At 33.9% G+C, this 72,089-nt stretch overlaps 3 protein-coding genes across 3 annotated transcripts; 2 read left to right on the top strand and 1 right to left on the bottom strand.

Annotated features, from left to right (window-relative positions):
- Positions 1-5,438: 5,438 nt before the first annotated feature.
- LOC137406025 (uncharacterized) lies at positions 5,439-16,821 on the bottom strand. Its single transcript, XM_068092536.1, has 6 exons — positions 16,685-16,821; positions 15,083-15,130; positions 13,069-13,116; positions 12,429-12,536; positions 7,950-8,104; positions 5,439-5,677 (listed from the first exon to the last, which is right to left on the bottom strand). The coding sequence occupies exons 1-6, from the start codon at positions 16,787-16,789 to the stop codon at positions 5,641-5,643; spliced, it is 501 nt and encodes a 166-aa protein (XP_067948637.1). The 5' UTR covers positions 16,790-16,821; the 3' UTR covers positions 5,439-5,640.
- A 27,614-nt stretch (positions 16,822-44,435) lies between these two features.
- Positions 44,436-49,317, top strand: LOC137406506 (adhesion G protein-coupled receptor B2-like). The gene is made up of 7 exons (XM_068093085.1): positions 44,436-44,473; positions 44,632-44,676; positions 44,816-44,986; positions 46,654-46,770; positions 46,889-47,214; positions 47,757-47,927; positions 49,098-49,317. Exons 1-7 carry the CDS (start codon positions 44,443-44,445, stop codon positions 49,212-49,214), a joined length of 978 nt encoding a protein of 325 aa, XP_067949186.1. The 5' UTR covers positions 44,436-44,442; the 3' UTR covers positions 49,215-49,317.
- A 3,512-nt stretch (positions 49,318-52,829) lies between these two features.
- Positions 52,830-70,590, top strand: LOC137406452 (MFS-type transporter SLC18B1-like). Its single transcript, XM_068093037.1, has 11 exons — positions 52,830-52,943; positions 57,033-57,128; positions 58,917-59,150; positions 59,895-59,963; positions 62,152-62,239; positions 62,954-63,114; positions 65,169-65,267; positions 65,967-66,070; positions 67,767-67,856; positions 68,280-68,363; positions 70,099-70,590. Exons 1-11 carry the CDS (start codon positions 52,839-52,841, stop codon positions 70,304-70,306), a joined length of 1,338 nt encoding a protein of 445 aa, XP_067949138.1. The 5' UTR covers positions 52,830-52,838; the 3' UTR covers positions 70,307-70,590.
- Positions 70,591-72,089: the final 1,499 nt, after the last annotated feature.

Raw genomic sequence — 72,089 nt, 5'->3', positions numbered from 1 at the left:
GGCAGAGTAGTGTAGGAAAAGTCAGTGTAAGAAAAGTAGTGTAGGAAAAGTCAGTGTAGGAAAAGTAGTGTAGGAAAAGTAGTGTGGGAAAGGTGGTGTAGGAAAGGTAGTATTGGAAAAGTAGTGTAGGCAGAGTAGTGTAGGAAAAGTAGTGTAGGAAAAGCAATGTAGGAAAAGTAGTGTAGGTAGAGTAGTGTAGGAAAAGTCAGTGTAAGAAAAGTAGTGTAGGAAAAGTAGTGTAAGAAAAGTAGTGTAGGAATAGTAGTGCAGGAAAAGTAGTGTAGGAAAAGTAGTGTAGGAAAAGTAATGTAGGAAAAGTAGTGTAGGAAAAGTAGTGTAGCAAGAGTAGTGTGAGAAAAGTAGTGTAGGAAAAATAGTGTAGGAAAAGTAGTGTAGGAAGAGTAGTGTTGCAAAAATAGTGTAGGAAAAGGAGTGTAGGAAAAGTAGTGTAGGAAAAGTAGTGTAGGAAAAGTAGTGTAGGAAAAGTAGCGTATGAAAAGTAGTGTAGGAAAGGTAGGGTAGGTGTCTTCTATGACCAGCGATTCTGCCCGTCTGCCAGGCATATTGCGGGTTGGTAGCTTGAACACTTAGATGTTCCTAGCTAGGGTCTGATCTTTATTTAGTTTTGTAACAGCTCAAAAGGCTAGACAATACCCTCATCTAAGCTTTCTTACAAAGAGGTTAGCATACTTTTTACAATGCTGATCTGATTATTTACATTTTACAAATTTTACTCCGCCTAATATAGACAAAAATATTATTGTGAACACGCTCCTAAAAATATGAAGGATGTAATTTTTAAACAACTCAAACTATACTTTATTTTGCCAATTCTTCTTATAAACTAAAGCTGTTACCGTTTTGATATTATAAAACAATGCATTATTTTACTAATTAGTTTTATTTTAGGCTCTGCACTATTGCATACTTGTTTCTTTTTTGGTATTGTAGTTTCACAGTATAGTTAACACAAGGTTTACTATGGCACTAACCATCAGCCAATAAATAGAACATAATTCACTGCACCATCATAACATCAGTTAAAATCTACATTGCTTTATTATAACCGGGAGTTATGTTACAGTGAAACTTGTGCCTCGCACTACCCCAGATTAACTGGCTTACATCTGCACACAACAAGTGTAAAAGACATCTAGCGCTGAGTTCAAAGCTAACAAACGCTCAACAATAAACCGCTACCGGCGGATTAAGAACAAATCATTAATCTAGAAAGTAGGATCTGTTAAGCAAGGACCATTAAAACTTGTTAATCTCAATCTGTACCTTACTGTCACATCAGAGTCAGCAGCCCAAGGACATCCCTATACCGACAAGTTGTTAAAGCCTGGTTTCCATATGATAGCGCAATGATCATGCGCAGCCAGTGATCATGCGCAATACATTCCTTGGGCTGCGATGCAGTGTTTCCACAGCGCGCATAGTAGCCATGCTTGCATTGGACAGGGTGGGTAATTTCCTTACTTTTTCGTACCGGAGACAGATTTTCTTCGGAAAACAGCTCTCCGTTGCGACCTTGCGCTGTCATATGAAAACCAGACTTACCCTTTCGTACGGGAGACCGATTTCTTCGGAAAACAGCTCTTTGTTTGAATTGTGGGATAGGTTGAAAAGTTCGAGCAGTGTATTGTGGGATACATCATCGTGCACACCCGTCGTAAGGATCCATTTTGTTGGATCCTTGTGATCAGCGTACGCACGTCACGCGATCGTCGTGCGTTGACGTTTCCACATCACAGTTGGCCTACACACGACGTCGTAAACCAGGCTTAACAATCACTAGTCAGAAGACGTAGATATTAGCTTTGCTTGAGTGATTTGATTATCGTGAAGTGATAATTCCTAAATACTTCACTAAAAACTTGACATGGCACATTTTACCAGTAAGCAACACTATTTTTAGATTTGCAATTCAGTTTACTAGCAGTTACTGCATTGCAACATCAGCAGTTGTAATAGTGCTGAAACGCAGGCTGTGTGTCTACAATGGACAGCAGTTAGGTCAACATAACCTATAATAAATTTCATTTATTTGACACAGTATTTGACCTTTGTTTGTGAGCACTACCTCAGTTTGGCAAGCTTCCCTGTGAGCATACAGGCTAATTTTACTAAACTTTTTGAGCTGCGACTTCTCGAAGAAATTTAGAATTTTTAATTTTTGAATTACAAAGCAGTCATACCCACAATAGATCAGCCTATCGCTACTGACAACAACTCTGATCGTTATCAAAATCTTTCAAACCAAAAAAGTATAAACTTATAGCCTAGCATAACAACTAATGCTATGGCTGCTGCTGCTACTGCTAACAATGAACCAATGAGAATATATAAAGGCGATAAGACATAACCGACATTTCAAAGAACTGACTCGAGGTATTGAAGATCTAAGTCTATAGGTCATTTGAAACTGAGCTAAACCAAAAGGAAGTGCCGCTGGAACACTCGCGAAGACGGTGAAAGCGGCAAAATAGGCGAAAGCCGGACAAGTAGGAAAGATGAGACAGTGGGAAAAGATGGCATACTGCAAAACCTCTAATTGAATGCCTTCTCTATTTGACCGCCACCTCTATTTGACCGTTGCTATGAAAGAAGGGTTTAAAAATAGAGGTCCACTCTCTATTTGAATGCCATCTCCATTGAACTGCCACTTTGAAAATCTTGGCTCTTTATGAACCCATAATATCAAGTGATCAGTAAAAATTTGTTTGCAAAATCGAGTTACCAATGAATAGTTTACATCAATAACAGTTAATCCTCTCTTTGTCCAACTCCAAAGTTTTCCGCTTTTTTTGTTAAAACTTTTAAAGCAACAATAAAAAATTAATTAATAATTGTTTCAGGTAAATAGTAGTTCCTTGTTTAACGTGGTCTTGAGACTTTAAAATACGTGTATACATAAAACGGTTTACATTTACAATGGTAAATGAATGACTAGTATTACGCGAAAGGCTGCGTTTGGCGAGCAAAACTTTTACGCGTTGCATTTAGAACAAATGCATTGCGTAAAAGTTTTGCTCTGCCAAAAACTGTTTGAATGCTTGTATCAACTAGTACAGCAGTACATAAGAACAGTTGAGGTCAGGAGACATTGTGGAAGGTAGTAGACAACCAGAAGATGTTGGCTCCATCGAAAGCGGCAATCAGAATGCAGCTATCCTAGCAAATGATGCAAATATTGTTGTTTTAAAAATGTTAACCTTTGTTTCTGAATGTAATATAAGTATGGTTCATTTATGTCACTTGTTCTCAAATTTATATTTGTAGCATTTGATAGATTATAATTGTATAACTTATAAATTTGCAGATTTATAGCATACTACTTGATAGCATAAATGATTTTACAATTTGGCATCGCGTAAAATTATTTGATCTTACAATTGATCATCGCTGGTAACTCCTCTTCTATTGCGCACAAAATTAGTTTTGGCAGCAAACTGTAGCAAACATATCAATGAATGCAAAGATCACTCATACAACATTAGTAAATATAAATGTAAAACAAAAATATGTTTCAAATTTAGAATGAAATAAAAATTGAAAGCATCAACAGCAAGAAACAGGCTATAATGTCATTGCAGGTTAATTGCAAGCAATAAATATCAACCGGTAAAGATATTTTTTGGTTTCTCAATGCATATTTATTAAGAGATGTTTGACAAATTGGAGGTAAGTTATCAGATTTATTGCATCAAAAAAACTTAATATTGCTCCACAGAAAGGAAAAGGCAAAATATAAATGAAATTCGCTTTGCCCATAAAAAGGCTAAATTTATCTTCCTAAAGTTCAGACGAGCAATTTGAAAAATACAAAGCCAGCCTTTATTTGAATGCCACTTCCAATTGACAATCAAATAGAAGAAGGGCTGGAAAACAAAGTCCGATGGCATTCAGTTAGAGGTTTTATGGTATATAGCAAATCATGTACAACAAATCTGTTTAGGTGGGAATTATAGAATTGCTGCAGCTCAGGGTCAAGACCTTTGCAGCAGAAATGCTCACGAGCTGACTAATAATGATACCAAAAAGTCAGCTGATTTTCTACCTGAAATCAAGTTGGAGATAGCTAAGCAGCTGCAACTTGTTTTGATAAAATCTTGTCAAGAACATTACTTTAGGGCAATTTTTCCTTTATAGAATTTGTTCAGCTGTTTTTTAGACTGTATAATTTAAAGTGACTCTCTGCTATGGTTCATTCTTGGTATACAGTTTAAAGGTTTGCTAATCTGAAGGAAAGTTTTGTAAAATGTTTGGCTATAACTATTAATAAATAGCACATGGGTCTCTTTTTGCACATGTGATTGGAGTTATTTACTTTTGTATCAAATGTGCCACTATAGAGAAGACAACTTTAATTAGGCTTGTCATGAAAAGCAATAAATATGCTGTTTTGAAAATAAGTGCAGCTTGCTAACAAATATTGATTGTAACAATATCTCACTATGATGACTCACAGGTTACACTAAGTTTTAAAATATTAAAAATAAGGTCAAAATACCACATTTATATCTCATTAAACCTTCAAGATTTTTGCTGGTTTTTTTGACAAAACTTAAACTATTCTATGCTGATGTCATACGTAAATTGTAAAGTCTTATTTAAAAGTTTTATAGTTTTATACATATACAAACATGGTAGTAAAACTACAGTTAGAAGGCCATTGCTACTCACCCAGCCTTTTCATTTTGCTTCAAAAATCTGTCATAACAGTTATTATTGCCTTAGTACTCCTATTGACAAGGTCCTAGTTTAAAAGTCATAGACTTATAAACTCATAGACTCATAGACTCATAAGTACTAACATTTAACAGAGCGCTTTCATTTGATTACTACAGTAGTAGCTTTGTTTTATCTTTTGATAAAATTCAACATGCTGACTGAGACATTTCTATTCATGTAGTGAGTTTGACGTCATCAAGTTTAGGTGTTAATACATGTATATGATTGTTCCCACTTTTATCGTTCCAATCAGGCAGGACATCTGAGAGCACCAGAATTGTTAACAAGAATGAACGTCTTTAATAAAACAAACTTATTTACATCTGCACTTTGCTACTGTAATACCTTTGGTCTTACATATACATGTAGCTGCCTGCACATTAATTTCTTGCCTTCAGAATTAACCTCTCAAAATACTAAACTTATTGCTTGCCGTCATTGTACTGTAAAAAATGATTTTCCGAAACAATGGTTTTGAGATTATCAAGTTTTTTCTGTATGTTATACTCCACTATAAAGATTATTTGCAATCTTTAGTTTTTTGTATATTTTTTAATTAATTGTTTGCTTAATTTTACCTAACAATATAATATCTCATACTGATAAAAATTCATTTGTAAAAATTTAAAAATTTGTAAAATTGTTAATTCATTTCAGTTTTCATAAAAATTTCTAATAATAAAATGTATTAAAGACTCACATTAATTGTCAAGATTAAACTGCAGTATATTTTGTGCTTTTCAGCTGCTTTTTCATTTTTACACTTAAATGAAACTCAACAAAATACTTATATAGCTCATCATATTGGTCTATTAGAGTCAGTTTATAATTATGTTGTTAGTCATCTCCTCACACAAAACGGACAAGTCAGCTGGCAGCCTTTCCCGTTAGTAAAGGCAGGTACTAGCCTCTGATGGCTCTTCGGTTCCGGACACTCAATCTTCAAGAGAAAAAATGTTTTTAGACAATGACAGCAGTTTTCAGTGAGCTTGGCTGCGTTTAATTGAATAAAAACTGGACTTAATTTATCAGGTTCTCAATGTTTGCAAAACAAATTTAATTTTTGAGTTATTAGCTCCTACAAAAGATATTTTATACAAAATTATGACTGCACTACAGAAATATGCTGTTTTTGAATACGTATATTTTAGGTAGCAAATAGCAATGTATTAAAACTTTGATGCCTAATCTTGCCTAAATAAGCATCGCTGTAGTCTTAGACCGTGTTAACAACTTCCTATCGACATTGAAAGCACCATTCAAACTGAATATTATACTAAAGTTATAAGTTTTTAAAGCTTAATAAAAAGAATCAAATATCGTAAACAGTTTTTGTTTACACTTGTTTTCAGAAATGTAATGTTTCAGAGGGAACTGAAGAAACATAATGGTTGGTGTCCACCGAGCCTGATAGAGTGTCCACCGAGCCTGATGGAGTGTGTACACCGAGCCTGATAGAGTGTCCACCGAGTCTGATAGAGTGTCCACCGAGCCTGATAGAGTGTGTACACCGAGCCTGATAGAGTGTCCACCGAGCCTGATAGAGTGTCCACCGAGTCTGATATGTATACACTGTGTCCACCGAGCCTGATAGAGTGTCCACCGAGCCTGATAGAGTGTCCACCGAGCCTGATAGAGTGTCCACTGAGCCTGATAGAGTGTACAGCGAGCCTGATAGAGGGTCCACAGAGCCTGATAGAGTGTCCACCGATCCTGATAGAGTGTCCACCGAGCCTGATAGAGTGTCCACCGAGCCTGATAGAGTGTCCACCGAGCCTGATAGAGGGTACACTGAGCTTGATAGAGGGTCCACCGAGCCTGATAGAGGGTCCACAGAGCCTGATAAAGTGTGTACACCGAGCCTGATAGAGTGTCCACCGAGCCTGATAGAGTGTCTACCGAGTCTGATATGTATACCATGTGTCCACCGAGCCTGATAGAGTGTCCACCGAGCCTGATAGAGGGTACACTGAGCCTGATAGAGGGTCCACAGAGCCTGATAGAGTATGTACACCGAGCCTGATAGAGTGTCCACCAAGCCTGATAGAGTGTCCACCGAGTCTGATATGTATACACTGTGTCCACCGAGCCTGATAGAGTGTCCACCGAGCCTGATAGAGTGTCCACCGAGCCTGATAGAGTGTCCACTGAGCCTGATAAAGTGTACACCGAGCCTGATAGAGGGTTTTTTATTATTTCCTTGCTATTTATAAAAAAGCAAGGAAAAACTAGGATGCCAAGTTCACTCGGGCATACAATCAGGTGGAAAACAACTCCTCGACACTCCTCGGGCCCAAGTTTGAAAACATTAAATGCTGTCATCTGCCGTGAATAGCATTACTTCTCTAGTCAAAATACAGGAGTTCATGAAGTCAATTAGCTGGTGTGTGAAATATTCCAGTCCGCAGCCAGCCAATCTTGTTAGAGATAAAATCTTATTGGTTGTTATTCACACCACTGTGCACGGATCTGTAAGGTTGTGCAGGGGAAAATCATACATGTTGCAGATGAAAACTGTAAAAATATTTTTTGCAATACACAAAAATTAATGACTATTGAAAATATGTTTCAAAACCCTTCAAAGAGCTACCGCAATCATTTTATGAGTGAAAGTTCACATTGTAAGAGCTGATAACTCTAAAGCTAAACTTGTCAATTAAACGCTGTGAATCCCACGTGTTTACTGGATCTATCTGCAGGTTTTTATAGAGCAGCACATCTCATGATATTAACACTTTACTACCATAAGTGTATAGTAAGCCCTTCCATATGTTTTAATTATGTGGGTAATGCGGATTCAGGGTTGTGCGAACCATGAATCACCGTTGAATAATTGTTTCAGTAGCCAACTATATGTTGCAGATTGACAGTGGCGCTTTGTTAAAAAGGATATGGCATTCTACTTTTGAAGTCATAGCGGTGCAATTCTGTTTCTCTTAGCAGAATGCTAATGGTTGAAGTGTGGAAAATGTTTAAAATGGATTAACTTGCACCTCGTGCGCAAGTGCTGTTTTCATCTTTCACGACAGGAAACATTCGATAAAAGTTTGCAAGTAATGATTAACAAAACTCATTTGAAATTGTGAGTTTGTTGCTAGTTTTATCTTGCAGATGACACAAACTTGTGGAATAACCAAATCATAGAAGTGAAAAGCTCATTTGCGAGTTGATATGCATCATAAACATCAACTGTGGAGAAACACACCGCCTACCTTTGGGCTGGAGCTTCAGTAGGTGCAACATTTACAACTAAAATTTCATCTCCGCATGTCAAACACGGGGGACAGTCATAACCACTCGGGTAGGTGGTTAGCACTTGCCTACAGTTTGGGCCTGCCTGTATGCAGTTATCATTCCCAGTGCATTCCTAAAAACAGTAGTTCGTTCAATAACGCATGGCAGCATCATGCAGTAAAGAATATTTATGCAGCACTGAACAGAAGTACCAATTACTGGGCCTGGTTTTTATCAAATACAAAAATATTTAGTTGCAGCTTAAAACAGGTTCACAACAAAACAAATTTTGAAAGAAATACGTTAAAAAGTTGAATAAGTCTAAGCTAACCAATTTTGGTATTTGCTTCATATACCGAAACTGTTGCATGTTTTTTGTTGCTTTACTAGTCCCCTGATCGTCTTGCATTCCCATAGAGATTGTCAGGTGCGCTAATAAGCACAAAAGTACGACAGCAGGTAACTATTCTACTACGCTGGAAGGTGGATGATCAGTTTGGGTGTAAAAGTACTAGGTTGTAAAGCCCAACGTCGTGAGTTCTAATTTAGTCTGTTGCAATCTTTTTTACAAACTTTAACAGTGGCTTCTGTCAGATTGGCAATAATTTTATTTCAAATAGAAATGTTTTTGTAGATGAATATAAGAATCATACAGAAAAGCAACAGTTAGAACAGATATCCATAAAGGAAAACTTTGTGTTCTGTTCGATTCATTTCAGACCCCGGAATAAACTGATACATTTTTTAAGCAATTATGCAGAGTATGAAAACAATAAAACACTTCACTTAAAACTCTATTAAAGAAGTAAACCTAAATTATATATAAAACTAGGTGGATGTCCGGCGTTGCTCGGGTAATAAAAAAGCCTTTGGATAAAAAATTTATTTTTATTTAGCATACCGTATACTACACTTTCCATTCTAACTTTTAAACTTCATATCATGAGATAATATTTTTAAACAGTTCAAATAAATTAAGAGGAAAAAGAAAACAGCTGTAAAGGTTTTTAAGCATTTTCAAACAACTGCAACTTTTAAATTTCATATTATGGAATAAATGTTTTGTTGAAATAAATTGGCAAGAAAAATATAAATGTAAGTGTGTTTAAATGTAAATGTGAAATCATTAGCAAGTAGTAGCTAAATATAATCTGTTTAGCTACGGTCACAATGAAAAATCATTTGGAATATGGTTATACGATTTTCGTTTGTTTCAGTGTTGGCACCACAATGTGAAAATATTGTATAGATGTATAGAGTGGTATACTAACTTATAGTAATTATTTAATGCAATTACGGCTTTTTAAAGACCATCATCATTAAAAATAGTAACAAAACAATATTTTAACCTTAGTACTATAGTTACCTACTACAACTTTGATGCATTTTGTAGGTATGATTTGCAAAAATGCATCATTACAATGTTCTACGCGCAGAGTTATTACCTTCAAGACAGACGTGTTATATAAACGCTGAATCTAACTTGTATGAATTTAGCTTACTAAATACATACTTGAAAAAAGCTTTTGCATGCATTTAGTAAAATTTTAACAGAGATATTATCACTGTTTATCATCTGTTTGCAAACGGTTTTGCAACAACGGATGACGCTGAACTGAGTTATTATCGTCAAATTTAAATTTCGAAAAAAATTAATCTTGATGCCATTTTGCGAAAAACTAATTAGCTCTAGTGCAACAAAGACGGAAAAAGCATAGCGTTTCATAGAGTTACGCAATAGAATTCATAAAACTTCAATAACCACCTCATTTAGCGTGGAAATGCCTATAAGTCATTGATCTATTATCAGAATTATGAAAACGTAGTGTGGCTGGGAAAAAGTCTTTGGAGCAGCGGAAATAAATTAGGAGAGCAAATAAATGTTGATGTGAAATAAATAGCAAAAATTTAAACTACGAAACAGATGATTTTCTAATGATACAATTGATACAAACTGAGAAATCCCAATAAAAATCGTTATTTTGTGGTAATCAGTAATAAAATTGCCAAATTTTAATTTCGAGATAATCTATTGTTCATATTATTTTGTCGAAAAAAATTAGCTCTAATACGGAGAGGACAAAAAAACATTACGCTTCATAGAACTAAAATAGTTCATAGAGTTTAAATTAATACTTTTTGGGTGTGAAAACGGAAAAAGATGTATTCGTTAAGTAGTGAGAGCGAGAAACGGGAAAAGCTTCTGTGGTCTCGTGGTTACAGCGCTGGATTATCTAATTGCTTTCGCAATCTGCGTGAGTTCAAATCCAACCAAATGTAGAATTTCAATTCTAATATTTTAATAGAGGACACGCCGAAGACAGACGACATACGACAAACATTAAAAAATATAAATTATATTAATCAAATAATAATCAGCGAAAAATGTCTTCATTGCTCTCTAGAATCATACGAGCTAGTAGAAGAGTGATCGGCATACCTCACGGTAACTCACTTAGTAGGTAACTCACATTATAATGAAAATAGCTTGAATGAAGTTAATCAACTCATTTTTTCATTGCTTGTGGGTTTAGTATCCATTTTTACTAACTTTCATACTTTTATCACAAAACCACGTTGCCTCAAGTGATTACAAACGTCATGTTAAAAATTATTTCGTATGTCGAGACGTTTATCATCATATTTAAGTCGTATTTTGTCAAAAATGTTGTGTGTAGAAACGAGTGTTAATCAAAGTTTGTATGTAGAGCTGAGTGTTAACCAAAGTTTGTATGTAAAAACGAGTGTTAATCAAAGTTTGTATGAAGAGCTGAGTGTAAATCAAAGTTTGTATGTAAAAACAAGTGTTAGTCAAAGTTTGAATGGAGAGCTGAGTGTTAATCAAAGTTTGTATGTAAAAACAAGTGTTAGTTAAAGTTTGAATGTAAAGCTGAGTGTTAATCAAAGTTTGTATGTAAAAACGAGTGTTAGTCAAAGTTTGTATGTAGAGCTGAGTGTTAACCAAAGTTTGTATGTAAAAATGAGTGTTAGTCAAAGTTTGTATGTGAAGGTGATATTAAGTTAAAGCTTAACTTTATAGAAAGTAGTAGTAAGTAAAAATGTAGCATCAATGTGACAAGCTGCAAGCATGCCAAAATTAGCCAGAGTGTCATGACACTAACCGCCCTCATAACTAGCAGGCTTGTGGTTTTGTGTGACAAGCCATGATGGCTTTGCGGTAGTAACGACACACTTGCTTTGGCATCGCATTGCAAAATGACCTTTATAAATAGCTGTGAACGTTCTAAAAGCCAAAGGTGATTGGCCTAGCGCTTCCCACATCTGATAACATTTGATGTTGATGTTTTTATCTTTCAGAAACTTCTAAACATTCTTTTCATTCAAATGTTATAGAGTATGTTTGTAGCTGAGTACTTCTGAGTTGTTGATCAGATAGCTGCAGTAATGACATCTCTTTGAGTGTCAGCAATTACATATTGTGCTGGATTGTAGCAGCAAGAGTCGTTTACAGAAGTGTGTTCAAAAGCACAAGTCCGACACAATTCAAAGCTGTTTATTAATTGAGTGATTAGGAGAACACAGATTTGGTGTTCGTATAGTTTGTGTTTTAAACTAGATAAAATACAATAGCCTTAGCTCTCCTTTTTAGAAATAAATCTTTAAAAATCTGATCAGCTGATTAAATATTATACAGATATTTGTATACTTCTAGATGTGCAGGAACCACTTTGGTTATTCTGACTCACAACAATGCTTGTTAGTCATACCACTAGTATGAACCACAGAATTTAGTATTTAATGCTGCGCACTGTATAATAAAAGCATAGTCTAGCAGGCTCATAAAGGCATCTGCTATCAAATCATTGGATGCAACTCTCAAGTAATTTGTGTCAAATGATATTTTGAAAGAAATATTTAGTATTTATAATATGTGACATAATATTTATTTAATTTTCTTTAATTTTCACTGTTCAGGTTTGTTCTTACTCAGGTGTTTGTGTGTATGATGTGATCAAGAGCACACAACTCCCTTTCACACCGGCATTCATGTAGGAGAAACAAATCATAGCAAAGCTTAAGATTATTCAACTGCAATATGCTATTGGCACAAAATATAATTGAATTTAAGAAAAATAAAAATTTAAGATGATTAAGTAATAAGTAAAATAAGAAATACTTATTTTTAAAGAAAACAAATAAGTTTCATTTTATTTTTTCACAAGCGCTGCAATATTTTCTAATCATGAGTAAATATTGAACACATACTTACCAAAAAATTTATCGCTATTGCTTTGTGTTTGGTTTACTATTGAGGTTTACTACCATTTTTTAGGCACTGAACTGTAAATAAAAGATGCAACTCCAAAATCTCGCCGCATAAAATTTGTTACTGAATGCTGAGCACTATAATAATTTAATGTATGTATAAGCAGCACCATCTACAGATGGTTGCTCACAACAGTTCAGCACAATAGCGGAGTAGCTAAATTTTGTACCTTTTCGCATGCTTCACAAGCGCAGTATGGATTGTTTGGATCAGGAAACGTGAGTTCGACTGCACATCCGGCTCTGCTCAGCTCTGGACACACAACATCTTCGCAAGTCTATAACAGTTCAAGAAATATGACTTGTTTCTCTTCCTACTGCAAGTGGTCTTGTTGCCGCTATAATGCAGTCTGCAATCATAAATATTTACATATTGCTTTGATAATAATAACTATAATATATAATATTATATAGTGGGTAAAAATAGATATAGATACATGCATAGATACTTGCGGTAAGCCTGACCACACGCAGAATTTATTTTTATTTTTAGTTGGATAGCCAGAATGTGGGCGTTCAAGAGGCTGGTTTTACAAATCCAGACTGAGTCTAGCAACCAAGTATTTTAAGAGATCTGGCAAAAGGCAATGTATGTAGATTCTGGATAAAATTAGCCAAAACATGTATGAACACATAGCATTTATGCAGACTAACACACACGCAGACACACACACATGCACCCATACTGCTCACACCACACACAATGAAAAACCGCTGTTCATATTGCTATGTATATGTGCCAGTTGTAAAATTGTTCCAAACATCTAAATCCCAAGCTAAACTGCCTTACTGATTTGCTTTATCACTTACTGGAAGCTCTTCTGTTTCTGTACCTGGGCAGTCCAGTCCAAAACACGGCTGCACAAAAAAAGAAGTGTATAGAATATCAACTATTATCTCAACTATCATCTCAATTATTATCTCAACTATTATCTCAACTATTATCTCGACTATCATGTCTGATGCATTCTAAAGAAAATTCATAGTGATCAAAAGACTGCAGTTTTGAGCTTCTTCTACACGACTGTTAAGATAAAAAAAGCTGATAGATGAAATCACAAATAATATAAAGTTGCTCGATTTTTTTTTAAATTCTGAATCAAAGGATAAAATTGTGTAGCTTAGCATATATCATAAAACTAAAATTAAAATCTACAAACGTTGTACATGTAATTCCGAAAGCAGCCATCAATAAAATCACTGTAGCCTACGTGGCTTTTTGTAAAGAACAGATACTAGCTTTCTGATAGATTGCTGACGTGCAAGGTGAACAGTCTGTAAGTGAGCAGTGGTTCTGCCGGTAATTATTATTATATTATATTATCATATATTAATATACAGTAAATAAGTAAAGCTTTTACTTCAATAAAAAGTTAACACTCATGCAGGTTCACAATCTTCACAGAACAAATTTAGTGTAGGTTTAACTTTTAGTCTGTCATTTTATAAAGCAAAATAGCAAACTTAAATAATGCGCGGACAGGTGAAGATTCAGACATAAATTATCTAACAATAAAGTAACTTCTATTAAAGTTTTATCAATTGTATAGCACAACGTAAAAAAAGTAAGGATGAAAATTTGCTATTAATATTTGTTAGCATAAATTTACTCATCATAATATCAAATTTGGCCAATTAGTATTCATCAGCTCAACCACGTGTACAACTCTGGGCACCTTCTAAGTAATAAGGAGAGAATGTAAAACAAGACAGCAGTTAAAGATACAACTTATTTTCAGATTTGTTTACCAGATGTAACATCTGTGAATGCTCAGTTAATTTTACAGTACATGTCCGCTGTTGCTAGTAAGTTGCCTTTCTAACTTACTGTTACATTGACATCACCCAAAATAGCATTCAAATTAACTAAACATTACCATAATGCTACTTAAGTATCTGGTATACATTGTTTTAGTAATGATTTTACATTAGTTTAACAATAGTTTTGTTTACCTAAATACTAGCACAACGTTAACTTAGAATTGTTTTATAATAATTATTAATAAAATTTTAATCTCAGACAAGTTTCCAATGAATAAGTTATTGTAATTACACATTTGTACCATTGAAGTCTGCGGTGGTTAGGTTTTCTAGACAGCACAGAGTATAATTATATTTTGTATTTACATCATGATAAAAGAATTTCAGCTGTTCTTGAATGAGTGTTGTTTAAAACAGCAAGTATAGATGCCGCAATACTAAATATGTTAACTCAAGCTCGACTCTATTTCATTATAAAACTGTTTTAACCTGGTTTTGTGTGTCTCAGTTACCACGCTAAAGAAATGATTAAGTTTTGCTAAAATCTTTGAATGTTTACTATGATTCAAAGCTAGCTAGTAGAAAGTTAGCAACAACAGAAAAACCAAAAACCAGAAACAGGGCAGTTTGGCATTTTCAAGTCGTATCTGAAAACAATGACCACAGCCTCATCAGAAAAACTGTTGTTGCATATATTTTTGCTTTTGTGTCACCAGAAACAATTGACTGCAAGTAAACTTTGCAGCTATTATTTAGCAATCTTTCGTTAAGTTCTCTAATAATTTATGTTAGAATAACCAAAAGGGCCAAGGTCTTTGTGCAGAAAAGATTGTTAGCGATTATGGCTGAGAAAATCTAAAAGTATACCTATATGAAAGAAAGTTGGAAGATAATTTTGCCTTCATCTTTAAAAAAGGGAAGCTTAAATAACTTGAAGAATAAAAGTGAAAGTGGGCAATGGAATTGGAACTAGCAACAGAAGCAAAATTAATATGTCATTGCAGTAAGAAATGAAGCTATTGCAGTAAGAAATGCAAACACTTTTTCAACCTATGTCACTCACTAAAGATCCCTCGAGTTCCGTTTTTGTGCAGTTTCCACTTTGGCATGGCTAAAATAAACAACAGAAGAAAGTAAGATTTTTTTTAATACTACAAACTGGTCACCATGTTTAATTACAATATAAAAATTTAACTTCACACCTCTCGGAATGCAGGCAAGTAAAGATGAATTGAATGACGCATAGAATTAGATGCAGCGAACATAGCACCATTAAAATCAAGAAACATTGCTTCGCCGAGGCTTTACTTATATCAATTTTTTTACATTCAACTCCTTGTTTCTCAAGGCTGACTATAACTATATCACCGTATGCCAAAGTTGTCCTCTCAGTGATTATTTTCATCGATAATGTGCACCATATACCAATAGCAGGATCAAGGCAATGCGAATACTTCAAATACTTCGGGAAAGACTGCAGCTGTCGAACCTTTCACTAGATTGCCAAGCATTTATGACAGCCTGTGCAATGTGTACCACTTCAGCGATGGTGATTGGCCGGCGCGAGTTGCTTGATCTATTTTTTTTTCATGAGAGTCACTGTTGAACTAGTATTTCATTATTTCCGTGTCAGCATTGTAAAATGAGAGTGCTATGTGGTGGACTATTTGCTGATGTAAATATAGGTGGGTTTGTAATCGCCTGTATACTGTATTCACAGATGATCACCAAAGTATTGTGCGACATACGACATACGACATATTGACATACAACATATGACATACAACGTATCGACATACAACATAGGACATACCGACATATGACATATGACATACGACATATCGACATACGACATATTGACATACGACATATGACATATCGACATACGACATACGTTATATCAACATATCGACATACGGGGATATGGTGTGAACCAGCCTTAAGGGTTACAATGTTTTATACTGAGCTGCTAGTCTATGCAGTGTCTAAATATTAATAATTATCTGACATCAACTATAAATACTTACACTGCATATAACAGAAATTCAAGTAGTTGTATTAATATTATGTACAGAGAAAAAAAATTGAATGTTATTTATTGATGCATACCATGTGTACCATGATTTACCATTATGTAAACAGCCTGTGCCACGTTTGTAAGCAGCAAGCTAGTCTAAACTGAGATATTTCTTCTAGTTTAACCAATTATTCTGAGACAGTCTTGAAGGTGAAATTGCACAAAATTTTAGTAGGTTTTACCAGAAAGTATCGGTATTTATTTATCAATTGCAATTGTTCTTTACGTTTGAATTTGCTTAATTGCCAAGGTGCTTCAATCCAAGGTTGACAAATATCATTGCGACTTTTATAGTTGCAAAGAGACCAAAAGCATAGAGACTCATAGGACAGGCGGCCGAGCAACTAGTGAAGTCTTTTTAGCATATATTTTTGTTCCAACCTTTTTAACCATGATCAAGTTCTGTCAATTTTAATCTTGAAACATCCTGGCAGCCAGATCACCTCAAACAATAAAAACAATCACAACTTATGGAAAAATAACAATACTTTCTGATAAAGTTTACTAAAATTTTGTGTGAATTAATGTTTAAAAGTAAGATCATAAAATAATAAAACGCAGGAATAGACTGAGTATGAAGCTACTTACGTTTGCTGTATTGATTACTACTGCAGCTGAAAAAGGCAAAAAACAGCAGAGTATGAAAGGTGCAGCAAACATTCTTGTTGAGCTTGTGAGAATGAGTGAGCTCATCAGGAATAATTATCTGCTCTGTGGTGTGCATGTGATACTCATTCAATCATATGCTGGTAGATGACTTTGCTAACCATTGGCTTAATCTATGTTGAGCTTCAGCTAGTGGTGGCAGCAGATGTAAACAAGCTTTTATTGGACGGTGTGTCAGCTGACCTTCTGACCTCATTGTGAACTTTTCTTAGCTTTAGACATCATTGTGACAAAATAGTTGCAGAGCTTTTAACTCGCTGGCTATGAAAAGCTTTCAAAACGATTGCCACAGTACAGATACAAAAACATTGATTATGAATTATGAAGTTAACAGATGAGCCCAAAATGTTGCGACAATAAATTAAAGGTTATCATTTTGCTAAAATGTTGCGTCAGTTAGTTTTCTTTTTACTCAAAGTTCATAGCATAATATTTCAGTTTCCAAATTTTTTTATTTTTGGTTTAGGATGGATAAAAAGAGATATTTTCGAACAGAATTTTAAACGTATATCTGCTAGTGTAGTTTTTAACAATAGAGCTCAAGTATTCTTGATAACTATACTTTAATACTAAAAAATAAGGGTCTGATCTTTGGTTAAACTGTAAAAATGATAACCATTTTTTTTGCATACGGCTTCACTAAACCAAAAAAAATTGCGCATGTCTATTGCTTTGCAAAAGCATTGATCAGGTGCAAAACTTTTTAGATTAAAACTCTATGACAAAAACTCTAGCCTTTCCCGGGAAAAATACCAAGTGTACGCTGGCAGACATTTTTGGGCCTGACTTTGTTCCGTAAAAATGAGCAACAGTTTTTGTAGTGAAAAAGCTTAAAACTACTACATAGGCCTATATATTTTTGTAATAGTGCTAATTTTTTCCAAAAGGTAACAGTTTTCCTTTTTTAGTTAATACATACTTTCTTCACGTAAAACGGCTTTTACAGGCCATAAACTTTTACCATGACATCATTTTTTGTAAGATGTATGTAACGGTGAAAGGGAATTTGAGATAATTTGATAGATTTGATGACTTTCATTAGTAACTTATGTAGCTTGTGCATTAATACATGAATTAGAAAACATGAGCCTTGTCAGTAATAAACAGAGTTAATCTTCGGTGCTCAAGCTAGAAAAAAGTGTTGTATGCTATAACTCAATATTCTCTGTACCAACTCAATTCTTGATAGCTCAATCTTGCAGGAAGACCAGTCATACATGTATTTGTTAAAACCTGAGCCGTGACAACTAAACTAGACATCATCACCTTTTTTTAATGTTATGTTATTTACAATTAGCCTGAGATCTTTCCCAATTTTGTTCAAACAAAGGTGCTTAATGCCTTAAACAGTGAAATTTTACGGCCTTCTGTATGTGCTAGTACTCTCTCAATTCAGCATGCTGTGAGAGATCATCATATGGGTTTAATACAACACAGAGAATCACTATGTACACATTTATTCTGTATTGGTAGACATTCATCGGTTAGCACGGGTATTAGAAAGTCCGCAAGACTGAACTTGACGATTGTGAGTTTCATCTAGTGCAGTGCATAGTGCAGTGCACTATGCACTGCACTATGCACTGCACTATTAATAATTATATTTGAATATAATATTCAAATATAATATTTATTATATTTGAATAATTATATTAACTACCTAAAATCAGGTTTGGGGCCACTAGCAGTGCAGTGCGCACTGCACTGCACTAGTGCACTGCACTAGTGCAGTGCATAGTGCAGTGCAATTTAAAAATAGAAATGTCTAGTGCAATGCTAGTGCAAATTTGACATGAGTCCCTGGGTGCACTAGTGCAAGTGAAGTGCTTAGTGTGACATGGTATGTACTAGTGCAGTGCTTAGTGCGGATTAGAAAATTCCCATAAGCACTAGTGCAAGTGCAGTGCCTAGTGCGACATAGTATGCACTAGTCTAAACTAGATCTAAACTGACTGACGCCAACTTTGAAAGGCTAATGTTCCTTCGGTCTAATAAACATCTTCTCTGAACAATATTGCTTATCAATTTTTCCATCAATATGACTTACTGTTTACATGATACTGGTTTATCCAAGGGTAGATTTTCTTGTTGCACATAGTACATTTATGTAATAAGAAGTGAATTCTTCTATTCCATGCTTGCTTAGTATATTTAGTTATTGTAATTGTAATACATTGCACTATATTATATATCTGTTGAATTCTGCACTATTTAATATTGAGCATTATTGCAGGTCTATGGTTTGTTTGAAATTTTAGGTGAGGCTAGTTTATTTGACAAATACATGGCTGACATCCTTTGCATGGCTATAATTGTACTATTGCAGTGGATAGCAGTAGATATCTGTTGATTAGCAAGCAATTCTTGCAGCTGCTAAAGCAAAAAAGTTCATTGGTCTAGTGCCTAGTGAAGTTTAATAGTGAAGTGCCTAATGCATTTATGATTTTACACTGCACTAGTGCTAGTGCAATGTCTAGTGCACAAGAATTTCTGCTAATGCAGTGCCTAGTGCATTTTATATTATTACTATGCCATGCACTAGTGCTAGTGCAGTGCCTAGTGCACCTTACTGTCGTCTAGCCAGCAAATAGTGCAGTGCGCTCAATACTCACTAGTGGCCCCAAGCCTGCCTAAAATATAGATTCTACAAAAGCAACGCCTAATTTTTACTCATTAAGAGACACTGTGTCTGTTGCACCATTGATGAAAAGCAACCATCACTGTTCGTCTGTCTGTCTGTCTGTCTGTCTGTCTGTCTGTCTGTTCACAGAGACATTCATGACATGAGGTACCTCCTAACACAGACAATTTTAGTGTAAAGCAAATGGTTGCCTGAACTCAAATATGTCTAGTCTGAACAAAGCCATTGTACGATAATAGAACTAAACATGATGTATATATAAACTTCAGTATAATTTCTGCGGTTCGTCAAGAGACAATGAAAGCAAAATATGATCAGCTAATGCTCTTTGAAATTGAAGCTGAAAATAATGTTCAGAACTCATACATATTTGAGATATCAATGGTCACAGTGCCTGAGATTCAAAGCACTTATAGCAGTCAGTTCGTTCTCATGACCATGAATACAGCTGAAGGGTCAGAGCAATGACACTAGTTATCCTGTGGCTGCTCGACAGCGGCATGTTAATAACCTCTGAATTCTGTTACCCTCATTGCTCTAGGGCTCACAGGCTTAGTTGACTGCCAAATTGAAATATGCTTGGTTTTAAATTTAGTTTATCTTAATGGATAATCTTTAGTTTAGTCACTCGACACATGGTCAAAGTAGCCTTATAAGAGATTGTATGCAATTGCTAGAAAGCTTTATAAACTTAGTTTTAAACATGGGAGCTAATAGCTCTCAGTGAGATCATGTAAAATAACTGTGATAAACCTGATGTGATATATTTAAAGTCGATATTGAATGTTCTAATTGTAAACAGCTATTGGTAGCACCGGTGAGTATCCAGCTATGCTAACTCTGATCTACCTAGCTAACCATAGCTCCATATTTGTTTTATCTGAACTTGGTCATATATATAAGCATAGATCTGTCTTCAGCTGTCTTAAACAGGAAATACGCTGAGATTTGGTGCAAGGTCATGATGCGGTGCACTAAATTGCAGCTATAATTTTTGTGAAGCTCATTAGGTGTCGCCTGCACGAGTATGTTTTCACTGCACCATTCAATAGTAATATCGCGATGAGAGGAGTGCAGTCCTAGTTGTACATACACATTTTTATAACACATATTGTATTTTATTAAATTATATCTTATAACTTTTAGCTAGTAGAATTTCACTATTTTACTCACTGGACTATTCCATTCACCTACTCCAGTCTTTGTTTGTGTTTATTCACACTGTGCTTACTGTTTGCATAATTGTGGTTTAGTACATAAAGGAGACTTTCCTTTGTTCAATTACTTGTGTAGACGGTAACTTTCCTCTATACTCTACGAAATGGTTCATTTATAAGAAGAGCTCTAACAAAGACCACCATTCACCATTTCATTTTTAGTACAAATAGTAAAAACTTTGCATTGCTAGACATTCAACATTCAACGCTTGAATCAGAGTTGACTCAGCTGAGTTTTTCTAGACAATTAGAAGTAACTGAGTATCTTATTGCAACTTGTGACAAGTTGGTTTATAGGCTTAATTTGTATCACTGTTATTTTTAGTATAAGTTTTCATGTATATTTTTAGGCATTAGTGCGCCCAGGAACAAGGACTAATCATGCACGGCACTAGAGACTGTCTGGTTGGCATGGTTACTTTGGCTCATGATTACTCTGGCATGATTATCTGAAGGCCCGGATAATTAAAAATGCTGTGCAAGTTAACTGTATAAGTGTCTATTTGCATGGATTGGTTCTAAAAGGCGGAGTAATGTTTAAGGAGTTGCTTTCACATTGTTGAGAAAACTACCTCTCTATCTATGTACATTACAGTATTCACTGTATACACAGCAAGTTGGTTGTTTAACATGCCAATTGAAGAATGAAGAATGAATGATTGAAGAAGTTCACTTCTTCGTTTAGCTTCAATGGCAGTATGCTAGGTGATGCCACGATTTCCTTCCTTTTTAAACAGAGAGTCGGCAGTTGGGTTTGTAAAAGGACGGTTCTCAGAATCAGACAGTTTTAAAATTAAATATTTTAGCAATTTAGCGGAAGGCATAAAGCCTATGCAGGTGAAGTTTGGATGTAGTTGGCTAAAAATATGGAAAGAGCATAATGCATGCTCAGACTAAAAAATAGCCAGACGCAATGACAAAAAGATTTATTAATAGATTTTGAGTATAGAAACCCTAATTGTGCTTTGATAAATAGCAGAAAAGTTTCATTTTAGGATATTTGATTAGACAATACCACTTTCATAATTTTTATATGATATGGTACCAAAGCTATAAACTACACTACTGGTATTCTCACCACTGTATCATCTCTTTGTTTCTAATAGTAATAATCAATTGACTCACATGAATTGTATGTTTGGACCTCTACACTGTAGACGAGCAATCAAATTATTATATACTAGCATACAAGGCGCTGTGAGAGATCATCATATGTAATAAATAGGCTTTAGCACTAAGAATAAACATTCTTATGTTCGCAACTATTCCATGATGCTGCAAGGTGATGCAGTTGGTAAATTTGGTGTTGTACTTGGCTGCAAAATGAAAGATGCGAGTTGAATTATTAACGCTCTTGACATGGCTTCACACAAACGAATGTACAGCCACGGCTTTTATCATAGTAAACCTTATGACAATTTTAATATCTCTCATATATATTCTTCTAACCCAAGGCTATTGCTTCTTAGTGTTAATAGTTGAAAAAATACAAGGTGTTTATTATTTAGTTATCTTTATGAGAGAATAAGATACTACTGAATGCTGAAATTACTCAGTGAAAGTTTCTATTAGCTAACACATCATAATCACAGTCTATATGATTTACTTCTTCTATGATGTAGGAGGAAGCAACTTCTTTTATTTCCATCAAATGCAGTCATCTAATAAAGAAAACAACAAGGCAGCAACAAAAAAATGTAAACATATTTTGACTAATCAAACAGATAGCACTTCCAAAGCATGCTGTGAGATAAAAAACAGAAAAACATTGTCAAAAAAGGTTTGCCAAAGAAAGGCACAAGAGCCCAGTTTCCATATGGCAAGCTTTATATTGCTCTCTTAGAATATTGACACAATGTACTGGCTAATGCACTTCTTTTATCGTCTAAGATCATAATAGGATCCCCATTGTACACTCTAAAGGGAAGAATCATAATTCATTCCTATTAACTAGTAAATTGCTTTAGCTAATCAATAATTATCCTCAATTTTTTCAACCTTTTATCTAATTATAACAATAACATAATACAAAGAGTTTTTAAAGTATTATGTATTTTAGAAAAATTCAGAATCTTAATTATTGCAACACACTAGTGTGGCTCAAACAGCAAATACTATTCTATATTAAATTTATGATGCACCAGGGCATAGCAGTCCATTAGTGGCAATGCAAAGCGATACCAATATACCAATCTTTAATCAGCCTGATTCCTTTGCAGAAATGGTGACATCACCTTTTAGTCATCTATTACAAGTAATGGTGACATCACCGAGCAGTCGTTTATCACAGCTTATTGCTAGCGAGTGTACTCAACCATTAAATCTCTTCACGCATTAACATAATCTCTGGATTTTCTAATTTTAACCTGTTTGTTGTGATATATAGAGGTATGAATCCCTACAAACTTGTACAACATTTTGTTATATCAAAGGTAGAAACTCGGCCTAAGAATCTCTTGTAGCGATGATTTGTAAGCTAAATCATGCGTCAAGGCTTCTGAGGAAGGGCGGTGAAACAAGTGATATTTATAGAACGATCAACTAGTACTACCTAGCTCTTAATAGTGTGGTACAAAAGTGACTTTGTGACTATCACTTCCTTGCCTTTTCTTCTTCAAGGTCTTAATGAGTGATGCTCATTATCAGCTGAGTCTCTGTACTGACAATGCAAAAGGCCTTTCTTTACAGCTCAGTACCTAGCAACTTCATCTTCTTAGTAACAATGGTAAAACTAAAATGGCTGCTATTCGCACAAATGCACATTCTACTAAAATCAACTGTAGGCCTAGGCTACAGATAATTATATGATAGTTTGCATGAACTAAAATGATAAAAGCCTTGCTGAATCAAGTATAGTTGAAATAGCTATATAGTATGAAATCAGTGCATTTGTGTCACAGATAATTAAATTAGAGTGATTTGTTATCTCTCGATCGTGGCTTTCGAGAGCAGAGCAATATCAGAATAGCTTCAGAAGCAAAAATTAAACAGAGAAGCATTTTGTGTTTTTTTTTAGAATTAGGTAATAAAGGATATAAAAACTAGTAAAACCTCATACATAAAAACTGAGCATTGTTCATTTAATACAAAAGTATTATATTACTGGAACCAAATCTAAACTTATTTGAAGGTTTCTGCATTTTACTATTTAGAAACCTCTGTTGACGGCTCACTTTTAACTTATGAAGTATATAGAACTTTAATGACTCAGCAGTTTTTTGTTTTGTAAATAAATTCAGAAACATCATCAAATAGATAAATATCTGATGAAGTTCTATAGAAATGTCTTGCAGATAAAAACCTAGTAGATCCAACATTTAAAGAAATGCAAAAATAAAAAAATTATAAGCTTTTTAATTGTATAATGAAATTGTTTTAAACTATTTTTTTCAAAGAGCATTATTAGAAATAAATTCTCAGTATAAGAGCAGGTCATTACTTTTAGCGGAAACATAGCGGAATAGACTAAATGTGTAAATAGTCAATAGCTTGTGATTGTTTTTTGAAAATATGTAAACAATTATTTGTCAGATTAAACAAAGTTATTAGGAAATACGTTATGATGAATCAAGTACGCAATAACATAAGTGACATTCTTTGTTAAAATAGTATGAGTAAACAAATTTAGAGCAACAGAAAGTTTATTTATTCAATTGAGATAAAAATTATATATTGTATATTGTCTAGTTTCTGAGTAAACATTTTTCAAGCAAAGACTGTCTATTTTGATAATCTTAAACATTTTGAGGCAAACCAAAAGTATAACTAAAAAGGTTTAAATTATATTTCATTTTTATTAGTTTTATTTGACAAGTTTTTATTATAGGAAATATTTTGGCAGTATAATCTGATGCTCTGATGATCGTATGATCGTATGATCGTATAATCTGATGTTCTCTGCGTCATCGTGAGACACTTATGATAGAATGAGATGAAAACATACTCGATGCAGTGTTATAATTTAACTACAGTATTTATAATGTTAAAAACTGTATATAACTTACCATTTATTGTTTAATTGGCAATATTTAAATGATAATTTATATGCCATTAATAGAACTTGTGTTCAATTACAGTTATTACTGTTTAGAGTCACTGCAATGCAATTGCTTTAGCGTTGCAATCATACAAAAGTATTCTTATATGTAATACACATTGCACAACTCTTAAAGACAAAAATACAAAGCGCTAGCTTGGAAAACATAAATTGAATAGAATAGCAATATTAGTAATTATAAACATTCTATTTTAGTTTTATGGAGTATGTTTTAGCTTATGAAGTACATGTATATGGCACTTTGTTCACACAAAATACATTCAGAAGATTTATCAGGATATACCCTATTATATGATGTTTTACCGACTGTCGCTTAAAATGTTTTCAAGTTTGTTTTGCAGGTTGTACCCCAAAAATAACATATTTAAAAAAAGAAAAAAGATAAAATTATAGATTATAGAACTTTTGGAGCATAGAACAAAATTTGTATACTATGGGAGATCTACAACTCACTCTAAACAGGTCTTAAGTAGAACTAGCTGTATATGATGATCAACTCTATAAAAATGTAATCTGCCAAGTACGCAATAAGTGAAAAGCTCAAACGGTTTACAAAGAGAAGACAATTCTATTTAATCTCAGTGGCTTTAGTTAATCTCTAGGCCTAATCTCAGAAGACTCGAAAGGAGATGAATAGTCAGACTAGTTTAAACACTCTACAAGTCACTAGCGATGTGAATAGTAACTAAGTTCTGAGTACAATAGTCTTCATCATATGATAAAGAACATTACTAAAAATTTAGTATATTGTAGGTCACTAGAGCGCTGGAACCGGAACACACCAAAAATCGCCTATCAAAAAGGTGTCTCGACGCATATTTTGGTGTTAATACTTACAGTAAGTATATCTAATTCACTTCTTATTATTCAATAGCTAAAAATTATGTAAATACTAACAAGTTGAATAAGAATCTATACCTACTTGACTGATTTCATCTAAAGAGTCGACATTCAGGGCATTATTCACTATAATCCAAAAAATCGCTGATAGATTAAGGTCATAATCTGGCCACTATCATATTTATTATGCATGGATCTTCTTCGTTCATATCGCTACTCTATCATGGCATGCATTAGAAATCACAGAATTAATATCTACTATCATATTCATTAATTAATCATCTACCTGTACCAACCACCTTACAGGATTAAGCTGGATCAGTATCTTATAGCTCACTGTTGCGCTCAACTTCTCTCTCTTGTAGTCAGTCAGTCAAGGTGAGCAAGACTGCCTATGGATGTGGTCCCGTTTGGTAGGAGATTTTCAATCCCTTCGACTACAAGCAGTCATCTGTTGGAAATTTGTATTGATCTGCTTCTATTTTAAATTCCTCTTAGCTAGATCTTTAAAGGTTGACTTGCAACAAAATTCACATTACAGTTATTTGGTATCAAAAGATTCACCATGTCTTACTCTGTTGTGTTGTAGGTGCAAAATATGTGGGAATGCGATTGCAAGCTCTTAAAAGCTAAAAAACGAACAGTTGATCATAGCCATGCACACGAGACCACCGTAGTTTGGATTCCTTTCCAAAACGGCTAAAATGTGACGTAGTTGTGTTAGATGGTTTCTGTTTACACTTTTATGCAACCTTATTCGTTGAAATATTTTCACAAATATGCTTCACGCATTTAATAAAACTATGTCTATTGTTCTTACCCATCTGTTTTATCATCATTGTATGCTGTCACTTTTAGCACTGATATCTTATAACTTGCCGTAAAAATTCAATTAATATTTTTAACCTTACCTCGACGGAGTACATATCATTTTCTGATAATCAAGACGAGCCTGTTGGTCACCTGTGATAATCAAAAAGTGGTGCAAAAATTATTTGTGAAGTAATAGGTCCCATGATCAGATTACGACTTGACGATTAGATCAAGCCAAAACAAAACTGTAAAATAGCGAGCATTTATATTTGATACGGGGTCTTTGGTAAAACCCTACGTGTTTGTCATAAACTAGTGCTACGATAAGTTTTATACTAAGCTTTTTATTGGCCTTTCAATTCACGTGAGAACATCACGTGACAAGACAATAACCAAACTGTAATGACTACGTCAGATAAATAAAATGATTCCAATCTACGGCGGCTTTTCTTTTTTTAGCTTTTAAGAGCTTGTAATCATATCTCCCCATATTGTGTACCTACAACACAACAGAGTAAGACATGGTGAATCTTTTGGTATCAAATAAGTGTAATGTGAATTTTATTCCAAGTCAACCTTTAAAAAAATATCATCGTCATTTCCTTTACTTTCACTGCTTTGGACATCAGTTGGAATATCACAGTACTCATTGTAAGTATCCAAATGTCAGAGTCTGATTTTGTTTACCACCACATAGTTGCGAGTATAATAGTTGATGCTTCACTTGTAGCATTTACATAACCCTAGCCAAGCAATGTGCTGGGGTTACCGAGAACCCTGCTTCTATAAGGTGTCATATTTTTGCAACATTTGGTCCTCTCCTAACAGTACACTAGAAAAAAGCTATAAGAAAATCTATGGGCACATGAATAACCCAGTTAGTGGCAAAACACTATTTGTATACCAGAGAAAACCACAATCTGGGCAGAAAGATTTAGCCCGTAAAACATGCATAGTTTTTGTTTTGTTAGACCAACTTCTATTCACATAACCAGATATAAAATTAGAAAACATTACATAGTTTAGTTTAGTATGTTATAAGCCAACAATAATAAATTAAAAATGGTTGAATATGCCTTGTAGAGTTCATGAGACCGAGAAGCATTATCAACATGCTTGTCTAATACAAGTTCGTTTCAGCTGGCCTCGAAATCTTCTACATCGCCTTCTGCGTGCTCTTTGTCTGCATGCACGGCCGCCACCTTTTCTGCGACCACCCCCTCTGCGACCAGTACCTTTTCGACCACCGCCTCTGCGACCACCACCACCATTGCCACCTCCACCAATATTTTGACAACTATCCTAAAATAGAATATCAGTTTTGAAAAAAATTGCTCTTGATTACGACAAAATCTTTAAAACAAACAATCATTACATACACACGCTAATGTGAATTTTTTTTAAGTCGAGTTGCAAACAACTTTTGAATTTAAAAGAAAAAAACATTATTGTTAACTGCTTTAGCACATACATTTATACATACATGTAGCTAATTAAACGTCAGAAGTCAGATTTCATTGTAACTAATCACTGCAAGCTGTTTTGTATCGCATATGAGCAAAGGTTGTGTCGATTTGCATAACAACTTAGCTGTCAGATTGCACTGTATTAGGACTATTAGTTATAACTATTGGCTAATACGACCTTTAATCAAAAACTGAAATTTTTTTATTCTAGCTTTAGGTAGCTTTTAACAAAAGTGTCACAATTCTCACCAGTATGCAGCTTCTAGATTCTGTAGCTCCACCCACACAGTGAGAACCACCAAACTGAGGTGGAGGCATTGTACAACTTCTAATCCTTAGCTGGGACCCTGCTCCACATGTCACTGGACATGTAGTCCATTGAGACCACTGAGTGTATCCTCCATTGATTGGACAGTTTGCCTGTTATGATAAACATTGTAAGAGTAAGTATGCAATTTTTAAAAACGAGAAATCGCTACCGAGTTATTTTACTATAAAAAACTTAAAAATATACTCACATGTACTTGGACAGTAAAAATGCTTATAAACTAGATGGCTGTGTAAGCTTAGATCAAACAAGATAGAAATAATATATTTTATTATGCTTGAATTGCTGACTAATATAAGTCTACCAGATTGAACCTTCTTTACATACTCAATGTAACTATTATAGAATATAAGTTTACTTATATTATGTGAAGTCAATATAATTCACTCCTGTTATAATTATAACATATTTACTTACGGATACACCTGGGCAAAGGCCAGTTTCACTTTGAAGTGGTGTTGGACTGCAAGCAGAAGTGCAAGCTCCTCTTGTTCTAGTTCGTCGAGCTGTTGAACCACAAGTAGCACTGCACCCACTCCAGTTGCTCCATTGTGGACATGTACATCCTTGTTGTGTTGTTGTGGTCATTGTTGTTGTAGTAGTAGTACTAGTTGTGGTGGTTGGACAAGCAGTTACTGTAAATCTTAGCCTAAAGTCTCTTTGACCATTAACTGAGCAATGATTTACATATCCATCACAACGCGCCATGCCGTTGTTATATCCTGTGATCGATATTGACCTACCTAAAATCAATATAATATTAAATAATAAGACATACCGTAGCAGGTATATTTTATTATACATGTATGTCAAACTATATTCTAATCAAAAAGGCTTCACATGTAAACACTTTACTTACTAAAAGGATTGTTAGTGTCTGCCTCGCTGATGATTCCAAAGCCATACGTGGTGCCTCCATCAACATCGTCACAAAAGGTTTGTCCCACCGTTATGGAATTTGGTGTGTTTTCAAACTCTGAAATGTAGTTTAGGTACATTGCACTCACATTTTGTGTTTAACACGTTTTCTCAGCATTATTAGAGATAAACTTACACAAATTTCCTGTAGATTTAATCAGGAAGTAACAGTATTTTTCTATCATTGTTTCTGATGTTTGAGATGATCTGATTGCCAGGATGTTTCTATATTAAACTCGATAAAACCTGATTGCAATTAAAGTGCTCAGAAGAAAGATATGTGCAAAATGACATCACTAGGTAGTATCGTTGCAATAGTTGCTATCGGCTATTGCATTCAAGTTGAAGATGTTACGCCCTTCTACCCTGTCAGCCTCTTTGCAATTACCGACGTCGTAATCTCACTTTTGATTGATTTGAATATTTCAATTGCGATGAAGTTTTATTGATTTTAATTTCGATGCATCCTGGCAGTCTGATCATCTCAAACAACAGAAACAATTGCAACTAATAGAAAATTACCAATATTTTTGGGGAAAACCTACAAAATGTTGTGTAAGTTCATTTTTAAAGTACATCTATATATTTAAATCTCAAAGTTGTGTGGGTGTGCGTGTGTGCACACCCGCGCACACGAAAACACACACGCATGCACACATGCAGACATGGCCATACATGCACATGCAGCCACACATGTACACACTCACACATGCATGCACACACACACGCACACACACGCACATACACACACATGCATGCACAAACACACATGTGCACACGCGTGTGTGTGCACACAACGCGCGCGTGTGTGTGCACACAACGCGCGTGTGTGTGTGCACACAACGCGCGCGTGTGTGTGCATGCGTGTGTGCGTGTGTGTGCATGTGTGAGTGTGTGCATGTGTGGCAGCATCTGCGTGTCTGCACACGTGTGTGCACATGTGTGTGCGTGTGTGTGTTTGTGCGTGTGTGTGTGCGTATTTTTGTTTGCGTGTGTGTGTGTGCGTATTTTTGTTTGCGTGTGTGTGTGTGCGTGCGTGCGTGTGTGTGTGTGTGCGTGTCTGCATGCGTGTACGCGTGTGTGTATGTGTATGTGCGTGTGTGTGTGCATGTGTGTGTCTGCATTTGTGTGCGCATGTGCGTGTATGTGTGTGCGCGTGCGTGCGTGCGTGTGTGTGTGTGACAGCCATAAACAAAAGATTAGCAGTAAAGCCTCCAAATGGCTTATTTACCATTCATGCGGCAGACTTGTAACGAGTCTGATTCAGTCCCCACTGGTGTACTGTCAAGTAGTGTGCATGAAGCAAGATCTTCCCATCTGATACAGACGTGTCTCTGACCAGCGCTATCACAGCCAGTCTCACTATACTGAATGCATTCTTGAATCTGAGGACACGTGTCAACTGAAACAAAGGTTATGGATTAATATAAGCGTGATATTTTATGTAGAAGGGAGTGATACATAGCGACTTTTTAACTATTGCTTAAAGAGTTTTCTCAAATTTCACGAAAACTATCAATATTATCATTACTGACTTACATCTTGCTTGTCCCAAGCATCTTTGCGCTCCAAATAACAGCAAACCTAAAATATAGAATTAATGCAGTAAAGGACACAATAAAAACGTCAGATTATTTCATGTACAAAATGTCAGTATTTTAGAATGCTCTAATGTTCAGACAACATAATATAGTATTTATAAACACAAATATGTAGTCCTTACCAAAAGCAAGCAACCTCCAACTCCTCATATTTACAGAAGTGGTATGAGATCCAGGTTAGTACTGAAGTTGAACTTCTTCTGTTCAGAGTTATATACTCACTTCTTTACTAGCCCGTACCTAGAGCTATGGATTATTCATAGCAACATTTATCATAGTATTTACTTACCATTAGCTGAGCTACTTGAATCCCTGCAGGTCAATGAAGCTGATATAGCTAGATATGGTTGCATAACTCTCAACTCTGTATCAATTTCAACCTTAAAAAGCTGTTTTAGAATTTGAAAAAACTTTATGTGTTTAAAGGTTTGAAATGCTTTCTGATTAGCTATCATTAGCTATGTGCCTCGAGTACCATGTTTCAATCTTGATTTGTGGGTGGAGGGTATTATTGTATATTTTTATTGTTTAGGACCTTGTGGGCTAACTAATAATTTTCCCAAATCTATTATTCTGATTTTAATATGTCCTATACCCATTTTAAGATTGCTAGCAATAAAATATTAAAAATTTAAACAAAGCTCACAGGAGTTTAATTACACTGTAGAATATTAAAAAAAATTTTGCTGCAAGATTCTCATGAAGGAAACTAATACTGTTTTCACAGTTTATTTGTCAAATAATTGGGAAAACTTCAATTTTTAGATCAATCTTTTGCCGGCATACTTTATAGAATGTTCAGACAACCTGGCTAATTTTTGGTTTTCTGTTAATGAGTAAGCAAGTGTAAACAATATGCATAGATCAGGTAATAGGCCTAACTAGAACTTCCGCTAGTGTATATTAGGTGGTATTACTCTTAAGAGCATATATACTGATAGCTGACCTCTTGTACTGTAAACTCAATATTCAGCTCTTCCGACTACCTTATAGTTGCTGCCAAAACAACTATGCTATCTTTTCTAATCAAACTATTCTTTGAGCTACAAGCTATTTACTGTCACCTCATTGTACAAAGCTTATAACAAAACTGTAAAAAACTTCTTTCAACTTGTCAGTTGTTCAGAGATTAGGTTCTGTAAATAGCTGTAAGTTGTAACGTGTAAAGTTTGCTGTTGAGTGGTTATTATTTAATGAAATAATCAAAGTTTTCATTAATGCTTTTTTCATTAATCCTAATGCATCGTGAAAAGCAAAAGTGAACCCTTGGACATTAAAAGGACAACTCTTAACATGATTGCATCAAATACTAATGACAGTGAAAGTTGAAACACAAAAACAGCACTACAAACTTTTTGAAAAAGTTTTAAAACTCAATATGATAAGTTTCTTAATAGCCAAACAATAAAATTTCATTTATTGCTTAAAAATGAAGTCTCTCACTGTAGTCATTATTGTGAACCACCATAAGACATGTGAAAGATGTTGATTAAGAATATACGTTTAGATGGTTATACCATTACAACTTTATCTCTTATGTGTTTAAAACTGAGACTCATAAACTTGAGCAATATTTGGTTGGATAAAACACTCATATTTTTACATTTGTAGCATGCTGACTTCGACTTTGTGCAGTAGCAGCACTGTATCATTTATGTTTGTATCCATCAGATTAGACTCGGCACTTACACTGGCTCTAATTTAAGAACTCAAGCAGGCTTATTTTAAATTTATTTTCATTGCCAAGCTAAGCTTTATGCTTGTTTATTACCTGGATTTGCACTGAAAAGCATAAGTTGGTTAGCCTTGCAGAAGATGCAGAGTTTTCCTTATCCTTGTCAGTTGTCCTTTGCTTTATGGGCTCTAGTGGTTGCTGAAACTCAAACATACACATGTAGCAGTTATCTACATGTACCTTTCTCGAATGCTAATGATAATTAGAAATTTTCACAGCTAATAGCATAAGCCCCAATCACTCGCAAACATGCTAGCTAGGAGTTGTGCACTCATGGAGAAAAAGGCTCACAACTACAACCATTTAGAGAGAAGTCAGTACCTAAGTTTTAATTCCTTTATTCTTTCAATAACTTACTACCATAGCACTAGTTTGCTCTTAAGAAATTTTCAAATCTTCTTTGTTGGGCTGTTTTGCCAGTAGCAGGAAGACAAAAATGTTGTGTGCTATATAGCATCACCATATATGTGTAGGTGAACATACTAACTTAATATATACTCAATTTCGGCGGTCATAGTGCTTTGTATGATTGTGATTTTAGCATGAGTTCATCATGTACCTTAAAAAAGGGGAGTTTCCGTAAGTAGTGATTGACATTTCTCATTTAACAACTTTTGCACTGAGGATTATTATCCCGGCGCAACATTTTGACAGAAAGCGGCAAACCTTGTTATGCTATAAATGGCTGAAACTAAAAGAATATTAAGATTATTTTATTTCAAGACTTTTTTTTATCTTATCTGCTCAACTAGGCTCACGCTTATAAAAAATACAACAGCAGCATATTATGTTTCTTGGCTTCATCACTCCTTACTCCAACTAAGGTCATAATTCATATGGCTAATAGGAAGGAGCTTCAGCTAGTGTCTGGTAATAAATACTCTCATCTTACAGCCTTAGGTAAGTGGCTAGCAGGTAATCTCTCGTATAAGAGGTTCTGGGCTCCATACACCCCAGGGAAAAGATTCAAGAAGCTTTTAGTCATAATTATTTCTATATTTTCTAAATGGTCACCAAGCAATTTTTCAAACTTACGTTTAGCTAGGAACTTACGTTTAAACTGTGCTAGTCTTAGGGTTGAGTATATAATATTTGCCAACAATCTTTATCATAAACTGCTGATGAAACTTTCACTGATCTTACTTACTACAAATTTACTACTACTACTAACACTACTACAACTACTACTGCTACTACAACTACTACTGCTACTACTACTACTACTACTGCTACTACTATTACTACTACTGTTACTACTACTACTACTGCTACTACTACTACTCTACTACTACTGGTACTACTACTACTACTACTACCACTACTACTACTACTACTACTGCTGCTACTACTACTACTACTACTACTGTTACTTTTACTATCTCTACTGCTTTCACCACTGCATTCATTACTTGTGATTTTCACTAATACTATTATTACTACTGCTACTACATTGACCACAACTGCCAATGCTACTGGCATTATAAATAATTGTTACTACTATCGCTATTCTTATTACTATTTTCATTACTATAATTGTTACTATCACTATTACTACTACTATTACTGTCACTATTACTACTATTGCTACTGGTATTAGTATTACTATTATTGCTATTATTAGTACCACTACTACTACTTCCTTTACCACTACCACAATTACTGCCACTGTTACTACTGATACTTGATAGTTACTACTGTTAACAATTTAGCTCTAAAACTTTTATTTTACATTTTTTAATCTTAAGTAGCCTATGTTCTTTCGCATACTTTTTTGAGTGGTATGTATCTAGTTAGTCTAGTTCATTTCAACGTTACAGGTGATGTCACAGCCGGCTTAAGGTTGCCAGCAGCAGCAACTTCGCAAAACTTATGTATGCGAATGTTGTATTTCTCCACTGTAACAAATTTTAACGACAACTACAAAATTTGTAACAGGAAAGTTTGCCTCAAGCTAAAATACAAAAATTGATATGTATTCTTTCTACGAAATAAGAACAAAGTTATTAGGAAAAACATTGAGTACTACTCGTCTTAAAACTTCCTTGCTTGCGAGATTATTAGTTCTGTTGAGTATATCCTTAGCGAGTACGTGATGCGTAATTTACAGATCATAGAGATACCGCAGTCAGCAACATTAGTGAAAGCGTAACCTCAAATTTGAGCAGTATTTAACTACAGTTTTTCGCACCACGAAGTGTTTTAAAAGCTATTTATTAGTTTAAACAAAAAAGAGTGCCTTTATTTTTGTTCTACTTAGCTATTACGTAAGGCCACATCAAATTAAAATCAAACAAATAAAGAATATAGGTTAAAGCTGTTTATATTCCTGTAATAAAATACCGCATCTAGGGTAGTAACTTGTTTGGTCTAGTCGTGGCTCTTTTGACAATTCTACTCAAATTGGGCTTAGTCAATACTAATGATAGTACTTTCTTTTTCAGCTTTTTCCATTTGGGGGTCATCACCGTAAATGATATATGCTGGTACAGAATATATTTTGCGTGAGATTTAGCCCATGAGTAATAGTGGCTGGATGCCTTTCCTAACACCAACATTTCTTCTGCGATTCAAGCCACTGACCTACAGATCGTACGCCAGCACCCTAATCACTGAACCATATCTGCTCCTTACACTTCTAATGATACTATAAAAAATGGTAATCAAACCATCGTTTTAACTATCGCTAAGATTGCAACACAGAACGAGAAATATTTGAACTTATAAAATTAACATTTGTGAAGATGAGGAAAAAGCATATTTACAGTTGATTACATTTGTATAATTGTTTTTCACATAAGCATGTAACACAGAAAATTACTTCCGTACCAAAGTTGACCAATTTTGTTAATTTTTTTTATCAATATCAGAACCTTCTAGAAGAATATTAAACTAATATTTATAGAAAATTAATTATTAAAAAGGCATTTTTAAATTGCTATATTCAAGTACCAAACAAGAAAAGAATACTACTTAGTAACCTAATTCTGTTGTCAACTTTACAGATTATTTCTATACAAAACAAAAAATAGTTAATATCAAATGGAAATCCATTTTATACGTAATGTGTCTTCATATAACATTATGGTTGCACAAATTATCTTTAATAAATTTTTCCACCATGACTAACAAAGCGAACGAATTCTTTGTACTTAATAGTCTGCGGAGGTCGCTGCAGCGTTATTTTTATTGACAAGCAAAGAGATAAACACATTGTTAAGTCGTTACTTGTCGATAATATTATTGTGTAGCCAGAAGAGCCTCAGTGATTCATAAGGGATTAACATAAATCTACTTCAGAGTATATTAATTAGTGAGCAACCTTTGAACAGTGTTTGCTATATACATGCAACTGATAAACCTTAAGTATATCGGGAATGCTAAGCCATTGAGCTATTAATCCGCTAAGCCATTACTCAGTGGACAGGAGAATTACCCCAAAATGAAAAATGACGATGTAGATTTTTAGTTCTTTTCCAAAAGCAACCTGCTGTGCTAAAGAAGCATAAATGTGTTAAAATATGTACATGACTTTTAGAAAAAAAAACATTCCTCTATAAATTTAAAAAATTAAGCACAGTTTTATATTTAAAATTTCATAAAATTTTACACTTATCTGAACACCTGTTACACAGTGTAAGATTTAAAAATGCTGTCAATAAAAATTAACTGCAGTCACAAGTCTTATACAGTAACCTAATTCCAGTAAACTTGTCTTTTTTAAAGAGCACTTGAGAGGTTTTGTTGTGAAATGTTTCAGTCTAAAGGTAAAACAAGCCCAACTAAAAACAATAGGCATAAAATATAACTCAATAAGAGTTCATACTTCACTTATAAACAATATGGTTGATAAAATGATGATTTTAGGAGAACGTATGAGTTTTTAAATCTGAGGGTGACAAATTAGAGTTAGAAGCAGATATTGGGCTCGGACTCTGCATGACGTGATATCAGATCTTTTACAGGAACCTTTCTTTTACAAATTCTTACATTGATGAGCACTGCTGTAACTTTTAGTGTCAGATCTATCTGAACCACTGCTAGGAGGGTTAGAAACTGGCAGAAAACGAGCTTCTTGCAGATTAATTACAGCTTCTTTAGCTCAGTCGAAAATGCTTGTGTATTAAAAGAAAACAGTTTGTATTGAAGATAATCCCTTGGTACTCTTTAATGTGCATAAAAACAGATGGAAAGACTCAAGATGCCGTGCTGAAAAGATTCCTTCACCGAAAACATCCTTTCTGCTAATAACTAATTTATAAGTCAAGTAGAAATCTGCATCGCAATAACCGTATTTTGACTAGATTTTAAAGAACTACCACAACCTTGTGAGTTTGGTTAGCTAGAATTACATTCAACTAAATTTACCAACTATTAAAATATTGCTCCTTAAAGCTTGTTTTGTTAGAACTAAATCCAATTATTTAATTTTAGAATCACTTAATAGTTGGCTAAGTAAAAGAATTCTACTGTATAAACTCTGCTTGTAATAAACTGAGTTTTTAATTTGAGAGAGAAAAGAGAAAAAGAGAAAGAGTAAAAAACAAGCATTATTATTATAAAAATAGTGGATTAACATTACATACTATTACAAACAATGTTGACGGACAGAAGACAGAATGAAGTCATCTTATGATTGATCTCACTCATTACCGATTCTCTAGCATGGATCTCCCACCTCGTTATTATCTATTGGTAAATTTTTACTGCTTTCTTGACAACTCTGTCCTAAACTAAAGTTAATGCTGCGAGAAAAATCATTCTAGGTGTTTTTTGAGGTTAGTATTTTGTGTCCCAATTTTATCCACCAAAATGCCAAGTGTTTTTAAGACTACTTTATACAAATTTAATACGTAGCTTATTTCATTTTTATAAGTTTTTTGCAAGTAGCAACACTCACACAATGTTGTCTGTTTATGAATAATAAATATGTGTATACCCTGGAAAAGCTTACTAATTTAGGTTAAAATTAAATTGAAAAAATCACTGTTTGGAAAAATAGCATTCCCACTAAATTTATATTTGACTAAAACAGAGAGTTTGTTTTACTGGATAATGTCACTGATGTAACACAAAAGGTATTTAGCTAATTGCTTCAGTTGGAAAGCCAACCTTTGAATGGAAAATATAGTCATCCATAGTTAAGAAGGAAATATAATTTTTAGTTCCAGAAAATTGTAAATATAGTTATGGGCAAGTTTTTTCTCTTTACTCAAGATTTTACATATGTCTTTGACCCAAGAGGTACAAATAATTCTTTTGCTTGTACATATACTTAGTATCTCACACCTGTCAACTTTTTATATAATTCTATAGAGAAGATACAATGTATATGAAATATTAATGAACATAAAAAGAATGACTTTTGTAAGAATTATGCCTAAAAGTGGTAAACAATGGTTTTCATGTCACAGGTGCTGCATTAATAAAAACTAAGACCAGCCATTAATAATCAGTTATACAAAGTAAAATGTTCATCAAGCATTTTAAGTCACCCTTTTCAAATGCCTTCTCGAGATATGCTGAGAAAATCAGATGCTTTGGCTCAACTGCCAACTGAAGCTCTGTCTCAGAACTTTTTGTGCTCGATCCTTGTATGCAGGTGGTTTCATAGCAGTTTATAAACTACTGGCTGCATTTGTTTGTTTTGTAGTGCATTATTGTGTTAATTTATTGTTTAGTTTCTGTAAATATAAAGCGCACAAAATATTTTTACCTTTTTTATCATACACACAAGTTTAAGATAACAAGGCTGGGCTAAGAGCTGATACAAATATAACAATACATTCCCTATTTTAGCTTCCTCCATTCTAGCGTGTTTTATACACTGCCTTCTCTCTTAATATACAGTTTATTGTGCAAAATATTATGAACATGCAAAATAGAATTGTATCAATAAGTATATAAATAAATAAAATAAAACTAGAAATTCCACTGTCATACAGCCCACGACCAAAGAGATATTGGAAAAAAAGAAAGGGTACTGATGGTTGAGAAATGCAATATTAGCAGTCAAATGGCACTGCAGTGCAATAGGATAACTGCAATGGTAGTTGTAATGTACTGGGTGTGGGTGTTATTATATACAACAAATAGCAATAATGAAAGGAAAAGATTATATGTTTATCTCTCCCCCTGCAATGTTGGCCAATATTAGAAGTAAAATGCACTGATATTATTAGAATAACCAATATTGTTAATATAGTAATAGTATAAAACCAATACACAATTTTGTTTACATTTAAAAACGTCATAGTTTTTATAATCTCATAAGTATAATCTCATAATCTTAAAATCTCATAAGAATCGTTAGAAAAAAATATCATCGTCATCTCCTTTACTTACACTGCATTGTACATCAGTTAGAATACCAAAGTACTCAAGGGTCTAAAATGTCAGTTACTTTGAAATCGGCAAAAATGAAACGATTTCAGTACTCCTACGTTAATTACAGAAACCTTCGACAATGCTATAGACTGGTGAAATGTGCACGTTATTTTTTTCGTGAAATGCGCACGACTTTATTGTTCTATTCTCTGTCACTCGGCGTTTCAATTTCCAGTCTTAACTTTTATTAAACCAAGCTCTTCAAGCGTTTTGTGGCGATTTTCGTCCAAATTAATCTGTCTATTTGTGTTTAATCCGATCAGATGGGTTAGTTTTAGGAATTTGCGGTAACCTTTCAAAGGCTTGGTAACATATTTAAATTGGTTTATATGCGTTTTGTATCATTATTATACTTGAACGACTTTGCTGAAAAATAGTTAAATTTGTTGATAGGATTTCGTTGCAAGAGTTTGGTGACGGCCGTTAACTGATAATTTTTCGGGAGTCGTGTGCACATGTGCATTTATCATAACTTGGGAAAATAAAATATATATATATATATATATATATAAGTTGGAACAAGAAAAGTGGTTTTGGAATATGAACAAATTACTTATCAAACTGTCTCCTACAACTGATTTTACTCGAAATCTGTATTTGTATTGTTTCTATAATGTTTTAATAGATGCAAAAGGCAAAGCTAATATGGAACCACTGGAGGTTATTTCTTATCCGGTACACTTAACCCTGTAAAAAAGGTTGATTACTCACTCTAGGCTCAAATCCCTGCTGATCATTCAATAAAATTCTATTCACAAACATTTAATTGGTTGGCTTGGTATTTTTTGCTCTGTAATCTGGCCTTACAAGCAGCTTTTACAGAGCAGAAAATCCTGATTGCTGTGTTGATTGCATCACTCTAAGCATTGCAATGTTTTTGCATCGTAAATTTAGCAAAACTTTTTACCTCATAAAACAATATTGTTTTTTGTATGGTCAAAGCATGACATGAACTATTGGATCGAACTGTGTTTATCAGTTAGCTGTTATCAAATAATTAAAGAAACTATTGAGAATTGGTAGCAGAAAAGAGAAATTTTTCAGACATGTTACTATTACACTAAACGCTAAAATGCTCCTATAATGTATACTTTATTTTATTATTATAGTAAAAGTAAATGTTCTTTTTAATTTATTTTAGAAATTAAAAATATTTTTCATTAATTTTTTTTGCAAAATAGACTGCTGTCGAGAAAAAAAATGCAAACAATGGATGTAAATTGACATTGAAGGTGGGCACTCCAGTTCGTTTGTTGTGAAAATTTTGTAACCATGGAGTCTAAACAAAAAGAAAGTGATAAGAAAAGGAGTAACGTTGTTGACACAAAACAGTAATACTGCATTGATAGTAGGTAAAACCAATATGTTAAAAAATTGAGTCGAGCTTTTTACCTTTTTCAATGACCAAAGGGGAGTTTAAGAAGATCTAAGAATGAATTGGGCAATTCACATGCGTTTTACTATTTGCATAACGTAGAGTTCCTATAACATAAGCATTTCCAGAACGGATTGTTTATGTTGTAAGAGCTTCTATTGTATTTAACATTTTTCGGCAGTTAAAGTTTTAAAATTTTAAAATATGGAACATCTATGCAGCATACAGAGATTATAAAAAACAAGGCATTTTAATAGATGCATGTACATGTACATACATTATATATTTTATCAAGTACTGAGATAGCTAAGCTGTACTATGCACACTAGTATATGATGCACTTGGTTATGGTAAACCCGTATTAAATTTGTTGGAATAACTCTTATACGGTCTAGCTGGCCTAAAGTCAAAATTGGTAGAAATTTTTCCAAAATTATTTTCAAGCGTTGCAAAATTTGATAGATGTTAACAAGGGGCAGGAGCCGGAAGAATGACAGATCGAGATTAAATTTCAAAAAGGTCATATGTTGTGGCAGCAAAGGCATGTGACCTTATAAAGCTTTTTTTTAGATCAATGATATAAATCAGTTTTTAGTGGCTAACAGAGGTTAAACATTTGAGATAACCTGTTTGCCGTGCCAACTTGTAAGATAATCTTTATCAAAGAGTTCCTTATTATTTAGTAGAAAAAGCTTTCAGTGCTTTTAAGCCGAAATTGGTCTAGGAAGCCTTCTTACACGATCTAAGCATTGGATGGCACAGTAATCCAATGCTATTTGTGGTTTCTAAAGAAGGCAGTTGGTATTCATCAGGTTGATGGGCATTCTTATTAAGGGGCCAGTCAATGGTTTTAAGGCAACTGCTTTGCCGACGTTGATGATATTGCTCGAGAAAGCATTTCCTCATACGCAATCTGTGAGTATTAAAGGTTTCTTCTGTTAATCACCAACACGGATTTAAAGAATACAGCTTAGTGGTAATGAAGAGGGCTATGAGGAATAAATTAATCTTTGCATGCGATTAACAGCAGACCAGCCAGAGATGTTTAAAAAGAAAATATTATAACGGAAATAACTTCTGTATAGACAAGTTTCTGAAAAAGATTATTAAGCATTTTTAAAAGTATCTAACAAGAGAACTAGGCACTCTGAAAGTCTGAATATACTATTATATATATAATATATAATAATATATTATTTATATAAGTATATAAGAATATATATAATTATATATTTAATTATATAATAGTATATATTATTATATACATAATATATAAAATGTTATTGTATTTTGTGTATTACTATTTCTCATAAATAATAAAATATAGACGTGTCTTTCTATAACTAGTATGCAGTAAGCATCTTCTCAGTTTATAAAATAAAAAAGCCTCCAAGTGAGAATCAATATTTAATAAGAAAGTCGTAGGTGTTCAATTTCTCTTGTCATTGAGGTTTCCTTACTGGCAGGGCTCAGACATGACTAGCCAATACCACAGACCTTATTTTTAGACCAATACGCTTTTACCTACACACATCTCCGGCTGTTATTAATGCAAGCAAATAATTATTGTAATCAACTTTGAGAGATTATCACAAACAGTATAAAACAGCTTTTATAATGTTAATATAAACAATAATCAAACTACAATTTTGCAAGTGTTTCATTTAATTACAGAAGGGTAGACGCCTCACCTAGCTAGTTATATGTATTGTTTGAAACAATTGAGGTTAGCCGATTTCCATCAAGTTTAGTTGTGATTAAGGCATGACTTTGCATACACCACGTTAAAAGGTAACACAAACTGACTCTTCGTGTGACCTTATAGCTGCACAATTTTTAGTTGAAAACTTTTGAACAGTGATGTAAAAAATGACAAGTATTTTTTGCTTAATATTCTATAAAAAATTATGCAACCAGAAACAATATCTTAGAACAGCTTAAATTTGAAGAAATTTTGGTTTTACACAGTTGATATCGAAATTAAAAGCTTCTTTAGATTGAAACAAAGCTAGTTCCTGAAAAATTTGCACTTGCCTTAGCTTGTATCAGGTCTCATGGAGTATTATGTGTAGCAGGTGTTAGATTGTCTAATAAGTTAAATTATAAATGCCTCTATTAATCACAACTCTCAGGTATGGATTTTAATTGAAAGGCTTTCAGACTTGCGATAGAACGTTACAAACTAGTATGCAAATACGTTGGTAGTTGCAAAGAGTCAGTTTATAGGACCATACAGAATTGGCTTAAGGTTTTTTAATCCAACTCTTTGTAATCAGTTGTTAAATTATTCAGTTGCAGATCATCATATAACATCAGAAATTTAGCAATTCATAAGTTGTTGCATCTCTTTCAAATGTCAACAATTTTTACACGCCTGCAATCAATATTCTTGAAATGAAGTCTTTTTAGAGAGGTGAGGCCTAAATGTTAAGTTAAGATTCTCTTGATTTTAGCAATGACCTCTCTGATACTGGGCAAGTTTCCAGTCAACTAGGCTCCCTGCCACTGGGCTTCCTGCCACTGCAATAAAGCTATTAATAGAACTTTTACCTTTGCAGCTTTTGCTCACAACAGCAAAGCAGATATTTTGCACAACTTTTGATGGCTTCTCAACACCATGTATAAAGTTAGATGGAGCTCAGTATTTAAGTCCTTCTTGTCACTTACACTAGTTATATTTAGCGTCTTTTTTAACCCCACAAAACCTACTTCATCGTATAATTTTATGGATTTAAAACCATTAGATAGATCAATTCAGGAGAGGAAGCTTTCTTTTTAGTAAACAGACAGCTTTCAAAAGAGGTTAGGTGAAGTCAGGAGAGGTTAGGTGAGACTAGTAGAGGTCAGGTAATGTCAGGAGAGGTTTAGTGAAGTCAGGAGAAGTTTGGTAAGGTCAGGAGAAGTTAGGTAAGAATTGCTTAAGTTGAGTAAGAATGGGTGAGGCCAATCACGGTCGTGTGAAATCAAGCAAAATTGGGAGAAGTTGGTTAGATCAGATGTGGTAGGGTGAGAACAAGTGATCATGAGTGACATCGAGCAACGCTGAGTGCTGTTGAAAAGTTCAACTAAGATCATTTCAAGTACATGGGTTGTTTGCTAAAGTCAAGTTAAATGAGGAAAAGATAGGTGAGGCTATACGAAGTCGGGTGCGGTTAGATAAGGTCAGAGGAGGAGAAGCTAAAACGAAAGAAGTTCTAGCGCACCAATGCTACTGACAGTAACTCAATCATCAATAGCTTACTACACAGAGAGACAATAATTTAAACTCTGGCAATAAAAGTGACATTAGATTCATGATCCCTCGTTCATTTACTATGACGGCTCTTCTGTTTTATTACATTAGTAAAATTTTCATAGTTTGCATTGCTGAAGATTTAAGATTATGATTTTATTGAGATAATAAATAAATAAATAAATAACCATCCACTCACATCCCCCCTCCGCGCTATAAAATGTCAAGCAGCATAGTCGACAGTATGACAGACTAATGCTAGAATTGCTGGCATAGTTCATGCAAATAGTTTAAAAGCTGTGAACTATTTTTTCGAACTCTAACTAACGAGGAGCAGGTAGATTTGTTGTTAGCTTCAATTTCAATCAAAGTCCTGTTTATAATGATGACGCAACTGCTGATTTGCTGTTAAGCCCAAATTGTAATCTAGACGACATGCAAAAAATGGATTATGGTCTTTGAAAATACGTATTTACTTTTTTGTACATAAACTTGATAACTCAAATACGCAAAAGATTAAGAATTTAGCATTTAATAAATAAGTACATGTATATGTAAAACTTTGAGAGAGCGTTAAGATATTTGTAACAAAAGTTACTGTGAAATGCGTGTCTTTTCAATTTTTCTTCACAGAGGCCTCAAATTACTCATGCAAAGTTTGGCACTACCAACTTTCCTAATTTTTACACAGCTGGTAAATAGTTTTTTTTTAATTTTATTAAGTTATGCAAGTCTATTTCTTTAATAAACTTTAAATACATTTAACAAAAATAGCTATAACATCCTAAACCTTTCAATGATGGTTTTTATCATGCAAAAAATGATTAAAGTAGTTTTTTCTATAGTTGTAATAATCCTCATTATTTACATATCATAAAGAAATTACAACCATCTGCATGTCAAGGGCATCAGGCAACTAAAATCAATAATAAATCAGTATTAGCATTAATTGGTCAAGAATCTGACGTAATCCAAAGAACAAAGCACAGGATTGCACCGTGTCAGGTATATAAGAGAGAGTAACACCAGCTAAACACTAGTATTGAGCTGGCTCTCATACCACTTCTGTAGATATGGGGAGTTTAAGTAACTTGCTTGTTTTTGGTAAGAACAAACTTTTATCTGTATTTTAATTTATAAGTATTATGTTTGAATCTCTAACATTGTTTTTATCATGAGAAAGTTTAAAGCTTTTCTTTAAAGAAATATAAAGATATTTTTTATTCATTATTTTCAGCAGTCAAAACTATTTAGTATTTTAGGATTGCTATTGACTGGAGCGCAAAGATGCTTGGGACAAGCAAGATGTAAGTAATGCGAATATTTGAACCTTTTGTAAGAGTTACCAAAATCTCATAGTTGAAGTTTATATACATTTCTGTGATTAAACACATAACTGTAAATAACTCATCAAAATCATATAAAAAAGCATTATATATTTTATAGTTGCAAACTGCCGCGAGATTCAAGAGTGTATTCGGTACAGTGAACATGGATGCAATAATGTTGGTAAAAGACAGATCTGTGTCAGATGGGAGGACCTTGCTACATGCCCTCAACTTAACAGCCTTGGAACCGGCGGAGCAGCCACTAGCGTGGAGTTTTGTGAGCAGAACCGTAAGTGAGACACTATAAGTTTAAATAGAATGGTACTGGAAATAAACATGACACGTAACACTAAGATAAAACAGAGTTAATGCTAACTAATCATTTTCATGAGCTAGTAATGCCTTAAAAAAGCACCTGCTATGCAATGACACTATCTTACTTTAGTCACCAATGCCATAGTAGGACAGAAGAATATAGTTTATCCAAAGACTTTATAAGTTATTTTCATATGAAGAATTGTGCATAATAGTGCCTCCTTACTGCACTACTAGTTCATATAATTTTAAATTATAAAACACAAAAAATAACTCTGCAGAAAATTAAAAATAAAAGTATTGTATTATTTGTAATGCCATTAAAACTATTTTCTAAATTTTAACAATGTGTTAATTTTGAGTCAACCAGAACTATGCTACCAGTGCTATATTTGAAGTATGGCTGTTATTTGAAATGTTGCAACAGAAAACATCATTGTAAATAATGTAAATTATGAAAAAGAGAAATAAATGTCTAAATACAATCAGACCTTGGCAGCTTTTATTCATAATTTGTTCTAGAAGGCTGTTCCAAGATCCAAAAATATTTTGGTTCTTGACAAATAATGCAAATAGTTTCATCTTGTTCTTAAACAAGAAAGTGACTTAGAAGTATTCTTACACTATCTTACATTAGGAACTCTACACAAAAAGGTAGATATTACATAATGCATAAAAATGTCTTATCACTGTTCTATTAATGGGGCTAGAAAATTTTCAAGTCGAAACTGAACAATTCGCTGCCATATCTGTAAAAGATCATCGCCAGTCTTGTTACCTCAAATTTAAAGTAAACTAATACAGAAGTAGCCTGTGAGTTTTATTCTAATTAAAAAGCAAAGTTATATACTCATAGACATAAGACGCAACCCGTACATTGTGAGGCTCAACAAACTCACAAAAGTATCAAAAAAGGAAAAGTATCAATTCTGTCAAAAGTGTCTTTTCTAGATTACCTCGAAAATGTTTGAGTTAATGCTTTTTGTTCAACATTCAAAACAAACAGGTCTCAAACTTGGTGTTTAATCTCTAATTTGTATGAGGTTTAAAACTTTCAAAAACATTTTAAAATCTCAGAACATATAGCCTCATCTAAACCTGCCTGTTTCTGCTTTTGTGCTAGAGGTTTCAAAGTGCTGCATAAACTATGACAAGAATATTTGTATTTTTCTTTCCACACATATTAAAATCATTGTTTTTTAATTCCTTACACCAATATACTACAACCATTCTCAATTGTTTCAGTTTGTGAAGTTTTTGTTACTACGGCCTTCAATTCACTATTCTAACTCCTCCGCAACACTATTAGGTTACTAACTTTTAAATCACTTTTGTTCAACTCACTCAATAATTCCTGATTTCTGTAATGTGAATGTGATTTATGTACTGAATGTTTCACTGTATTGAAGGTTTGACTGTACTAAGGGTTTGACTGTACTGAAGGTTTGACTTTACTAAGGGTTTGACTGTATTGAAGGTTTGATTGTACTAAGGGTTTGACTGTTCTGAAGGTTTGACTGTACTAAAAATTGGGTGTTCTGATTTTTCTGGCTAGTATAAAACTAGCTTAAAAGAATAAATAAATATTACGAAGGGGTAATAGCGCATAAAGGATGTGCTAAATTGACAATTGTATTTTAGGAATTGGTATTACACCTTCTAGCACCGGAGTTGGAAACACTTTCTGTGCTACTGTTCAAGGAGGCTTATCGTATTCATTTGGAATCGTCAGTATGCAAAGAACTATTAACAGCTTCGGTAAGTAACTTCTTTAGTAAGATAACATAACAATTACACTATTGATTGATACAGTTTAATGGTCTTTTACCTGTCACTTTTCAGTTTATACATATGCTTTTCATGCTGTTGATTGTAGATGGACCAATTCCGATCCTTGGCTATACTAATGGTTTGGCCATGTGTTCTGGATATAATAACCATTGCACACTTGCTGGTGGTCGAGACTTCATATTAACATTCATGGTAACTGCTTGCCCAGCCACCACTACTACTGCTGCTACTCCAACAACAATGACCACAACAACACAACAAGGATGCACATGTCCACAATGGAGCAACTGGAGTGGGTGCAGTGCTACTTGTGGTTCAACAGCTCGACGAACTAGGACAAGAGGAGCTTGCACTTCTGCTTGCAGTCCAACACCACTTCAAAGTGAAACTGGCCTTTGCCCAGGTGTATCCGTAAGTCGATATGTTATAATTATAAAAGAAGTGAATTATTTTGACTTCACATAAAATATGTAAAATTATATTCTATAATAGTTAAATTGAGTAAAAAAAGAAGGTTCAATCTGGTAGACATATTATTCAGCAGTTCAGGACTTCAAAATAAATTATATCTATTGTGTTGGAGAAGATTAACCTAATTTTATACAGCTATCCAGTTCATTTTATTTATTTTTGTTTATTTACTTTGTTTTATTAGGTTATTCTATCGTAAATTTGAACCTTTGTATAATAGAAAATAGCTGCAAAAACTTTCAAAGTAAGCCATGATTGTGCAAACAATTGAATGAGACAATTGTATCTCAATTCAAACTAAATGATGACTCTTAGCAGGTGCTTTAAATTAATAATCTTAGAAAAGCAAACTAAACTTCATAGTTTCATGAAAACCCATTTCATTAGTTAAATGTTTTTTCTGATAATGAAATGCATTGCTAGTGTGTAAGTTTGTATGAAATTTTGATTGCTGTAAATTTTTATCTTCTTCGGCGTTTCAGACTAACTGTCCCATCAATGGAGGGTACACTCAGTGGTCTCAATGGACTACGTGTCCAGTGACATGTGGAACAGGTTCCCAGATAAGAAGTAGAAGCTGTACAATGCCTCCACCTCAGTTTGGAGGCGCTGACTGCGCTGGTGGAGCTACAGAATCCAGAAGCTGCATACTGGTGAGAACATTTTACTTTATTTAAATAACTAGCCATGCACCGCAACTGAGGTTATGATATCCAATAATCAAAGACATGTATGGTAGTCAAACTCCTTTGTTGTAAGTGCTGTTGGTTGAGAATTTTCTGATGAGAATTGAATCAAGTTGAGGTGTTAATGCCTTCTAAACATTTTTGGTACCAGCTGTCGCAGGTCAACCACAAAAACCAAAAGCTGTGTATTGAAATAAAAAAGTAAAGCCCTTGTTTGTAACTAATTTAGCTGATGTTCTTAAAAAAGAGGATTATTTATGTTTTTATTTTTATATAGAAGTAAAATTGACCAATTAGAAATAAAGATTAAGAATATGGCAATTTAATTGTTTAGTATAAAGTTCTAAAGTAAACGAATTGAAAAACTGCCACTATTTAATAAGATATCACCATTCGCATAAACGATATAATTGTGTTATGGCGAGTTATCTCACACCTAATAATTTTCAAAGTGAGCAATACTGGAACTAAAACTCACAGGCCTTTTAGTCATATAATAAGCTCATTCCATCATCTTCTATATACACAGGGGCATTCATGGAATAAATGTTTCTAACTATCATGACCACAAAACAGTTTCTTTTCAAGATAAGGTATAAAATAAATGTTAACTAAAATTTGAAAAATTTTTAAGTAATAATAGTATCAGGATATGTTGAAAAGCGTCTATTTGCAATATTGAATTGGGTCGTCTGGTGACTTTTAGAACTCGTGAACCTTTATTTAAGTGGGCCATTTACGCATACTATTATACATTTGAGCTAGTCTATTCTGCAGACCTCTCCTTCATGACATCACCTAATCTTTGGCACCTTGTATTTGGTGATAAAAGTTCACTCTAAAGAGGATTCCTGATTCTTAGCTATGGATATAATCAGATTTGGATTTTTCTGTTGAGTGGTTCACCTGTTTAACTTAATACTAATATTTGTGTTCCCACAACTCCTACTAGTTTGGAATTTCTTTCTCATGCTCCAAAAAACTTTTAAGAAAACTATTTGCTTTAAACGTTTCGGAAAAGCCGCTTATCAAAAACTTAAGTTATGCAATTATTCTGATACCGAAAAAAGTTTCGAAAGTCAAATAATTTTACATTTCAAACTTGATGTTTAAATTAATTTGTTTTATATATTTCAGGGTAGTTGTCCAACCACTAATAATAAAAGAGTTTGCAGAAGACAAGCTAGAAGAGGTGTTTGCAGAAGGTTTCGACGAAGACAGCGAAGAAGATGCATTGCAAGAGAATGTAACTGAGTCTTTCTATTCGCTTTTATTAATCAATGACTTGAATCTGCCAAGTTTATCGGCTGATTTGTTTTGTTCTGTAATTATTAAATAAATTATTGGTAGATTGTAAGAGGCCTCCTTGATTACATTTAGTTTCATTTTTAGGATACTTTTTTACATTTTTTACAAGGAGGGTTTTTTACATTCATATTCAGTTTTAGGCCAGTTTTTAATGCACTTATTCATTGCTAAAATCTAAAACACAAAAAAGCAAGTGACAGACACAAATAACTTGATATAAGGTTGCAAATTTTAGACATGTTAAGCATGAATGAGAAATATACATAATATTAGTAGTTCATGAACACTAGCTCATGTTAGCCCACTTCAATTTCTAAACAGAAAGTATTTAAAGCTTTGAAGTCCGATCACCAAATAATTAGCAACATTACCAATGAATGGTTACTTTAAGAAAATTGAGTTTTAATAGTTTAATTTGTGCATCATTCAAAAAACTTTGCATCTCAAACATGATCGGCTTGCTGTTTTATAAACTTAATGCCAAATGATTGTATTAAACAATAATTGAATGAAAAACTTTCTTTCAAAAACAGAATGCCTAAACATAATTAATTATAATTTTAAAACTTATCTGTTATTGCATGTCATTTTTAAGGTATGCCAAACTATCACAAACCTAAATAAGTTCAGAATATCCACTTTTATAGAAAACTTTAGTTTTTTGGATAGATCTCAGTTTTTATTTTTTCAGTTATTTATTTTAGAAAACAGAGGATTCACTCTGTAGCAAAAAACAGTTGATCATGTAGCATAACTAACTAAAATCATTTAACTTTGATCTTAAGGGGTGTATACATCATCAGCCACATACAGTAGATAGGACAACTCTATGTAGATGGGACAACTCACGAGGAGTGAACTCGCTAATAGACTCTTAAGTGATACATAGCACAAATTGGTAAATCTGTCCAGTTTTGATAGCATACCTAAACTTTATCATCTTTAGAAATCACTGTTCCGCATGCGTCTTTAAACTTGGGCTAATTTAGTGTTCGGATTGTATTTGTATTTGTATGCATCACAATCTGATCAGCAGCATCTTCATACATACACATATATACACATACACATATATACACATACATATATACATGCATACATACATACAAACATATATACATACATACAAACATATATACATACATACAAATATATATACATACATACAAATATATATACGTACATATAAATATATATACATACATACAAATATATATACATACATATATGCATACATACAAACCAATATACATACAAACTTATATACATACATACAAACATATATACATACATTGGTCCCACAAACATACCGTATATACCGGTACATGCATACAAGCATACAAACATATATGGTATATATACATAGAGTATACATTCTATTATACATACTTAACTTGTATGCCTAGTATGAAGTTGTTCTGACTTTGTAATATTAATTAAGTTTCAACAAAAGACTACCATTTTACCACACGGCACACGGCACACGCCACACGCCACATGCCACACGCCACATGGCACACGCCACACGGCAAACGGTATAGAGTAGGGTGAGGGAAAGGTTGTTTCTCAAGAACCAGATGGAGTTTCAAAATCAAATATTTTTAGTGACCTGGGAAAAAGCACGTAACATATACGGTTGAAGTTTAGACAAAGTTGGCCAAAAAATGTAAAAATTCACACATACGCACACACAATGATAAATCGTGATTTATTAATATCGATTACAATACATAGTTTTATTTAATGCTCACATTGGTTATCTTTGCTTCGAACAAAATGTATGTGATGGTTTTTTTTAAATGTTGTTGCTAGTCAAAAATAATGAGATTAAACAATTAAAAAATTAAACATTTTTTACAAATCCGTAATGTATAATAGTATGAGCAATGAGTCATAGTGCTAAGTGATCGCAGTCTGAAGAAGTTGGAATTATCTGCTCTATCTGTGGTAAGATAAGTCTTATTTGTGTGTAGACTTCGTAATTTAGTTCAGGTGGCTTGACCTCTTGACGTTAATATTCTATTAGTTTTACTAATGACTTGGTTTAGCTGGAAATCTATTGTAGTGAGTCTAGGAGTTGTCTACTCTCATAATGTGCTTGTATAAAGGAGGCCTTGGTAGGTACCTGATACGTTGATACTGCATAACAAGGTAGTGAACTTGAATCTTTTTGGTATTAAATAGGTTTATTGTTTATATACACAGTAGTTGATTTAATTCTCAACATAAGTTCAATTACCTTTGCCTTACAAGTTCCTCGCAACTTGTTCTATTTATAGTAGTATCTAGTACCCTGGCAGCACGCTGCGCCGTGAGAGATGATAAGGTAGGCCAATAAAGCATAGGTAATACTGTATGTATGTGCACAATTACACACATTATTTTATAATGCTTGAAGGTAAACAAATAACTAAAGGCTGGTTCACACTATGTCGCCGTATGTCATGGTTTCCATTTCGGCGTTCATAGTCGATTATGTAGATCATAAACCAATGGTATCAACAAAGCAATGCGAACACATCGGAAAATTCTGTAGCTGTCAAACATTCTCGGTATTTCGTCGAGCATCAACGACCGCCTTTTAAATGTGAATCATTTCTCTGATAGTAATTTATGATTGTGGATAGTGTGATTCATTTATTTACAATTATGATAGTTGCTGCGAGACTAGTAATTGATTCCAGCGCGCTAAAACAAAGAGGTTTGTTCGCGAAAATTTAAAAGGAAAAGTGAGAACATTACGTCACGGGGTATTTTTTGATGCAAATGCTAATGGGTTTGTGATAATATGAACATCGCTATCATCGATGATCACCAAAGTATTGTGGCATTAACGCCAAGATACAGGGATATAGTGTGAACCAGACTTTAGGTGTTTGAGTGTCGCACTGCGGAGCTGAATTTAAAAAGCTCAAAACTTGAATTATGCGATCTTTCACACCTCATCGTAGGATTGAACAAATAGACAGACACAGCTCATACTGCTGTAAAGAACCAGTACATATGCAGAACTTAGACATGTATTGATAAACAGTGTCTCAATCATATTGGAAATGTGCTAAATATAGCATTGTGTTAAATTTGGTGATTATCATAATTCCTGTGTTGAATATACATGTATATGTCGCTTGCTGTTAAGTTTAATACAGCCAAATAAAGAGCAAGAAAAATATGTTTTTATTTTTAGCTTAAATTTCAATGTGTAAGTAAGGAAAGGTTGTAAGTGTTTAAGTATGGAGAGGTTGTAAGTGCGTAAGTAAGGAAAGGTTGTAAGGGTGTAAGTAAGGAAAGGTTTACTCTCAAACTTCTCAAATTTGATTAGTATTTGTATCTTATGTAACTCTTTATTTCTTTAAAAGGTCAAAACAATGTTTACTTGCAGAATGTACCTCATTTGTTTAAATACTGCAGACTAGTTTGCCAACAACTGATATGAATTAAACCATGCGTAACTAACGTTAAGATTTTAATGACCATGAATTATGAGCACACAGACCGCTAGGAACTCACCACAGGTTAGATGTAAAATTACAAGTATTGCTTAGTTTGAAATAGCTTAACAACTCTGGAATGAGAGAGAAACGTGACAAAACAATTGGGTTCATGGCAGCTGTCATCAGCTTCTTTTGTTGCTCTCTGACTGTCACCTTTCCAGCACCTTTTCTTCCTCTTGAGGTATGTCATCATCAGACGCTTGAACTCTAGTACATCATTATACGAAGAAAGAAAGCGGTACACTAGGCTTTTTTGAAAACCAAGTTTTATTAATCTAGATGTGATATAATTACCCTTTTGGACAACTGCATTTGATGGCAGTGGCTGGCTAGCACTGAACTCAGAATATTACATTTAAACTTTTTAATAAACGATAGAAAACAAAATGCATATCTTTAACTTTTTTAAGGCGAATTCACTATCTGACTTCTAGTGGCGATTCAAAATTAATAATTAGTACTTTTGATCTTATCTCTATTGTAGTAAGTAAGAAGTACCTTTGATTATTGTTATGTAAATAATAACAGTGAATGAGAAATCATTAATCACTGACATAGTTATGTGACTTTCTGTTGTTAAGTGGACTGTGAGAGCTTGCAGTGACCAACATTGATATCTAATGTTGCTGAGTATGCAACTCGCATAACTTGAGTTACTGTCTAAAGATGAACCTACAAAAAACTCTTTTGCAGATTTTATCAAAAAGTAGTAGCATGCTCCATCATTTGTAGTTTTTTTTAATGTTTGAGGTGATCTGACTGCCAGGATATTTCAAGATTAAAATCAACAAAACTTGTTCGCAATTAAAAGTCTGAGATCAAGAAAAAGTGCAATTATGACATCTTTAGTTGTAAATAAACCCGAGAGATTAGAGTTGTGTGACGCGGTAACTTGACCGCAAGTGTCGATGTCAATAACGAGAGAAGCAGACAGATGAAAATTAAGTAGCGCCACACTTACTTCTCTGCTGATTATTTCAACCATGATCAGATTTTGCCGATTTCAATCTTAAAACATTTTGGCAGTCAAATCACCACAAACATTAAAAACAATCGCAAGCGATAGAAAATACTGACACTTTCTGATAAAATCTACTAAAGAGTTTTGTGTAAGTTCATTTTTAAGTTTGATCTTTTCTACTCCCAGTATGCAGATTGCTGTTTTAGACATTTCAAGAATTACTCATTGTAAACTTAACTCTTTATAAAAGAATTCTGTTTAATAAATGGAATAAAATATACCGAATGTATTTTGTCTCAATCAAGCTTGAATTTTTTCTAGCAATATTTGCAGGAACACCCGTTGTTTTTGGTGCGATATTTTGGTGTGGCGAGTGAGTTTTCATAAGAAGAATATTTATCAAAACATGAACAGTTTGCCGGTTTAATAAAATTTAAACATCTCAAAAAAAAATTTCAAAGTTCAAAATCTTAATGAATGTTTGGATACAAAAACTATAATGCTTCTAAACCAAATAAATTAAATAGATCATTACCAAGACAAGATCTTATTAAAGATTTTTTGGGCAAATCTACAACAATTGCTTTTTACATTCAATTTAGCCCAGCATGATGCATGATACTAATTAGTTCTTATCTACATATATAAATATTTCTCAAAATATGTGTGTCATTCCAGCCATAGCTAATAAAATCTTGGCATAAAGAATCCATAACGCAGAGGATTTGACCTCAAACCCTCCCATTCACCAGTCAGACACCTTACTAAGCCACAGAGCTTGATAGGTTTGCTAGGCGATATATGTTGGTCATTATATGGGAACAAATAGGCTACCGCTTTTGGGCGTGACACGAAGTGATGGTGTAGCGGTAGCTCCTATTGGTAAGCTTACTCAAATTATCTATTGGCAATGTGCCAGGCTAATAACAAGTGGCAAGCAACTCTTATTACCTCTCATTGTTTATAAGCTAATTTTTAATTCCCGGGTAATGCCGGGTAGCACAGCTAGTTCTAAATATATGAGGAAGTACTTTGTCTGAAGTTGTGAAAACTCTCTTTAATTTTTAGAACGTTTTGATAAGTTTTATTGTATGAAGTATTCCATGTAACAATACATAGAAAAAGCCAGTGGTTAGATGCATGCTGCATCCCAACGCATATCAATAGTTGAGAAATAATTTAAGGTTTTGATATTATGAATGAACAATTACTGTCACAGTGAATATGAATAATGAATATATCTCATTACTTGTCATACTTCTCCCATCATGGTAGCCACTACATTATATAGTACGAAGGTTCCAACCAGTCTCTCTTGAGGTCACTTATATGCGATTAACACATGGATAAGGAGCTTAGCAAGTGTCTACAAGTCCTGTCAACATAAACCTAATGTAGTGTGTGTTTATTATAGTAATTTCATAGAGTTACTCGTTGATGATAATCGTTGTTTGTTTTAGTAGTTTAATGGAATTACTCCGCTGACAATAAAGTTTGGTCATATTAATAACTTCATAGAGTTGCTCTACCAATCATAATATTTGTTTATCTCAGTAGTCTCATAGAGTTACTCTTCTAAGAATAATGCTTGTTTATTATGGTATAATAATTCAATAGCTTTAATTGACCACAACAATTGACGTAGCAATATGTTGCCATAATTATTTAGCAGAACAGAGTTTGGTTAAAGCAGACAGATCTTCTTTTCATTATCAATAGAGATAATCTGTGGAAAATACATTCTGAGTTGCTGCTTATCTTGAGAATATTTTTTGATCGCAACAGAGCAAAATCTTTTACAATGCTAGCACTTTAGATCTACAATGCTCTGCAATCACTTGCTGTGGCTAATTGAATCGTTTGATAAGAATAATAAGGGACCGATAGGGTTTTGTAAATTAGGTCATAATGACACATTTTGAGTTCTTTAAGTTTTTCTTTGTACCTACAAAGTTGAACTCAATCAGAACACTCTTTTGTACCTACTGTCAAAAGATGCATATTTTTAACTTTATGCATCTAAAATATGTGAATCAATACTGTGTCAAAAAGAGAAAAGAGATACTCTTTGTAGAAAATAGTGTTGAAGGCTTTACAGTAAGATGTGACAACATGAAAAATTCTGAAACCTTTCAATGATTTGGCAACCACTCAGCATTTTCTCTGCTTTAGTGAAAGTTGACTAGCAAAGAATTTTACATGTGATATATTACCTCACAGCACTCTCAACACAATGACTCGCGGTTGTCTAACCCTACTTACAGACGATCCCATCAAAAATGACAGGTGTTTTAGCAACTATATCATTGAAGAACCTGAAATTTTGCTAAAAATACAATGCATTTATTCATTATGATTTTGAGATGTGAGATTTGTTAATGGTAGTTATTAGGTTTCAATTGAATTTTAAAGCAGTTGAAACATGCATATCAAGTGAAAATATGATGTTTATAGCAGCAAAGGTATTGCTGCATCTTGAGCACAATATCCGATATCAACTATAGCAATGATAGCAACTAGTGACATCGTTTTGCAGGTATTTTTCTTCTGACCATTTTAACCACAATCATTTTTGATTGATTTTAATCTTAAAACATCCTGGTGGTCGGATCTCCTCAATCATTAAAAATCATAAACGATAAAAAACGTGGAGACTTTAATTACATTTATTAAAATTTTTTGTAATTTCATGTTTAAAGCATTGCTGCATGTCAGATTCTATATAGAGGAAGTACTGTTAGCTAGCAACACTTAGAACGATTGCCTCTAGTCACATTACATCTGCTAATAACCTATTGGCTCGGTGAAGTCTGCCCAAACTATTTTTATGAAATTGATTTACTAAGAACTTTGTGACAGGTTTGCTGTTGTAATTCCATAAAGTTGCTTTTTTTTAGATATTAAAATCTAGGTTTATTGTTTGACTATCACAAAGGAACCCTAAACCATATTTATTACCTTATTCTCATAGAAGTGCTTGTGAAAAAACTACAGACTCTGACTATTGGCATTTTTCATAGAGGTACTCTGTTCAAGTGGATCAAACACTAGTTTAAATACATGTATCTATGTACTTTTATCTAGGTAAAAATATGTATTAAGTAACAAACTTGATCATTAGCTTTATATCTTATATAGTCTTCATATTATAGTTTTAATTTATAGATTCTTCTAGTGTTTATTTGAGAATGTAAATATTTTGAAAATTATATCTTAAAACTTGACCTCACCTTCTTAAGCAAGTTTAATTATAGAATATTTTAGACAACTGTTAAAATGTTTCTGTAAAACTTGAATGTTACATTGTAGGGTGAGCGCCATGGACTACATGAGTCCAGTACCGGAATGATTCTTGGATTAGAACCATTTGTCCAGTGCATAGCCTCAATTCTCTTAGGTAGCCTGGTAAGGAGGTAAAGAGACTTGCAGCAGTTTCCAACAGCTACCTAAACAGTGTAGCAAACAGACTAACCATATTGAACCTTGCAATTGCACACAAAACAAACCTTTTTTTGAAAAAGTTTATCCCACGACCAAACACGAGCGGAGCGAATGTTTGAGAGTTTTATGATAAATAAATGTGCACACAAATCACAAAAATTATTTATCAACAATGTCGCAAACCCTTGTACCCAAATCTCATCAACAAATTTAACCATTTTTGTGTAGAGTTGTTTAAGTATAATAATGATACAAAACAGATATAAACCTATTTAAATATGTTACCAAGTCTTTGAAAAGTGGACGCAATATCCTAAAACTAATCCATCTGATTGGATTATACATAAAAAGTCAGATTACTTTGACCTAAAATCGCCATTAAAACTTGACAAACCATTTTTAAACAAAATTTAGACCGGCCAACGAAGCGTCGATAAGGCCGTGCGACAAAGAGTAGAACGATTAAATCGTGCGCATTTCACGAAAAAAATCTCATCAACAAATCTAACCATTTTCCAATGGAGTCGTTAAAGTATAATAACGATACAAAACACTTATAAGCCTATTTAAATATGTTACCAAGTCTTTGAAAATTGTCGACAATATCTTAAAATCTACCCATCTGATCGGATTATACACAAATAGACAGATTAATTTGGCCAAAAACCGTTATTAAAACTCGCCAAGCTTTATTCTTATCAAAATTAAGACCGGCAAACAAAATGTCGAGCGACAGAGAATAGAACCATTAAGTCGTGCGCATTTCACGAAAAAAAGAACGTGCACATTTTACCAGTCTATAGCATTGTCGAATTGCCGAAGGTTTCTGTAATTAACGTAGAAGTACTGAAATATAATCGTTTCTTTTTTGCCGGTTTTAAAATAACTGACATTTTGGACACTTTTGAGTACTTTGGTATTTTATTTGATGTCCAAAGCAGTGAAAGTAAAGGAAATGAAGGTGATAATTTTTTTCTAACGATTCTTATGAGATTATTACAGTATTTAATTATAAGTTTGGATGACTATTGAAGTGTTATAGTCACACTGACAACATTGATGATGGGCAATATGTTACTGTTATTATTTTTTCTAAATAGTTTTGTTAAATAGATTTTCTAAAAATCTATATAAATATCGCAGCTTCTTGATATTGTTAGCTATGACGTTTGGAAATGTAAACAAAATTGTGCATTGGTTTTCTATTATTACTGTATTACTATATTAATAATATTGGTTATTCTAATAATATCAGTGCATTTTACTTCTAATATTGCGTTTCTCCTATTGCAGGGGGAGAGATATAAACATATAATCTTTTCCTTTCATTATTGCTGTTTGTTGTACATAATAACACCCACACCCAGTACATTACAGCTACCATTGCAGTTAGCCTATTGCACTGCAGGGCCATTTGACTGCTAATATTGTCTTCAATGTATACATATAAAAAGCTTTTTTGTTTACCAATTGAAAACATTCAAGTTATAAAAATGTTGTTGTCTTTATACATTTTTTTTTGTTTGACAACTAATATCACAGGCAAAACTAGCAACATGAACTTTTTTTTAAATTTTAATCAAAATTATGTAACACTTGCTCACTGATTTATTATTTGCTTGTCGACCAAAGTTGTTGCCCTTATAATGTATTCTGTTGAATCAAGTAAGTTTTTAAATTTTCCCATCAATGCACATAGTTGGCGACACGCTTATAATCATGATATCATTAAATGGCAATATAATGTTTTAGATAACTATTTCCAGCGCATCTGTTATGAGGCTTCTCATTGGAGGAACAATGACCTTAGCTGGAGCAAGCTTTGCTTTTGGGTTCCTACAATTAATCCCTTCTAAAGCCAGTCACTTATTTGTGTCATCCGCTCTGTTTATACGAGTTATTCAGGCAGTCAGCGCGGCAGCCATCTTTAATTCTTCCCTCACTTTAATTGCTGACATGTTTCCAGACAACAGCGTAAAAATGCTGGTAGGTCTTGAAAAACTATTTTTTATTTGTGAGTGTTATTCGATAGTGTTACAAAAGCTTAAAATTTTGTCTTTATACAGTGTTTGCTCTGTTTTGTTCTATCCTAGGTTTTATGAAGTTTGGTGTGATGTGGTCATAAATGCATTATTAAAACTATGCAATCAGAAAACCCATATTAGAACAACTTATAATCAAATGAAGTTCTGGTTTTGCATAGTTGATATTCAAATAAATTAAATAATATTTTTAATATTCAAAAAAACCGGGTTTTTAAAAACTTAGTATTTGCGGTGGCTTGTATCAGTTTTATAGGTGATGCATATAGAAGTTGCTAGATTGTCTAATCAGTTGCATGGTAAATACCTCTATTAATACCTCTATTAATCACAATGCTGAAATTGCATTAAAGTATTTGTTTCGTTGCATTCTAGAGAGTTATGTTTTATGAAGTTTTAGCTATATTAGTGCTAAAATAAATTTCTTAGCAAACAATATGCTTCCATATAATGGAATATACTAAAACACAATCGAACTTCAGCAGTCAGACCAAGTCCATATTACAAAGTTTAAAATTTATGTACCGAGTGTGGTCTTTTTCCAATATACTTTTTAAGCCTCTATATAAAAAATACCAGTTCAAATGTTGAAAATTGGCAATTCCAAAACTGTCAAAACTGCTCCATGATGTAACCCCTAGCATGCTCTGTCACTCCAAGGTGTGATATGAGTTGTCTCTGTTTTCAGAGTATCAACACAGCTATAGGTACAGTCGGATATATTGTGGGACCAGCAATCGGAAGTCTCTTGTATAAGGTATGTATTTCTTCAGTAAACAAGTTTGAGCAGCTGATTTTAAATAATTTATCTGCTTCATACTTTGTTACTTTCTTTGGATATAAATTTACGGTTGAGTGAGTGTGATGGGGAGTTTTCCTTTAAATTCGGTTTAATGAACTCATACCCAAGTAGAGGAACTTATTAGCCAAAACTATCATGTATATATACATGTAGATTGTGGCACCTTCTCAATAGCTATCTATTGCATAACTTTTTAAATTTTATATTTTTATTTTTATCACCGCCCAAAGCCAATAAAATTAAATCAGCCCACGTGGTAAAATAAAAAAATTAAGGTAAATAAAATACTTCCTATAGTACGAGCTGTGTTTGCCTGTTCGTCTCTCCGAAGCCAAGCTAAGAGTGTTAGAAAAAAGATTGCTCCGTACAGGAATTGAACTGGAAGTGTCAGATTCAAAGGCAAGTACACTACCACCACACCACTCGATGATTAACTGCACAGAAAATTATTTATGGATATATTGACCACATGACGATCTCTCAAGAAGCATGGGCTTGCTAGCGTATTCGTAATACTATAACACGTGAAATCGATAGTGTTTTTTAACTTTATTATATAAAGATGTTTTACATATGGGACAGGCAAGATGCTTATGTATGGTGAGCTCCGTGCATTTGTTTGTGGTCATAGCTATTTTATTTTTCACGTTTTCATTGTGGCATTGATTACCTCATACCTCACACACTATGTCATTTTATAAAACTAACCTAAAAAATTTTTAAGTCAAAGAGGTTTTCACCTTTAATCCGAGTTGAAAATGGCTATCTTTCTTCTGAAATATTAATATTCAGAAAGCAATAATAAGAACAATAATAATATTTTTGGTACTATATTAAATTAATATATATATGTTTAAAATAATGATAATATTTTAAACATCTTTATATCATGAATATTCATCTTTAAAATGCTGTTAACTTTCTATGTTATGAATATTATTTTAGTTTTTATTTGAATCTCTCAGATTAGTTGCTCTGACTTGAGTTCCAAAAACACCTATACCAGCTAAAAATCACGCTGTGCTAATTACCAATAATAGTAATAATTATGCAGCTGATACACTCAAAATTGCATTATTATTTGCTTTTATATAAAGATATCAGCGAAAATTGTGGTTAAAACAATTTATAACTAAAAGTTTATATCATAGTATAATTTACAGCAACCTGTTGTAGCCTAAGCGTATTTCTAAAGTAAATTCTTTTTTCAACTCTCAGTACATAATTTACATGTATATTTAAAATCGTATGTCAATGTTAACGGAATCCACGGCGTTGCACAGGTATTAAAAATCAGCTTATAAACAGTGACAGATAATGTAGTTGCCTACCACTTGACATTAGCCTGGCACAATGTCAATGGCTAATTTGAGTATGCCAGTACTAATAAGCTTAATAATAAGTACTATTAGTAAGCTCTTACTAAGATGAGCCGTGAGAGCAAGCTTTTGGTCGGGTTATGTAATGTGCCTTGTAATGGCTCATATCTCCTCTAAATTCAATGCATCTCGCATAGCTTACTTTACCTAGCAAACGAGACATTTGGAAATCAAATTCAGCATGAAATGGATTCTTCCTTCCAATATTTAATAGTTATAGCTGGACAAACCAAAGTACACGCATGCGCACATACATTGAGATTTATATACAGACTAGCTGTGCCACCCTGCGTTGCCCTGGTATTAAAAATCAGTTCGTAAACAACAAGTGTTAATGAGAGTTGCCTGCCACTTGCTATTAGCCTGGCACAATGCTAATGAATAATTTGAGTAAGCTTATTAATAAGAGCTACAGCTTCTCATGACGTAACGCTATGACTTTGCGTCATCACTAAAATTGTAGCGTATTTGCTCCCATATAATGACATATATTACCTAGCAAATCTACCAATCTTGTGTGGCTAAATTGGTGCTGCATTGGGCTGGTGAACGGGAGGTTTTAAGACCAATCTTCTGCGGTATGGATTTTTTATTCCAAGATTTTAATAGCTATAGCTGGACAAATACAACAGTGGCAAACTTTGAGAAATATATATATATATATATATAGATTGATCTTACCTAGCTAAAGTTCTAACCATTTTATTATATAAAATATTAGCTGTAAGATTCAATGATCTAATGCTTGTCTCTATTTTCTGTAGTTGGGAAGCTTTTGGTTAGTCTTCACTTTCATTGGAGGCCTTTTGATGACTCACACTGTGGCCATGATTACATGCTGCCAATGCTCAGGTATGTACAGCAAATAACTAAATTAGCATTTCGTAAGCTACTTGAGGTTATAGAACCTCATAACATCTACTATAGTAAATTCATTGAGTTCACTTACAAGCCTGTTATTTAAAACACTTTTACTTTTCATCTGACTTCCTTAATCTGTAAGTGAACTTGTACCACACTCATTGAAGCATCATTGTTCAGCTATATTAGAACCGTTACATAGCTTATATAAGTCCAGATAGCAGTCACTGATGGATTACTATATATCCTTAGGTTGATTAGTAGCGTGTAGTACAGATACTTTAGCAAACAAAAGTGACTCATCGTCATTAGTTGTCATAGCAGCTGTCATAGTTGAAGTGAAACTAGAGTGTACTGCTAAGAGTCCTCTACTCAATAGAATGCTTTAGCTTGGCAATGCCTTGCAACAATATCTTTTAGTTTTTTTCAGACAAATAGCCTAATAGCAAACATGTTGTTTAAAAGTTTCAATCGGCAAATGTTGTCAGCTTGTGCTAAAATGGAAACTCAGCTGAATAGTGTAAGAATTACTTTTAATAATAGTGTGTGGGTTTCTTCTAATAATAGACTTTTAGTATTTTTGTTGCCATTGTATTATTTTAGCTGTTAATCTAAAGCATATGTATTTTCTAGTCAAATATTATCTGTCTATATCTGGGTAGTATAATTATTCTTGTATACTAATATTTGTTTGTTTTGTAACAGAGATCTCATTCAAGGAGAAATCTACCTCTGTCGTTCACCACATTCCTCGGAGAAAGATCCTCTCAAAATGCTCCATGACTCTGTCTCTTTTTATTCTATTTATATCCGCTGTCCAGTGGTCAGCAGTTGAGTCAGTCCTTGAGCCAGAACTGAGACATACCGTAAGCTTTCATGTTTGCTATGATAAACATATTTTCCTGCAATATAAAATGGTATTGCTTGTGTCTGTGCATGCGTGTGTACGTGTGTGTGCGCGTATGTGTGCACGTGTGTGTGTGCGTGCGTGCGTGCGTGCGTGCGTGCGTGCGTGCGTGTGTGTGTGTGTGTGCACATGTGTGTGGGTGTGACTGTGTGTCTGTGAGTCTATAAGTGCACATGTGCACGTGAGCGTAAGTGTGTGCACGTGGGTGTATATGTGTGGGTGTGTGTGCGCACATGTGTTTGTGTGTGCATCTGCAGTTTTGCGCCTGTTTGTGAGATTTGTGAATAGTAATTTTGGAGAGTGGTTTTCTTGTGTGATAAGCTTAAACTTTCATTTACATGTAGGTACACATACGCTTGCCCCAACAAAAAAACAACATTGAAAAAGCATCACATCATAGAACAGCATTTACCAAGAACAATGGATGGCAATTTGAAGGTCATTTTACAAAAAAACTTGATTAGGCAACAGTGAAAAGTAAAGCAAGTTGCTCTAAAAACCAAAAAATTGCATTGAATAGTAAACATTAACATGCACTTAGGGTTATTTACTGCCGTTAGGCATCTCTCTGTGTTAAAACCATACAGATAATAATAAAAGTTTTCAGCATTTTTTATAATTTTTGTTCAGCATACCCTAGGACACTTATATTTCACTAGTATTTTTTGTGTGAGTAGCATACAGAGTAAAGTTCCGCTGCTACTAAATTTCGCAGCTCTGATGAGTGCGAAAACCTGGTGTTGTAAAAATAAATGCAGTGGAACAAACATAATTAGATTCTTCAGGCCCAGTTCACTGGTAAGGAAAGAATTTTCCATTTGGGACTAGTTTGTAATTGTGAACCACAGGAGGAAATGTGTAGGCGATGACTGATGTGGTACCAACACTAGATCTCAAGTATTTATAGCATACGGTGGCCTTGGCTCAGTTTGATTTCATTTGTGGGTTGAGAGGATTTCATGTTTATCGAGAATTTTTGACTCCTGACACGAAAGATGTCTTGACATTATGTTACCAATAATAGCAGAGAGGAAGGCAATTACTCATTGACTATTTTTGCTGAGGAAACGAATGGTGGTTTGATTTAATCAATGAACATATAGTATAATTGCCCAATGAAATTGCCCAATGAGCCCACCCACACACAAAAATCACAATAAAATGATGATTTTATTGTGGATATCAATGAACAAAGCTATTTAATTTCGCATTTTCGCTCATTTGTTATGGTTGCTCAGTTTCGCTCATAAGATTTTTGCGAGAGGATGACTCCGCAGAAACACGAAAGTTAGATGACGCGAATACATAAGTTTACTAGGGTAAATATAAAGTTTCCATCCAATTGAGTTTGTCAAGCATTCAATGTTTTGAAAATTATTTATAAACAAAAATCTTTGCTGTCAAACAATTCAAGTTATATTTCGGTTTTCTGTTTTATCAACTATCAAGTTTAATGTTGAAACTTAGTTTGAATGTAAACACCAGTTACTCAAATGTCTAAGATCCACAAATGATGATTGGTTTTTGATTGTTTTTTTATCATTTTTCTACTTGACAAATAGAAGCCTCAATCAATTTTTCATGCAATTTATGGTCAATGAAGAACAAAAGAATCCTATGTACAACATAAAAATAAAGAATTTTCATTAAGGTAATGTGAAAGTATTTTAAAAGGTTTAGTGGTATAGATGTTCAAAACCAAAAAATATAGGTGAAAAAATAAATTTATCCATACTTTTGCTGTGAATTTATCATTATTCTTTGGCTTTTTAATAGTCAACGACACCTGCTACTTTTTTTTTAGTTTTACGGCTAAAATCGGTTTTTAGGTGATAACCTCTATTGCTTTTGTGCTATTTTTAGCCTTGGCAAAAGGTTTTAGCTGAAAAATTAAAGCCTTCAATTTTTCCAGAAAGTGCAATGCTAATTTGTATCAAAAAGTGATCGAAAAGTACAAATTAGATAAACTTGCATATGAAAACTTGTCACTTCCATGTTTTGTTTTGGTTTCAGTACAATCTACCAGAAGAACAATGCGCACTTGTCTTTCTTCTTCTGTCTGTTACCTTCACAGTTTCTGCACCTTTAGCAGGGAGAATGCTCAGTACACAGGTATAATATATGGTAGAGCATTGTCCTACATGTATGATCATAGCTAATTACAAGAATTAATGACTAGCAGGGATTTATATGCCAGTCAATGCCATTCTTGTATATTACACTTGACGTTTTGTTTTATTTAATTGATCTGAATAACATAACAAGAACTGGTCAGGAATAATATGAGAAAGTCTGAAGACAAACACTTAACCAAATAAAAATATTTCAAACGGTGCCAACTACTTGTATCATCACTATTATGATAACAAGTCATTTCATTTTTCAATATCTACATCTAGATGGTTGTGGATTATGAATAACAATCACATTAGTTCATGACGAAAGGCATTTGTATGCTTTTCATTTTATCAAGTATCATAGTTTTAGAAATTTCAAGCCGCAAGCGCAACACGTGTGTCTACTATCTTAGCTGTTGTTTAACCTTTCATTGCATTACAATTAGATGAATGTCTTTTTATGGTGTTTGACCATTTCTGAGCGAATTAGCGAGCTCTCTTACCAATTTAAAGCAAAACATATTACATTTCATCACACTTCTGTCACTAGCTATTTGTAAAGTCAAGTTTTTGTTACTTCTTTCTCAATTCTCATAGAGAAAAATAATTACATAAATCATAAATTTTCTATCTCAGCCAAGCAATTTAAAAATTGCAAATTGTGTTTTTGATAAAGTTGAACAATGTTTTATAGCCGGGCAAATCAAGGATGAAAGTAGTTATCTGCTCCTTACTGACATCAGCAGCTGCGTTTCTATTGGCTGGTCCTTCTCCTCTGCTTCATATAGCTGTGCCAAGGTCAGTCGCAAGCAACTGTAGTGAATTTAATATTCATTACCAAATTTATTCAGTCTGAAAAGCCTTCAAGTCTAGCTTAGGGTTAGCCTGAATGACACTCTTGCTAATAACCCTGACAGACTTGAGTTACAGTAGACGCTCCTATAACGAAAACATTTTATAACTTAATTTCCAGTTAACGCCAATAATTCATGTAAGTTTGTTGCTGTTTACTACGTAGGAAATTTTATATAGCATGAAGCATCACGTTGGTGCAAGTTTTAAAATTAGATTTGAATAACCAGCATCCCACAATTAGCATTAAAATATCTTGAAAAAAGGGGTCTAGGGTTATCTCTATTATACATACTAGTACCCTATCAGTATAGCGTGCTCTGAGAGATGTTCAAGTGGGCCATCAAAGCAGAGAGAATAAGTAGCTGCACAATTATTCAGTTATACTTTAAAGCTGTCAATTTTTTGCTGTTAAGCCCGGTTATCATCCCACCATAAGGAGCGGCGATTGTGCAACCGGCAATTGTCGGCGATTACAGAGAACCAGCAGGCCAGCATTAGCCTCCAGCAATTTTTCTGATTGCAGTGGCCACTTGCAAAGCTCAGTGAGTTGAACTTTGTACAGTGATCATCATAGGTTGCAGGATGTCATCGTTCGTGAAAATCGTGCACCGGCAGCTCGCGCACCCAGAACACATTGTGCAAATGATTTCCATGAGGGGTTTGGCACAAAATTCTAGATATACACCCACTTTTTTTCAGTGTAGAAAATTAATAAAACCTTGACCCGGAAACATGTTCTATCTTAACTCTATGCATAAAAGATACTGTTGCCTAAGAGCAGACAGTTCCTTCATTGTATGATCACCAGCGGGACAGTAGGCGCTAAAAACATAGTCTTTTCGGGTACCCCCAATGACCGCAAGCACATTGCTGGCTGTTCATGGTGGCATGAGAATCGGGCTTTAGAGTGTCGGTCTACCAATTTGAACCAGGCTTTAAAGTGTTGGTCTACCAATTTGAACTGAGCTTCAGGGTATCAGTTTACCAGTTTGAACCGGGCTTTAGAGTGTCAGTCTACCAATTTGAACGGGGTTTTAGAATGTCGGCCTACCAATTTGAATGTCACAAACTCGAGTTACATTGAAACTAATTTTTGGTGATAATCTCTAATCCTGGATTTGGTAAAACGACCAGAAAGGCAGACGCCACTCTACAACAGTAAATACATTTTTGTTTAATTTATTTCAAATACATACAATACCATTTATTTAAAACTTTTCCAATAGACCTTGCTGTCTAAAAAACAAGAGAAAAAAATTAATTTAACTTGACACTGAAGGTGTGACCTCCTTTCAACTTGATGTCAAATTATTGGAACCTTAAACCAAGTGAAAGAAGTGTCGAAAAGGGAAACGTTTGTGATAAGATCCTGTAATACCAGAGTTACTGTACAGTCTGTTTTTAAGGTTAGATCTAGTTTTTTTCTCTTTGAGAGTTTGGACTGAACTCGGGCTGACCTATGAAAATTACATGTGCTTTACTGTTCGTATAACGTAAAATTCCTACAATGTAAATGTTTTTAAAATGGATTATTTATGTTGTAGAAATTGCTGCTGTACGACCTAGTTTTTCTTTTATAAGATAACTTGAATTTATGGCTTTATGGGTAACTGTAGGCTGGGTTTATCGTTTCTTGTAGAATTTCTCTTCTGTTCGTCAGCTTGGCTTTGATTGGCACAGCCAATGGTTTTACCTTTACCCCAGCCCAGGACCTTGCGTTTGATATAAGGTCAGTTATTATCTCAGTTGTACTCATCTCACAGCTGATATGTATTCTTTCTGTCTTTTCACTCACTAACTTTTGGCGAAAACTGCATCAACCAAACTAACTAGTTCATTGCTAACAAGACTATTTGTTTAAGTGATAGTGAGACTAACTATTGCAATATTAACAATACTAACCAGTTCAGTGTTTACAAGATTATTAAGGTTTTAACAAGATTAACTTGTGAAGCTTTAATGAGACCAATTATAACAAAATTGTTAAAAATTACAACATTCTCATTAACAAAGTAACTTTTGCAGTATAACATATATGTATTATACTTATGTATTAATGCATATAAACTATGTTAATACATATGTTATATATATTAGCAAAGTTAGTTACTGTAGTGTTATGTTGAGTATTATTTTGTGACTGATTTTATAGGAGACTGAACCTGCCAGATGGGATATGCGAGACATCTATCAGAGGCTTTATTTCTGGAGTATGGAATAGTATATACAGCTTAGGGTAACATTCACTACTTACAAAATATCTTATCTTTGTTGTTGAGACCTTAAGGGTATCTAGCGAGTGCTTTCTCCACAACCCACTTAGAAATAGGGCAATAACATTCAAATTATGTATCTAGTTTATCAGAGCCTCACTGGCTAACAGAAAGCCTTTTGACAAAAACAATCATTTTTCACTCAGAAAAACAAGCCTCTTTTCGGCTTACTTACCTCCAGAAATCTGGGTACAGTCAAACCTCTGCATGCTACTTGCTATATTCATATTGGAGAAAATGCTCCAGCTAGAATACATAGTTGTTCACTTTACTAGTTCTGCGAGCCAAACGCATAAATTAACTTCCCAATAAATACTGTAGATAATTATTCATAACTAAATTCATTAGAGAGCTAAATGAATAAGTAAATATAAAAATCGGACTGCATGTGACAAACTGAATAAATTAAGCATTAGTCAACAAAGAAACATTTTTAAGGTTACTTCACTTTGAAGACATCTGAACAGAAGTGCAAGTAATGTGATGCTGAAGTAATGAGATGGTGATAGATGTATGCAACGTGATTTACTCTAGCTTATACTAGGTCAAAGTTAAAACTAAGTTGGATAATTTCATTTCTAGTTTTTTCTAAACTTTGCTTTTAACTTTTATCAACTCTTTTATTTTCACTTGTAGAACTGAAAGGTTTTCATAAACTTCAATTATTTTATGTTGGTAATGACTTTAGGTGAAGTCTCAAATATTTTCTCAACTATTGCATCAGATGTTAAAAAGTGGCTAACTGAAGTGATATAGGCAGAGGTTTGTTTGTACAGAGTCCTTGAGCTATGAAATCCACTGGCTATGAAATATTGTGCGTAGTATTACTACTGTGTGTTATTAGCTCACTGGTATCACAAGTACCAAGTTTCCAAGCAGCGTAGCAATGGCATCACGGAAACAGCCGTGTCACTCTCATTCTGCCACGATTCAGTGTTGCTGTCTGGAAGTGATGAACCCATATGAAACAACATCTTTGAGCCATAAAAAGTACCTTAGTGACCAACGGCACCACGCCTTTGCGTGCGCCTTTGCGCGCGCCTTTGCCTGCGCATATGTATTGATTTCTTGTTGCTTCCTATGCAGAAATAGTTGTTGTTGAAATGCTATTGGCATAGAGAATTGCACAACCATCACTCTACTAATAGCGCTCTATGAAAACCTGAGCTGTTTGTCTGCCCAGTATTGAGTTTCAGTACTGGCGCTTCTGGGTGTCACTACACTATCACTGCATAGCAACACAACTATCACTGCATAGCAACACAACTATCACTGCATAGCAACTTAGCAATTAGCTTGTGCTAAAACTCATATTCACAAAAACATGGTTAAAATTCCTTATATTTTACATATAATATATTTCCTTGGATAAGAAAATATATTGTTTCTAGTTCAGATGAATTGAACTTATAATTAGCAAGATATTATAGTACTAGAATCAATTTTGGCAAATCTATAAAAATTCTTTTTCAAATTTAATTTTGGTCATTATTTTGATGAAATATACTATTTTGTTCCTATTTTAGTAATATAAAATGCACTTTGTTTTGAGTTGTAGAAATTATCCTAAGTCTCTAGCATATTTTGATAGTTGAATTCTATAAAGTGCAACTGATAATATGGCTTGCTGCCTAACTGACATCTCAAACACTTTTCATAGCAAAGATTAGTTGTGACTTTCAATGTTATAATTTGTAGCATTGCTATCGGTATGGCATCCTCGGGACGGTTAACAGAGAGCACTGGCTGGCCATGCTCAATGACTGTTTATGCTTTTGGTAGCCTCATATCGGCTATTGTGCTGATGATTCTACAGTTTGGAGGTTGGATTGAAAAAGAAGTGACTAAAACCCGATCAGAAGAGAACATTCTTAAGACACCTCAGATCATTGACACAGAAGAGTGAGCAAAGAGGGAATATATTGTGAAAGACTTCACCGGCAGCACTCTAATTGTATTTTTGTAATCAAAAAAAATTTTATGACCAGGAAATGTTATCAAGAACATTTTCGAATTTTTTCAATAAGATAGTTTAAAAGAAAATGCAGTTTAATGCAGTTTATCTGTGAACTCAAAATGCAATTGCTCGTTAATAGCTTTAGGTTGCGAAATAGTATAATGTTAGCACAAAAACTGCCTTATAACAACAGTTTTCTTTTATTCATTCAGTTTTTACTATTTGACAGCATTTCTGACTAACTTATTTTAGCACGAAAGGCTATTTGCATTGAAACTTAATGTTTACAAAGTGGTTTAATGTTTGTATTAAATCAGATCAAAAATTAACCAGAATTTGGACTTACAACGCTTCTTTAATGCAAGTACTGTAAGCATGTAAATGACATTTCAAATATAAAATAAAGTTAAATTGAACTCGCAGTGTTATAAAAAAGGAGTGACTAACCAATTGCGTCATAACTCTTAACATCGTTGCGTAAAAGCAGATTGGAACTTTACCAAAATAATGTAAGTACGCTAGTGGCAGCGCAGGGCAGTGAAAACAGCACAAGCAACACTGCCAACTATTATTTCCTGTTGCTAGTAACTACAGCAATGGCAGCACCACCAGAGGTCATCAGCAGGATTAATAACCTAAAAATGCTCTGGCTATTTTATGAAGTTAAACTCAGACTTAATTTAATAATTTCAAAAATATTAAAAATCATTAGAAACAAATATTTGTCTCCCACTAAAAATGATTCCAATAGATGTTGCCTGAATCAGTAGATCCGAATCAGTTTATTTCTCTGACGTAGTCAATTCATTTGGTTATTGTTTTGACACGTGATGTTCTCACATGAAATTAAAGGCCAATAAAAGGCTCAATATAAAACTTCTCGTAGCACTAGTTTATGACAATCAACTCGGGTTTTACCAAAGACCCCGTATCAAATATATATGCTCGCTACTTTACAGTTTTATTTTGGCTTGGTCTAATCGTCTAGTCGTAATCTGACCATGTGACCCATACCTCCTGCCAAACAGCGCGAATAAATTCTGCAGCACTTTTCGATTATCACAAATGACCAACAGGCTCGTCATGATTATCAGAAAATGATATGCAGTCCTTTGAGCTAAGGTTAAAATATTAAATGAATATTCACAGTAGGTTTTGAGATATCAGTGCTGAAATTGACAGCATTGCAATGACAATGAAATAGACACGTAAGAACAATAGACATGGTTTTATTAAATGCATGGTTGCATGAAAGTATAAACAGAAGCCATCTCGTTCATCTACGTTCCATTTGAGCTGTTTTGGAAAGAGATTTAATCTACGGCGGTTTTGTGATGGCGGCGATTAACTGTTTGTTTTTGAGTTTTTAAGAGCTTGTAATCACATTTCCACATATTTTGCTCCTACAACACAGCAGAGTAAGACATGGTGAATATGTTGATACCAAATAACTGTAATGTGAATTTTTGTTGCAAGTAAACCTTTAAGCAATGTTAGGCTCCGCCCCTCGGTTGTAAGCCAACTTGGTAGTTGACCCTTGACCGACCAGAGCTCTAATGATTTCACCATCGAATACTGCTCGAAGCAAATTAGGTGGTGTGAAAAAAATGGAATATCTATAACATGGAAATACACCAGTAGTGGAAATCACATGCGGGACCCCAGCGGTAATCTCGCGCAGCAAAACACTTGCGGTGCCTTATGTTTACATAAACTGTGTCGCTCATTTTCG

This window comes from Watersipora subatra, chromosome 10, assembly GCF_963576615.1.
Source record: "Watersipora subatra chromosome 10, tzWatSuba1.1, whole genome shotgun sequence".
Lineage (NCBI taxonomy): Eukaryota > Metazoa > Bryozoa > Gymnolaemata > Cheilostomatida > Watersiporidae > Watersipora > Watersipora subatra.
This window is presented reverse-complemented; position numbering and strand designations above follow the sequence as displayed.

Bases quoted from the DNA above. Each gene is read 5' to 3' on its own strand.
- LOC137406025 (XM_068092536.1), bottom strand. From the start codon at position 16,789: ATGAGCTCACTCATTCTCACAAGCTCAACAAGAATGTTTGCTGCACCT. The intron at 13,117-15,082 runs GTGAGTGACATA...TTTTTTGTGCAG, and splicing joins CGGAACTCGAGGGATCTTTA to CCGTGTTTTGGACTGGACTG. The intron at 5,678-7,949 runs GTAGGCGGTGTG...TTTCTCTTGAAG, and splicing joins ACTGAAGCTCCAGCCCAAAG to ATTGAGTGTCCGGAACCGAA.
- LOC137406506 (XM_068093085.1), top strand. From the start codon at position 44,443: ATGGGGAGTTTAAGTAACTTGCTTGTTTTTG. The intron at 44,474-44,631 runs GTAAGAACAAAC...TTAGTATTTTAG, and splicing joins AAGTAACTTGCTTGTTTTTG to GATTGCTATTGACTGGAGCG. The intron at 44,987-46,653 runs GTAAGTGAGACA...ATTGTATTTTAG, and splicing joins GGAGTTTTGTGAGCAGAACC to GAATTGGTATTACACCTTCT.
- LOC137406452 (XM_068093037.1), top strand. From the start codon at position 52,839: ATGAGAGAGAAACGTGACAAAACAATTGGGTTCATGGCAGCTGTCATC. The intron at 59,151-59,894 runs GTAGGTCTTGAA...CTCTGTTTTCAG, and splicing joins ACAACAGCGTAAAAATGCTG to AGTATCAACACAGCTATAGG. The intron at 59,964-62,151 runs GTATGTATTTCT...TATTTTCTGTAG, and splicing joins TCGGAAGTCTCTTGTATAAG to TTGGGAAGCTTTTGGTTAGT.